Source organism: Nicotiana sylvestris, chromosome 12 (genome assembly GCF_000393655.2).
Source record: "Nicotiana sylvestris chromosome 12, ASM39365v2, whole genome shotgun sequence".
NCBI lineage: Eukaryota > Viridiplantae > Streptophyta > Magnoliopsida > Solanales > Solanaceae > Nicotiana > Nicotiana sylvestris.
Genome location: NC_091068.1, coordinates 93,733,196 through 93,804,386, shown reverse-complemented (window position 1 = coordinate 93,804,386; position 71,191 = coordinate 93,733,196). Strand labels below are relative to the sequence as shown.

General features: G+C 36.3%; 5 protein-coding genes across 17 annotated transcripts; 3 read left to right on the top strand and 2 right to left on the bottom strand.

Moving 5' to 3' along the window:
• The first annotated feature begins 6,672 nt into the window (after positions 1-6,672).
• On the top strand, positions 6,673-8,963 carry LOC104225849 (two-component response regulator ORR9-like). 4 transcript variants are annotated; one of them, XM_009777723.2, is made up of 6 exons: positions 6,737-6,964; positions 7,078-7,160; positions 7,265-7,342; positions 7,639-7,709; positions 7,982-8,038; positions 8,137-8,963. In XM_009777723.2, exons 1-6 carry the CDS (start codon positions 6,859-6,861, stop codon positions 8,468-8,470), a joined length of 729 nt encoding a protein of 242 aa, XP_009776025.1. In that variant the 5' UTR covers positions 6,737-6,858; the 3' UTR covers positions 8,471-8,963. The 4 variants fall into 4 exon arrangements, with proteins under 4 accessions (XP_070021625.1, XP_009776026.1, XP_009776025.1 ...); XM_009777721.2 differs by having other exon boundaries at positions 7,066-7,160; XM_070165524.1 differs by lacking the exon at positions 7,982-8,038 and having other exon boundaries at positions 6,673-6,964.
• Positions 8,964-12,922: 3,959 nt separating this feature from the next.
• On the top strand, positions 12,923-18,639 carry LOC104225850 (uncharacterized). 5 transcript variants are annotated; one of them, XM_009777730.2, is made up of 8 exons: positions 12,923-13,046; positions 13,401-13,520; positions 15,188-15,293; positions 15,756-15,929; positions 17,378-17,866; positions 17,947-18,015; positions 18,109-18,185; positions 18,373-18,639. In XM_009777730.2, the coding sequence occupies exons 2-7, from the start codon at positions 13,473-13,475 to the stop codon at positions 18,168-18,170; spliced, it is 948 nt and encodes a 315-aa protein (XP_009776032.1). In that variant the 5' UTR covers positions 12,923-13,046; positions 13,401-13,472; the 3' UTR covers positions 18,171-18,185; positions 18,373-18,639. The 5 variants fall into 5 exon arrangements, with proteins under 5 accessions (XP_009776032.1, XP_009776027.1, XP_009776031.1 ...); XM_009777725.2 differs by having other exon boundaries at positions 17,947-18,033; positions 18,106-18,185; XM_009777729.2 differs by having other exon boundaries at positions 12,924-13,046; positions 17,947-18,033.
• Positions 18,640-18,776: 137 nt separating this feature from the next.
• On the bottom strand, positions 18,777-26,972 carry LOC104225853 (cystathionine beta-lyase, chloroplastic). Its single transcript, XM_009777731.2, has 13 exons — positions 26,871-26,972; positions 25,976-26,138; positions 25,735-25,883; positions 25,203-25,273; positions 25,026-25,117; positions 24,682-24,769; positions 24,494-24,605; positions 24,277-24,373; positions 24,110-24,191; positions 22,652-22,769; positions 21,215-21,322; positions 20,994-21,096; positions 18,777-19,274 (listed from the first exon to the last, which is right to left on the bottom strand). The coding sequence occupies exons 1-13, from the start codon at positions 26,931-26,933 to the stop codon at positions 19,099-19,101; spliced, it is 1,422 nt and encodes a 473-aa protein (XP_009776033.1). The 5' UTR covers positions 26,934-26,972; the 3' UTR covers positions 18,777-19,098.
• A 4,003-nt stretch (positions 26,973-30,975) lies between these two features.
• On the bottom strand, positions 30,976-40,007 carry LOC104225854 (condensin-1 complex subunit CAP-D2). The gene is made up of 16 exons (XM_009777733.2): positions 39,723-40,007; positions 38,947-39,296; positions 38,396-38,556; positions 37,134-38,322; positions 36,833-37,024; positions 35,006-35,647; positions 34,734-34,910; positions 34,191-34,258; positions 33,878-34,100; positions 33,696-33,795; positions 33,408-33,523; positions 33,274-33,331; positions 32,712-32,863; positions 32,402-32,603; positions 31,372-31,530; positions 30,976-31,297 (listed from the first exon to the last, which is right to left on the bottom strand). Exons 1-16 carry the CDS (start codon positions 39,868-39,870, stop codon positions 31,197-31,199), a joined length of 4,038 nt encoding a protein of 1,345 aa, XP_009776035.1. The 5' UTR covers positions 39,871-40,007; the 3' UTR covers positions 30,976-31,196.
• A 4,918-nt stretch (positions 40,008-44,925) lies between these two features.
• LOC104225855 (SNW/SKI-interacting protein A-like) lies at positions 44,926-49,674 on the top strand. Of its 6 annotated transcripts, XM_009777736.2 has the most exons (4): positions 45,004-45,206; positions 46,067-46,203; positions 46,927-46,997; positions 47,567-49,674. In XM_009777736.2, the coding sequence occupies exon 4, from the start codon at positions 47,597-47,599 to the stop codon at positions 49,373-49,375; it is 1,779 nt and encodes a 592-aa protein (XP_009776038.1). In that variant the 5' UTR covers positions 45,004-45,206; positions 46,067-46,203; positions 46,927-46,997; positions 47,567-47,596; the 3' UTR covers positions 49,376-49,674. The 6 variants fall into 6 exon arrangements, with proteins under 6 accessions (XP_009776036.1, XP_070021025.1, XP_009776037.1 ...); XM_070164924.1 differs by lacking the exon at positions 46,927-46,997 and having other exon boundaries at positions 44,929-45,206; positions 46,067-46,113; positions 47,564-49,674; XM_009777735.2 differs by lacking the exon at positions 46,927-46,997 and having other exon boundaries at positions 44,936-45,206; positions 46,067-46,113.
• Positions 49,675-71,191: the final 21,517 nt, after the last annotated feature.

Genomic DNA, 71,191 nt, shown 5'->3' with positions numbered 1-71,191 from the left:
CTCATATCATAGCACAGAATTGCACATCGTGCGGCACGGCATCACCTTCGTGCTTTAACACTCTCTCACAAATATCATACACGGCATCACCCTTCGTGCTTTACACTCTTCCTCACAAAAATCATACACGGCATCACCCTTCATGCTTTAACACTCTTCCTCACCCAAACAACAATCACAAAGCAATAAGGGCAAGGGAATCAACAAATTCACAAATAAATCCCGGCAAGGAAACAATGGTACAACAATCATATCCCGGCAAGGGAAACAATATCAAATAATAACATCCCGGCAAGGGAGATAACATTAAGACAACAACATCCCAGCAAGGGAGACAAAGTCATAATCGTCCTTTCTTTTTCACATTTACTTCACAACCCAATTCACAATTCGAGCCAATGCTTTATAAGGTTTAATTTCCAATTATACTTCCACAAATCATTTTAAAACTTTGGGCCAACGCTCTTCAATGTTCAAATACCAATATCACTTCCACAAGCCTTGCTCAACAATAGAAATCATCACATAAGACATGAACAATACAAAGGAAGTCACATTAATCATAATATAAGACTCACGGGCATGCTTGACACTAACGTATAGATACTCGTCACCATGCCTATAAGTCATACTCAACAACTAACACATAGCAAATAGGACACAACTCGTAATCCCTCAAGTTAAGGTTAGACCAAACACTTACCTCGATGCCATGAACACAATTCAAGCCTCAACTATCGCTTTACCTCTTGATTCCACCACCAATTCACTTGTATCTAGCCACAAGTTACTTAACTATATCAATAAATGCTAAATGAATTAATTCTAATGCATGAAATAGGTTTTCTAAAGTTTTTCCCAAAAAGTCAAAAATCGGCCCCGGGCCCACATGGTCAAAACCCGAGGTTTGAATCAAAACCCGATTGCCCATTCACCCACGAACCCAATTATATAGTTTGTTTTGAAATCAGACCTCAAATCGAGGTCCAAATCCCCAAAATTTGAAAAAATCTAAGTTCTATCCAAAACACCCAATTTCCCCTATGAAAACCCTTGATTTTGAGTTAAAATCATGTGAAAAGATGTTAAAGATTATTGAAAACGAGTTAGAAATGACTTACAATCGATTTGGAAGAGTACTTGTCTTTGAAAAATCACCCAAAGGTGTTTAGGTTTTGAAAAGGTTTGAAAAATGAAAGCTTTTCGGCTAAGTTATGAATTTGCAGGTCACAGATGTCGCAATTGCGACCAGGGTTCGCAATTGCAAACCCCTTCAAAACCTGCTAACTTCGCAAATGCGAAGTTTTTTCGCATTTATGACCCAGTACAAATTCCGGTCACCTTCGCATTTGCGAGGGACCCTTCGCAAATGCGATATCGCATTTGCGAAACAAAAGTCGCATTTGCGACCAAGGCAGCCCAGGCCATAGCTGGCGAAGCCTGCAGACCTGCAACATACCAGTAATTTCCTATGTCCAAATTTCACTCAGTGGCCTATTCAAAACTCACCCGATCCCTCGGGGCTCCAAACCAAACATGCACACTAACCTAAGAATATCATACAGACTTGCTCGTGCAATCAAATTATCAAAATGATATCAACAACTATGAATTTAGCATCAAAATCAAAGCAAATCTCAAGAACTTTCAAAGTTTCAATTTTACAACTAAAGTTCTGAATCACGTCATATGACCTCCGTTTCTTACCAAATTTTACAGGCTCAACTTAAATCACATATAAGACCTGTACCGGGCTTCGGAACCAAAATACGGGCCCGATACCATCAAATTCAAACATATTTCATTTCTAAAAACTCATATATATTCCAGAAAATAATTTTCTTTAAAAATACATTTCTCGGGCTTGGGACCTCGGAATTCGATTTCGGGCATACGTCCAAGGCCCATATTTTCCTACGGATCCTCCGGGACCGTCAAATCACGGGTCCGATTCCGTTTACCCAAAAATATTGACCGAAGTCAACTTAAATTCATTTTAAAAGCAAAATTTTTCATTCTTCACAGATTTTTACATAATGGCTTTCCGGACTGCGCACACAAATCGAGGTGAGACAAAAAGAGGTTTTTAAGGCCTCGGAACACAGAATTTATTTCTAAAACATGTGATGACCTTTTGGGTCATCATACAGTACCTCTTGCAAAAGGAAACTATGATAGGGTCCAAGGGACCTATCGTGAAGGGGTAGGTATAGATGCTCAGATACCCCTCCACGTAAATGGTGATGGATTCCTCGGGGCTAGGCACTACTACATTCTTGCCTACCTAGTTGCACTCCTCTTTCACCTTCTCAAGGAGACCTTCTGTAATTGTACACATGTACCTGGACAATGGTTCACATCGACCCGGTATCAAGGGTGTATTCTCCACCTGGAAATTAGTAGCAATGGCACACTTCGTCGGAACAGAGTTCGCGAGTCGTGCCGGCGGACTTTGATGAAGAAGAGGTCCTTGTTCGGAATGGTTTTTGAAGTTTTTGCCATTCTTATATGTAGAGAAAGATGAAACGGGGGAAGAAACCTTGGTGTTTTGCGATGGAACAGGTAAAGAAATTTAGAGATTTAAGAATATAGAGCTTTGAAGAAAACAAAGATTTTGGAAATTAGAGGAAAGAAAATTTGTAAGTAAAGTTTGAAAGACGAAGAAAGATGCATTTATAGGTTGAAGGCGACGGTTTAGTACCGGTGGTGGCCGACCGTCGGCAGACAAGCATTAAATGCCTAGAGAACTGTACCAACGAGATGTTTTAGTCACCTATGTTGCTTACATCATGATGCCTACGTCATGATAAACCGAGGGAAAGTTCGAAAACTCAATTCGTTTCTTGTCATTGCACTCTAATAAAAGAGGGGACTATCTGTATACGGTTAAAATTGAGTTTGCCTAATTTTGTATGACTAACTAAAATCAGGGTGACAGATTAAGGCTCGGCCTCAGTTATATCGGACCACAGTATGGAGATGGATTAGTCAGCTCGTGAAACAATGGCTGATCAAGATCGAGATCAGCCGTGATCGAGACCGAAGCGAGAAAATGATCGAGCGAGATCGAAGGAAGCCTTCTAGGTCGAATAACAGAAAGTCGAGATATCCGTGATCGAGCAAGGATCGTGGTGGAAATCTTTGCACGTATCGAGTCATGACCGGACATTTAGCCAATCATGAGATTTCCTTCTATTATTAGAATTATACCTTAAATAGAATTCTTCTACTATATAAAGAGGGTTCCAATCATTTTATAAGGATCATACATTCACGCATAATCAAGCAATATACTACATTTTTCTCTCTTAAGCTCTCTGACGCTCTACTGTTCAGTTTACACTCTTTCAATAGCATACTCATTTGGTTCGAGGGCGATTTAGCTCGAGGGCTACAGTTGCTCATCACATTGGTTTGCTTTATTTTACTGTTGATTTCTAGTTTTAATTATCATATTTATCAATTTGTGCCAAGTGAAATCACATATCCTTAAAACCACTTATAAATTTAATTATTATCCAATTTTAAGAATAAACAAATGTAAACGTGGACACCTAACTCATCAATAAAGAAAAAGCTCAATACAATGGACCCTATTACTATTCCCCAGCTCTAACATCCCAACCCACCTAACCCTAAAATATTTTTCTTATAGAATATGAAAGGGAAAATAAAAATAACATAGTAGTAAGTATGAAATAAGGTTTGTAGAGTACACAGACGATTTGACATATTTCTGCTGTTAGATTCATCTTGGGCCCCCTTACAATTCATTTTATAATATTTGGAGTATGGATTAAGTGCGACAGGTTGTACCAGACATTATAGTGTGTCGGGAATTTTTCTTATATGAACAATGCCTTCACAAATATTACTCCTCTCTTTGAAAAAAAAATTAAAACTAAATTAAATAAGATCAACATGAAATTAGTTCGGGTACGTGTAATCTTATTCGGACACCATAATTATTATATTTTCAAAAAGCAGAGAATAGTCTGTAACCACCTTCAAATTTCTATAATCTTTCTTTTACAGAGTTTTCAAAAGAAGAAATATGCGACAGTTTAGCTACCGTTTCGCCATAGATTTTCAAATTTGTTTTGAAAAATCTGATTTGAGTGAAGTTTGGTTTGAAGATAAAATGTGTTTGGACATACATTTTCAAAACATATTTTTCAAATTTATTTTGGAAAAATATGTATATTATTAGTGCTTGTAAATAGCTGAGCTAGTTTTGGAATTTGGGATTTGGGATTTTGCCAAAATATAGGCAAAATCTATGGCCAAACATGTGTTTGCCAAATAAAACTCAAGTTTATTTTGGCAAAATCTATGGCCAAACGGGTCCTTAGTATCGACAATTATGGAAAATTTTATTTTGTGCTTAACACAATTTACACTAGTTGTGTGAGACCTCTTTTTTGTCTCACAACTTTGCGGTTCTATAATTTTGTGGACCCAAATATGTAAGCTATGAGACCACAAATATATGAGATAAAAGAGCACTCACGCAACTAATATCAATTATGTGGGCACACTATAAAATCACTCACGGTTATGGAATTACTTATTTGATAGAATCTTTGTGGGGTCATAATTGATGTATTTTCTCTCGTTTTTTCCTTTCTTGAAAATCTTTTTGCACAAGCATATTCTATTGTTTCTAAAGGTCAAGAAAATTGTCCTCTCGTCTTCTCTATCCAATTACTACAAGTTGAACAAATTGAAAATGGAGCCATAGATTCACACACATCCACATAACATATGCTTTCTTGCGTCGAAATGGCCTCGTGGCCACTTAAATTTGTTTTCATTTATAAAGCCGATACACGAACTTACATCGTTCCCATTTAAATACTCAAACTTACATATTTGATAAGTAATAAACCTATTTGACCATTGACCATGCACATGTGACAGTGATAGAGGTGATGTGGACAAAGTGTGTGCAAGTCACGTAAACTAAGCGCGTGACTACGATAATTTTGATTAAAAAAATGTAAAATCAGAAGAAAAAAAATAAGCCCCCATTTACAATAAGTAAATGGGTAATTAAATGATGCAAAATACGATAAATGCATGAATAACAATAGGTCACACTAATAAGGATTATGGTGGAATTGTAAGTACATTTTTTTATTTTTAATACAAGTCTTTAATTCAAGTCATTTGGAACTTTTCGAGGTAATTTAAATTTAATCGAATTTTAATGTGACATGGAATAAAAAAACCAATGGATCACAGGAAACATATATGTATGGAGCACACAATGAATGGCCATGGGAAACAAATCTCAAAAAGGGATCAAAAGAAATTGCCATGTCTTTGCACCACTCCTCACTTGCTCAAGATATGATAAATTTCATACCAGGAAAAGGGCACAACTGCTTACATCACCTGTATCTCTTGGTGGATTTTTGTGGGTCCCCACAACCCACTTCCTCCAAAACACCCAACTCCCACTTGCTCTTTTCAATCTCAAAAAAAGTTTCTCAATCATAAGAGCCCGTTCGGACATAAGAAATTTTTCATTTTTTTCCAAAAAAAGATTCATTTTTTTTCGAAATCATCGTTTATTCATAAAATTTCCAATTTTCACTTCAAGATACATTTTGGAAATTTTTGAAAATTTGAAAAACTCTAAAATACTGTTTTTCAAAATTTTCACTCAAATTACTCACAAAACTTCAAAAACAACCCAATATTCTATTCATGTCCAAACATAACTTTAAATTTCAAATAACATTTTCACTTGAAAGAATTTTTTACCCTGCTTTGGAATTTTACAATTCTTATGTCCAAATGCCCACTAATTTTGGAATTTTTAAAAAATTTGAAAAACTCCAAAAAGTTATTTTTCAAAATTATCATTCACAAAAAATTTAAATTTAAGTTTCTTTTAAAAGCTTTCATAGTATCAAAAGCAATTTAATAATTTATATATAATAAAAAATTATTTTTATCTGCACAATATAATTTTGATGAAGGACATTGAATTGAACCTCCTTTTCTTCCTTTAGCTTTGCCCCTAAGTGCGGTATTTAAGAAAGAAAGAAAAAATTTTGAAATATAATCTTAAACATATCATGACATTACGTGGCTATAAAATTATTTCATTATGCATAAAATAAAAATTTACCAAATTATAGGGAGATGTCATTGTTTTAACGGATTAAAAAGAAAAAATATCACATAAAATGAAACGAATAATGTTTAGTTAAAAAGTTGGTTTATTGATCTACTAATATATATATATATATATATATATATATATATATATATATATATATATATATATATATATTAATTCTTGAAAATATGAATGTTGTATAAAAATGGAATAGTGCCAAAACTTTGAAATATTCTAAAATACACAAATATGTACATCCAAACCTCTCTATAACAGTCTCGTTTGTTCCGAATATTTTTGGATGTTATAGCGAAGTGCTATTATATAGAGCATATATTATAACAATAACATGAAAATTGGTTTGGAAAAAGCTTAGCTTTTATAGTGAAGTATTGATATATAGGGATGTTGTTAGAAAGGCGTTTGATTGTAGTATAAATTGAAAGTTATATGTTTTCTTTTTCATCTTATATACATGAAAAAGCCACAACCTCCAAGAATCATCATCATTATCAAGCAATATAATAAAAGCAGCCAACCCCATGTTCTAGATTTGTAATCTTTTGGGTAATCTAAGTTCTTTTTATATATTTCCACTTTCTATTATTTGATTGGTCTTTCCTATTGCTTGCCTTATAACTCAAAACCAGCTTAGAAAATTTGGAGATATTCTGGTCAGATCTTGCTTTGTTGGATTGTGGATTTTGTGTTGAAAAAGAGTTTGAGAAATGGGAATGGCAGCTGCAGATCTACAGTTTCATGTTTTAGCTGTTGATGATTGTTTGATAGATAGGAAGCTTATTGAAAGGCTCTTTAGAATTTCTTCTTGCCAAGGTAACTCTTAATTCTAAAACTCATTTACATACAATTTCTCCGTCTTTTTTAGTATTAATTAATTGTCTTCTTTGTGGGCATTTTGCATTTGTTAATGGCAGTCACTACTGTAGATTCTGGAAGTAAAGCTTTGGAATTTCTTGGTTTACAAGAGCTTGACCAAAATCAACCTTGTGTCTCTCCTAGCAACCAACAGGTAATATAATAATAATAATGATTTTCCCTTCTGTATATTTTTCTTGGATTTTTCTAAGAAAATTTGACAGCAAAATTTCTTTTTCTTTTTCATTGGAATTGCAGGAAGTGGAAGTTAATCTTATTATCACAGATTACTGTATGCCTGGGATGACAGGCTATGATTTGCTAAAGAAAATTAAGGTGTGCTTCTTTTTTTTTGGCTGCCATATTCCCCTTTACTTTCTTGGAAAATACTTTAGGACAAAATTGTAAAAAATTTATTTTTTCTTTCTGTGAAAGGCTCTCCCCCACTTGAGTCCTTTTCTCACCTTTCAATTATGGAATCTAATTACAAAATATTGCATATCTATATACTGCATAATAGATATTGAAAGGGCATTTACCCTATGGTTTTCAGTTACTATTTTTAGAACCCTATTGAAACTTCATTTAGTTCTTCCAATTTATTTTATATTTATATTTTTCTTCTCTGACAGGAATCTTCATCTCTGAGAAATATACCTGTAGTCATTATGTCATCTGAAAATGTTCCTTCAAGAATTAGTAGGTAAGAACATAAGAAAAATGTTCTCTTTCTTTACACAAACAAATCAATTTTTTTTTCCAGTTCAAGTGTTGGAAACTTGTCTATATTTTCATTATTGGAAACAGTCTTTCTATCCTCACAAGGCAGTGGTGAAGCCAGAAATGTTTCCAAGTTCTTTCAAACTTGAAAGAAGTAGAAAAAATATTTCAACAAAGGGTGTTCAATATAGGTTTTATATATCTAAAATCAATATTTTACTTATATACACAGTGTAATTTTTCGTAATTTTACAGCGAAGGGTGGTCAGTTGACCACCCCTTTGCTAGAGGTGGCTTCGACCATGTCACAAGGTAGGGGTAAGGCCTGCGTACACTCTACCTTCTCCGGATATGTTGTTGTTTTTCAAGTGTGAAAACTAATGATTTTATGGTGTATTAATTTTAACCAGATGTTTAGAAGAAGGGGCAGAAGAATTTTTTCTGAAACCAGTGAGATTATCAGATGTTAATAAGCTTAGACCCCATATGATGAAAACCAAATGTAAAAGCCTGCCCCAACAAGAAGCTGAGAAAATGGTCACAAAGCCAAAACAAGAATCGATTGAAATTGCAAATGTTCAATCACAAGCACAAGAGCCACAACAACAAACAGAATCAGAAACAGTTCAACAGCAGCAAAAATCACAAGCCAATAATAATAACAACAAGAGAAAGGCCATGGAAGAAAATCTATCACCAGATAGAACAAGACCAAGATACAGTAGTGGCCTCACTGCAGTCTAATCAGGATCGTCAGCTCGTGCCATAAGGTGTTTTGGGTGCCAGTGATAAGCCGGAGGAAGGTGAGGATGACGTCAAGTCATCACGCCCTTATGCCTTGGGCCCCGTCTCCTTTATGTTTTTGACAGCCGACTCAGTAAAGTCTTTCAATGGCACGTCTCGGTCCTCTTCCCTTAGCCGCACTGCAGACTAATCGGGAGTGCAAATATGTGAACTTTTTTTTTTCTTTCCCAATTTGGAAATTACTTCAGATTAACCCCTTTTTATTTCCTTTCTTCACTTTTTTTTATTTAACAGAGTAGAAAATGTAGGGGAGTGAGAGAAAATGATCCATCTAAAATGTAGATTTTACATGGGAAAAACTTTCATCCAGTTTTGTTTTGTTAATCTTAAGAGGGGAACATTAGTATTGCCAATGTAGATAGAAATGTGCTGAAATTTACTTCTTGTAAATAGACAAGCATTTACTATAGAAGTGGTATTCTCTTTTAATTTAGTTTCTGTGCAATCGTTGCTAATTTTCAGTACTTAAAATTTGGGGTAAGAAGTTTTCCATTGTGGTCAAGAATTCGTGAAAATTTGACTTTTAATTTCATGACTTTATGTTCACTTTTGTTCAAAAGTTCTTTTTGCCGAATCTTCTCTTTGAATGAAAGATTTGGGTACATGTCTTCAACAGCCGATTGGTGAGTTTAATGACTTTGCTTCTGGATTGGTCAAAATAATGTATGTTATCCTGTTACATTATGACTTAAGGATCGTTTGGTAGGATTTATAAGGGAGAATGATGCATGTATTAATTACTTTAATCCCTTATTTTGTAGTGTTTTTCAACCTTGGATAACTAATACATATTCATATTTAATACTCCCTATTCTTATACATAGCAAACTATGGTATTAGCAATACCATTATTTTTAATACATGAATAAGCTATGTATAAAGATAGAACTCTCCTTCAAAATATTTAAGACATCAAATCAAACCGTCAATAAAAAAAAATATTCTTAGCGTAACTAATCATAATATTACTAATACATTATATTCATTATTATTGTTATACACCCTACCAAACCACCGCTAACACCTTAAGGAAGAAATGTTTCAATGCGGGCTCAAGGCCAAAGCAACTTAAGTAAAGGCTTAATTTTGGGAGCCCTTATATAATATGAATTTCGCGGTTAATTTTTTCAAAATACATTTAATATTTTAAGGTAAATTATCAATTAAATATGAATTTAGCCATGTGATTGATTAGCTATATTATCAATTAGAAAAATACTAGAAGAAATTGATTATAAAAAAAAAAATATTACTTAACAATTTTGCATCTCAAGAAACTATAAAAATAGACTTCAAATAAAAATATATACGGAAGTTTAAAAGGAAAATTTTAAGGCCTCTTTACAAAAATTTGCTTTAGGCCACCTACTTTGGTGAGAAATTTAAAAATAACCCGATTTTCAAGTGGTCCTTCAAAAATAGTCACAGTTTCAAAAGTAATCGAAATTTAGCCACTTTTCATGTAAAGAGAAATCTGAACAAAAACACTGTTCAAAATTCGGAAAATACTTCAGCATAATATACTGGAGTTCCAATATAATATACTGGTCCAGCATAATATGTTGGAAATTCATACACAGGTGCACCGATCTCCATTATATTATACTGGATTTTTTTGTGTTGCAGCAAAATAGCAGTTATTTTTCAATGACTTTGTAAATACTGACTATTTTTGGATGAGCAGTTTGAAAACTGGCTAGACCGTGTTATTTTTACCCTACTTTGTTAAGCCGCCACTGAAATGTTTCAATCTGTTTTCCCAGATGTGAAGGATAGTTGGCCCAATGAAAATTTATCTTACTTTATGACTTATTTTCCAAGAGGTTGTGAGTTCGAGTCTCCCCAAGAGCAAGTTGGGAAGTTTTAGGAGGGAAGAATGTCGGGGTCTATTTGGAAACAGCCTTTCTACCCTAGGGTAGGGGTAAGGTCCGCGTACACACTACCCTCCTCAGACCTCACTAAGTGGGATTATACTGAGTTATTGTTTATGTCGTCGTCCTAGGAAAAACAGTGTTTCTATTACTTTGCGCGACTCGAATTTGTAACTTACTATGGATTAGTGCTCAAATTACTCAACTATTAAAGCAACCACCTCATCACTTATTGTCCCCTCACTGAACTTAGGTCCAATCAGTTTACTTAAGAAACTTGGTATAAATGAAATTATTCAAGATGGCTGAACTGATCAACCTTTTGAACTTTACTATGAAAAGAATAGACTTTGCTGTCCTGAACATTCAAAGAAAGACACTATCACACTAAAATATATACGTTTTAAATATCTTTCTTGTCAATAATATTAATTTGTTTGCTTGACCTTGAAAAATACTCTCTTCTTCGGTTATTAGTACTAGTTTAGTTATTTGAGGAAATTTTTAATATATTCCCTCCGTTTATTTTTAGCAGTTCATTTTTTACTTTGTACCCCCTTTAAGAAAAGAAAAAATAAAGTATGTATTTTATAATTTTACTCATAATTATCATAGCATTTCAAAAAATAATTTGGGGAATGAGTAGTTAATGATAAGGATAAAATTAATAAAAAATTATATTTCTCTTGATTTGTTAAAATGAACAAGTAAAAGTGAAAATATATTGTAAAAGTACACGGAGGGAGTACAATTTTTTGTCCCACGAGATACAATTGACGGTAAAAAAAAGGTGTATTCAAACCTCACATTAAATTTGTCATTTAATGTCAATTTACTAAAATACAAAATTAGGATTTGGTCCTCTGAATTGGTTCTGAGCTGTAAAAGCTCTGTGATCCGTCCCGAATAGTTTTTCTTGAACTATAACTTAATTAAGCCGTAGTATGTTATTTCCATTATTTAATTAGTTTACTAGAGGATCCTTAAGAAGTGTGAGAAAAATGGAGAAAACAATATTTTCTTTTTGGTGCACTTATATCTTTTTCTGTTTTCTCTTTATCTTTTTGACAAAATAAAAGTACTTTATTGCATATCAACAAAAGCCATTATATGCATGCTTGTTGATGTCGTTATATGCCTTTAAAGTAGAAAAAAAAGTAAGATATTAATAGATCTTACAGCATGCAGAATCTGAGTATGTCAACTTAAAATCTTCCTAATGCTTAAGATCTTCATTCCAGTCTTCTCACACATTAAATAAGTTCAGCGTAACACAAATTTATCTGCCACTAAACTTTGGTTAAAATGAATTACAATGTTTGTAAAAATTTAATTAGATTGTGAAAGAATCCCAATTTATTTGAATAGCTTACAACATTTGAATCGTTACTGGTGTATTTGTCCAGGTATTTCAAGACATTTCTTCTAAGTTAAGACATATTTACCATTTTTATAGGTAAGTGTAGGTAAAATTTATGGTGTACTTATTTTTTTTTACCATTGTTACTCTAGTCTGCCCATTTGACTAGGACTAATCAAACTGGATTGAACTGGAGCTTGTTTTAAGTCTAGGTATAATGAGTTTTAATAGATCAACAAATTAAAACTAGAATTTTGGTCACAAATAAATGACATTAACTTTCTCTGTTTTAATGTATGCGACTCATTTGATTGAGAAAAAAAAAGTTAATAGAACTATTTGTTTGACTTGTTTATAGTTGTTTCCGTTTAAGCAGGATGCTCCAATTAACATTTGCTCTTTAGTAAATAGTAATGAGAATTATTTTAAAGTAATACATTATAAAGTTAATGGGAAACAAAGAAATTCAAAAATAGCCAGATTTACTAGTGGTAATTCAAAAATAGCCACAGTTTCAAGAGTCATCGAAATTTAGCCACTTTTCATGTAAAGATAAATCTGAACGAAAACACTGTTCAAAATCCGGAAAAATACTCCAGCATAATATACTGGAACTCCAATATATTATACTGGAGCCATCAAAGTATATCGGTTCAGCATAATATGCTGGAAGTTCATACACAAGTGCACCGAACTCCAGTATATTATGATGGACCGGTCTCTGTTGCAGTAAAATAGTGATTATTTTTCAATGACTTGGCAAACGCTGGCTATTTTTGAATGACCAGTCCAAAAATTGGCTAGCCCGTGCTATTTTAACTACTACTTCGGGGCAGCAGAGTTGGTTGAGTAGGCCCTTCGAGACTTTTTAAATAGGAGGTCTAGGGTTCGAAACCTACTTGTATACCTCCCCGATCGAGTTTGTCTAGTGCAGTTTACTTCATGCGCATCCGAAAGATAGTAGTTGCGCATTCCCTTGTACCAAAAAAAAAAATATCCTATTAATTAAATAGATCTAAATCTGATAATTTGAAAACTACTATTTGCAAAAGAGAGGGAACTGTTTATAATCATAAATATAATGTAGAAAAGTTTAACAAGTTGGTACCAAATAAGGAAAAAATAGAACAAGTGGGTATTAAATAGGAATGTTGTATAATAATGGGGGTTAAAAGACAACAATAATTGAAGATTCTGGTCTTTCCATGATCTCTTCAAACAAAGAGAAAAGCGAGGGAGACAACTGCGAAGCACCATATTGGAGGATTACTCCTATATATTTTAGGTAAATTTATTTTCTTTGAAGAATATAGGTTTCTGTGTTCTTTTCCTCTGCGTAATTAACATGATTTTGGTTCAATTATATTAATTTAGTTAATTTTCAGCTGCTTGAAATTATTTGTGTAGTAAATCTTCTGGAGCAACCTTTGTGCTTTTTTAGTGAAATTATTTTTGAATTATCTAAATAGAAACAAATAAATATTCCAAAAATCATGAAATAGTTATAGTGGAAAAGGCTTGTAAGTTTCTTCTTGACTCTTTTAAAAGCTTTATTCTGCAGTTAGGAAAGCTGTTTTTTTTAGAAATGGTTATTTGGTAATTTTGAGTATTTAATACTTAGTTTACTTTATGTTATCAGGTGATATCAATTATTTTGTATAGTTGATAGCAAGAGGTGGATCAAAGTTTTATCAGTATTGAAAGATTGAAAATGTCTGAGGGGGAGGTTAAAAAAGTTTCACGTCAAGATATACAACTGGTAAGCATTGAGCTTAAATCATTGGTTTTATGTATTGGTTGTACAGATCATTTAAATGAAGAAACATGGCCAGTCAGGACTAATAGTAGTTCCGATTTAAGACGAAGTAGTGTAGAACGCAATGGAAGAAAATAGAGCATGCATTTGTATCTTTGAACTTATATATTAGGTATTTGATTGCACTTTACTGCTTAGATAGAAACACCCTTTGTAGTTGCAACTCTTTCAGTTAATTCGGATTAAGGCACTTCAATCCCTCGAGAAGTTTTTCCTAACTGTGCATTTCCATAAACTTGCATCTTTTTAATTGAAGAGACTGCCAGAATATGTAAGCAAGGCTATTATTTGGAACTTTCTTCCTTAGTTTTATGTGGATGCCTGGGCAGGGGCGGAGCTACAATATCAGGTACGGGTCCCAATAGTTTTTGCTTAGTTCCTGTATTAGTATTAGGAAATTCATTAAATATATGTAAATATACCCAGTAACTAAAACGAGTTATGGGTTCGGTGGAAAGTTCAGAACTCATAAACTTCAATTCCCGGCTCTGCCTCTGTGCTAGGTTGTGCTTGTGATTATTGTTTAAAAGCCACATACGATTCGCCCTTTCAGTCAGTTGTGATACAACAACAACAACAACAACATACTCGGTCAGTTGTGATAAACCTACAATTAGATCTGTTAATGATAACCTGAATCATCTGCTTCAAAGGAAGCATATGATGACCCATTTTTTTGTTGTTGATAAACACCGTGGTGAATGATGTAAGCAGCAAGAGGGATTCGATGTTGTATGGAGTCCTGACAATCCCGTAGAAACATATAATGTTCTGTCAGCTTCAGATTCCTATCATGAAGTTTGTGATCCTGTAAATTCATGAGTCTTTGATGAATGATTACGGATAGTTGTTTGGATTGAGGAGATGCCGCTCCTTTTCTTTTTCTCCCTTAGAACATATAGACTTCAGATTCAGAATACGCAGTAGTCACAGCGCACAAGTTGTTACCTGCCAACTGTTATAATAAGGAAGATGTTCATGTAACTTATCCAAATAAAAGGAAAGATTTAAGTAATATCTCATACAAGTCAACAATCAGAAGACATGATTCCAGTTGAAAGGGTAGAAAAGAAATGTGGACTTTTGCTTCCCTTTTGAAGATGTAGCTAAATTATGATAGAGAACAGTAATCTCCTTATGGACCCACCAAGTGCTAATTAACGATTTTTTGAATTTCCAGAGGAAATTTATCAAACATAACAGTACTGCAGTGTTCTCATGAACCTAGCCAATTGCTTGTAACTTTTTGCGTAATTTTTCTCAGAGATGGGATTCTGAGGCCTATCTTAGATGTTCTATGTTAGGGGCTTAGTGCTGATGCAGTTAATGCGTTCAAATCTGTTATAGATTTCTAATTCTGTGTATGCAGCGTCACCGTTCATGACTTGCAATTATGTTTACTTGTTAGCTAATCTTCTGCTATTGGGTTTCTGTTGTTATAATTAGAAATTTGGAACTCTAATTGTTGTTAGTGTGGCATAACTTTTGCATCCTTAAGTTCATTTTTACAGGTTAAGAACTTGTACAATTGTGAAGTTCTTCCTTGTTGTATAATTGCTGCAATTCCACATGCATTAGTCTCTTCTGACACTGAGCTTCTTTGATTTCAGGTGCAAAATCTGATAGAAAGATGTCTACAGCTTTATATGAACCAGGAGGAAGTTGTCAAAACCCTCTTACATCAAGCAAAGATTGAGCCTGGTTTCACGGAGCTTGGTTCGTCCTTTCTCATCCCAACGTCTGGTTCCTACTTTTGCCTATATGAAGCTAGCACAGTACCATATCTATACAGAGATAATTTTGGTATTCAATGGCATGCAGATTGACCTGCTATAGACTTATACTAGTATTCAATGACCACGGAAAAAAAACTACAAAAGTCATCCTGTTAACAGAATTGATCCAATGAACAGGACAGAATTGTTAGAACTTAGAAGATCATTGTTATCTTTCACTGAGAAGCACTCGTTCACCTACTTCTATTTCAAAGAAAGAACTAGTAACTAGAGGAACTAATTTTCAAGCTGAAGTGTGATAGAAATGAGATATCTGAATTTTTTTGTTTGATTCACTTGGTCAATCTTTCATTTCTCAAGATCAGTAAGCAACGTGTGTTATCTATATTCTCCATGTGTATCTCGCAGAAGAGATGAATCTGATATCTGGATGTTTTTCCAGTGTGGCAGAAGCTTGAAGAAGAAAACCCGGAATTTTTCCGGGCATATCATTTAAGGTTGATGTTGAAGGATCAAATAGAGAGATTCAATGTTTTGCTTGAGAGACAGGTTGATGCAATGCAGATGTATCCAACTGGATCAATTCCCATGTCTAATGGATCTCAGATTCGACAAAGTACGGCATAATATCTTAAGATTGCCATGTTGATCTTCCTAGAGATAATTATTCTGCTATCTTTTTTCTTTTCAATCGCATAGTAATATTCATGATGGATTCCCACCAAGCCCAACAAATTTCTTTTTGATTTTTTATTTGCGTTTACATGCTTTCTATTAGATTTCTGTTTTTAAATTTTTAGAAAAATGATTGGCTCATTAAATTTTAGAATGAATGGCTATGGGAAAGGTTTAAGCCATGAAAGTGGCTGAGAAAAATGTGAATTTTGCAAACGGTTGTGGGGGGTGTATATTACAAATGGAAAAAGGAATTTCCTAAGAGGGTGTCTTCTTGTTCTGAGATTGAGTATTCGTTGAATATGGAAATGTGATGGAGTTGATTGCCGGATTTTGATGCGTAAAATGGCATAGAAATCTGATAGAAATAGTGGAAACAAGAGATGAAAAGCAGGCTTCTCCTCACCGTAGCATAAGTTTTCATTTGATGCCTTAGGATTATTTGCAATGTCATAAACCTCTGCATATACTTCTTTCTCCATTTAATAAAACCTACACAAACAAGAATTAGGCTCTTTAATTCAAATTTGCCTTGATCAGGGTCAGTTGATATATATTTAAGCTAAATCTAGTTTTTATTTTGAACTATGGACCTTATTTCTGAGAAGCATGTGCTTTACTTCTTGCTTAAAGCCCAGGAGCATTGTTGTTGTTGTTTTTCCTTTTCAATTCAAAAAGTACTGCATCTTTAGGTGGCTTTAATCCCTCACTTCACACACGGTAAAGATATGAGTAGCTTGTCATCAAGCTTCAATCTTTAATTATGGATTACAAAGAAATCTAACCAACAGATCACAAAGTGTATAAAGCGGAAACCTGTGGTTCATCTTATTCTTTTCGAAAAATGGTCAACAGCAGCATTATTTATCTCCTTTGAAGTTCAAATCAGATGTTGTAAGTGATGGATGTGGTATTCCGTTCAAATTTGATGTGTACTCATGGTGACAGGATTCCATTTTGATATTAACTGAACTAAATGAAGTGTTTCTGTCTCCTGTTCCTGCTTTTTTCCTTGGCTGAAGAGGCAGATCGGCAGATCCTAGTATGCACACATCATTATACCTCAACTTTATTTAGTAATTTCAGGTTCTTAGAATAGTTGAACTGTCATTCCCTATTTTCTTTGTTGATTGTTTGCTTACGTTTGCTTCCTTCTTTCCCGCTAGGTAGTTCATAAATTGTACTACATTAGCCTTTGCTACTTATGTTGTTTGGATTCAGCCAGAAGGAAGTGTAGATAAATTTGCATATTTATCAATACGCTATTCTCTGAACTGCGGTGCAACATTGAAATTTTAAAGAGTTTCATGCTTGATTATGCAACCGTTTCATTAGTGAATTTTTGAAAAGGGAAATGAAGGTTATCTGATGGCTATAACACATTGACAGTCCCACAGAACTCAACATGTCAAACAACAGATCATGCTGGACCTAATGTGAAGCCTGAGAATGTGCACCAGACTGTTAATGCCAATTTATCTCATGTATGTACTAACGGTGCGTCCTCGCTCCAACCATGTATGCAAACTGCTACTGATGTGTCTGCTCATGCAAGAAGAATTGATGCATCCTCAAACATGATATTGGCTCAGAGCTCAAATTTGGGAATGCTGCAAGGGGTGAGAGGGGAGATGATCAAATCAGAAGCTGGTTATTCAGGCAATTTACCATTCCTGTATGGTACTGAGACAAATATCCTCGAAGCTCATCCTGGAATTACAGATCCATCTGTTTCATCTTTCAGCAGTGTAGAATCAAATTCACAACCAGTAAATGAGACTGTATTAGATGCTGATACATCTTCATTTGGTTTCTTGGGGCAGATTCCTCGAAACTTTAGTTTGTCGGACTTAACAGCTGACTTTTCCAACAGTTCTGGTTTGTGCCTGCCCTCTCTTTTGGGTTAATATTTGTCTCAAGTGCACATTCTAATGCTTTGAATTTCTGTTTATTTGTAGATATTTTGGAGAGCTATTCTGGATCAGCCTACCTGGCAACGGATGTTAACAATTTCCTGGATCCACAAGGTCGGAGAGAATATCATGGTTAGTTGTGTGGCATCTGTTGGTTCTGTTAACCTGGTAAACAAGTAGTTACATCAATGCCTCATATTTTAGCAGACATTAAAAGGTTGGATGCTATATCTGAAGGCTTGAGCTTCGAAGATTTTGCCAGTGATTGAATGAACATTCAGATGGTACTATTTTGTCTTGAATTTAAAATTATCCATTTCGAGAGTATAGTTTACAGGAGTACACCAGCTTAATGTTAATAGCTGAGAATTTGCGATTTGTACCGTATTTGTTGTTAAAACTTACAGTTTCGAATTCCAACACGCGCTCTTTGTTGACATTTTTCTCTTTATATGGTTGTAATTGTTGCAGGTACAATTGCTCCTGGAGTAAAAAGGTTTTGTAAATAGGATTGCGAAAGGGAGAATGATTTGAGCCCTTCTGAATGTATTAGTTGGTCACTTTCAACATAATTATTTAATCATTATGGTTGACATGCCTGTTGTTCTGGGATAAGCAGGAAATAATTTAAGCAAAAGCCTCTTGGAAGTTGGTTCTCCTGCTCAATCCTAGAAATAAAGCTGTGTTGCTAGTTTTGTTAATATGGTCGTGATTAATAAGATCTGATGTTTGTAATTAGTTTCTATTGTTTTTTTCAAAAGAAAGGTGAAATTATGTTTCTCTTTCTACTTCTGAGGAGAAAACTTTTATGTCCGTACTATCCATCTCAAATAGAAGAATCTATTTCAGACGAAAAAGATGGTATGCTTCAAGACTCGCATGAATTGTTAAACATGTATAGATTATTTTGCCAGTCTCAAAATTACAAACCAAAGGTGTAGAAACAACAAACTGGATTAGCAACATGCCATTAATTCATCACCTTTAGCTGTCAACTCTTAATTTTTACCAAAAGATCAAACTTGAAAAATCCAAAGAGAACAAAATTGATTACACGAGTAGCAGGATTGCGCGAAATCAGACATTTTGACTAACCTGCAATATGCAATTCATCCATGAGAAGAATTGATGCTACAGGCACTACAATTGAAAGTACAGTTTAAGGTTGGGTTGATTCCACAAGCTTAAATTAATCTTTTATGCTGGCCCAGTCCTGAGTGCATAGTCTAAATCATCTATCAAATCATTGACATCTTCAATCCCAACAGAAATTCGAACAAGATCCTCAGTAAGACCTCTAGCCTCTCGTACTTCAACAGGTATGCTCGCATGAGACATGAAGCAAGGCAAGCTTATGAGTGACTTGACACTTCCTGCAAATTTGAGGACAATACAACAATGTTTGAGGCAGACGCAAGAACAGGAATATAATAAATGGCATCAACGTAGGCATAGTTTTGAATTAAATATGAAGCTAACGATCTTGTCTAGCATAAACACAAGAGGTCATTTGATGAATCATTTGCGTCACTCTGTAACATTGTCTCATGGACTGCAAGTTCTAGTGGGTTAAATGTACAAAAAGCATATTGTTTTTCCGGAATTATGACAATATGAATAAAAGTAGGCTGGAATTATATATGACGCAAAAAAATCTTTTCTAGCAAGAAGGCAACGTCAATTTGATGAATCATTGGCGTCACTCTGCACCATTATCCTGTGGACTGCAGGTTCAAGTGTGTGAAGCGCACACAATCATTTTTGTTTTCCATGCGGATGTTCGCATGCATGAGTTATTTACAATTATGACTATACAGATTAAAGCTGGAATTTTGATTCCCAGCTAATTTTCCTAAAGGAAAACCAAAAGACCTAATTGGTTGTCATACATTTTCTCTCTTGCCATTGGAAGTGTTCCACGGATAGCAAATTACAAATAAATGCTCGAGTCAAGTTGGATATCAAACAGCCCAATGTACCCATGGTTCCCTATGCTTCTTATTGGTAATTATGTCTCCTTTATTGCTGTTGCACCAAGGCAAATTACCCATGGTTCCCATCTTTCTGCCTAGCCAGGGGCGTACGCAGAATTTTTCGTAAGCGGTGTCGACAATTTTAAAAAGTGAATAAATAAACAAATATAACATAGATGCTATATTTAAAAAAAAAAAAAGATTCAATTTATATCAATAAAACGCAATATATTATAATATTATAACTTTTCTCGACGAGTTTTTACTTTTTTGAAAATTATTCATAAAGCGTCATAGTACTATATATATATATAAGGCATCACACAATCTCTCATATTTGAATAAATTTCAAAGAACTTAAAATAATATGATTCGCCTCATTGATTCTTTCTTCCAAGTTAAATAAATTTCAGATGATAAACTTGCTTAATTTTGAAAGTTAAAAGATTTTATCTTCAAGAAAAAGAAAAGGAAAGAAAAAGATGTAGCAAAACACATATAGGAGCTCCTGAGCTTCGAACCCCTTACCTTCCCCGTTCATACTTGGCTTCTTAGCCACTGGACCAAGATGCATTTCCTTTGCAATAATGTTCGTTTTATTTTTATAACGGCTATTTATAATATTATAAATTTAATAAAATATATATTTAATTAGATTTTCCGGCGAAGCGGTGTCGGATGACACCGCTTGCGCAAAGGTGCATCCGCCCCTGTGCCTAGCCCATTCTTTCTTTCTTTTTATGAAGAAAATAATTGATAACAAATAATTGGGGGCGTTCCGAGAAACAAACCCGGGAATATTGTTTTGGTACTTCTGCCTAGCCCATTCTTAGACTGTATTATTTCACGTGGTATTCAAAAGGCAACATTGTTTCGGTACTTCTCACTAATCCATCTATTCTACACAGGAGCAGAAACTGAGAATACCCAATTTCTGGGATATGAGGTTTTCAGCCTCTAATAGAACCTGGTTTCTGTTTTACCAACGCAATTTGCATGTATACTTTTATCAAAAGGGAAAAGAGACGTAAAGCTGACGTCTTAAGAAAGTATATGTTTTGATAGGAAAAAAGTGAGACTATTATAGGAAGAAGTAATTGAGTATAACATGAAACTAACCGAAACTGACAGTAATGCTGAAGTATTTGGTAGCTTCAGCCACATGCTTAGACAGCGCCAAAGAACCTGTCAAAAAACTTAACACCGATCCTGCACCCCTGGCCTGTAAATAGATCAACATTTCAGACATATATTTTTTCAAGGAAAGCTTTCAGGTCAGGACACCTGACAACCATAGTGCTTCAGTTCAAAATTCCCCAAATATTCACATGTTTAAATACCTGAGAAAAGTGCAAGGATCTCCCCGGATGGTCTGGAAGACCTGCATAGTTGACCTTCTTCACCCGTGGATGGGAAGATAAAAATTCAGCAATTTTCTGTGCATTTTCCTGCCGGATATTAAAATTAATTTATTAGAACTCAAACCACCAAACTGAGGAAATAATTATCATGTTTTCAAGCATGCACCTCCAAGTATACATATGTAACGTCAATAGAATCTTTTACAAACTGAGCATATTTTGCTTTTAATAGCAAGTGGTTGCTTTTGGGGATCCATGCGAACTTGGCAAAAGATAGGGCGCAATAGAAGAAAAAGATCTACATATACAATGCATATTAGCATAATATGTTTTAGATGTCAGCACATTTACTGTAGGTCTCACGCTTTCAGCTTTCTAGGAGTGGTTTAGCCTTTATGAGATTTATACATATAGAAAAAGGTACAGTACTTCAAATACTTTTTCATTTATATTGGCATGAGATGATTTAAATGGAGAACGTGATTAATGAGGATTGCCAACCCAACTTGTTTGAGACTGAGACGTAGTCATTATCGTTAAAGCAAGTATATAAACCACCTCGTCTAAAAGCTCAGCGATGAGAAATAGCACTTCTATTTATACAAGTATATTTCATAACATGCCCCTCATCGTGGGTCAAATTCTTTTCCATTGACCAAGTACATAAAAATCTTGTTATGATAGGTGTGGATGAGACTCTACGTGCTCTAATACCATGATGAATGTGAATCACCTCATCTAGAAGTTTAAGCTATTAGGGGTAACATTTTTCTTTGTTTAGTTGCATCATAGCACGCCACCTCACGTCTAGGCCAAAATCTTTTGGTAGGCCAGGCCCGTGAAAAAAATTCTTTGATGGGTGACAAGACTCGAACTCATAACCTTTATCTACTTTGATACCATTTTTAATTTTGCAAAGCATCACATTTAAAAGCTTGATCTATCATAGATGAGATACTCTTGTTCATTTGATTAAGTCGTAACAAGTAAATTACGGGTACCAACTAAGTTAGGCAAAGAGAGGGACAGAAGGGGAAAAGTAATTAATTCTCATACTACTCGTCTGTCTTCAATTAAACACAAAATAAAGCTAAATGGATAAATAAGATAGACTTGCCAGTTTTTCTAATTTCACAGTTTTCAAAAGTTCAGAAGTAATCCTTTTTGCAATCTCAGCACTTAGTTAAGATAAAGTACCTTTTGCATCACCTTATCATGGCTAAATTTAATAGAGAGAAGAACAGAGTATTACAAACCAGCATAACTTCTCGGAACCATATAAAGTTGAAGATGCAATAGCGTGCATGCCAATAGTAATAAGAAATTAAGAAAGCACGGGAAGGCATAGATGTTTCTATAAGGAGTGTGGGGGCAATTAGTACACCACAAAAGAAACAAAAAAAAAACAATTTATACCTGTTGTTTTTCAACGCGAAGACCCATTGTTTTAATCCCTCTTAAACAAAGCCAACAATCAAATGGTGCTAACCCTGCACCTTCAGAATTTTGTAGGAAGTATATCGCCTTTGCCAAGCTGGTTTTGTAGGAAAATTTATAAGCACATTACAAAATGGACATTTGAGATGTCTAAGAGAAACGAGCTATCAGACATCATATACTTTCAATACTTTATACATATAACCTAAGATGCTCGGACTCGGGTGCGGGTATCCAATACGCGCACGGATCCGTGTGTCGGATTCGGCAAAATCTTACTTTTAAGATTCAGTGGTGCGGATCCAGGATGGATATGGTGCGGAGATTCGGCTAAGAAAATTCAAAATTATAAAACATAGAGTTATAAAGATATTATAAATTTTGAGAGATATTCAGTGAAAAACTTGCATGAATATTGTACAATTGAATTCTTGGTTTTCCCGAAACACGACGCAACAAATATGAGATAAAAGTACTACTCCCTCCGTTACAATTTATGTGAACCTGTTTGACTGGGCACGGAGTTAAAAAAAATGAAGACTTTAGGAATTTGTGGTCCTAAACAAGTCAAAAAGGGGCACAGAGTATTTGTGTGGTTATAAAAGCTTCTCATTAAGGGTATAATTGTAAGTTTAAGCTAAATTATTACCAAATTTAGAAAGGGATCATTTTTTTTGGAACGGGCCAAAAAAGAAATAAGTTCACATAAACTGGAACAGAGGGAGTATAATATTGAAGGTATGCCATTTCCCATGTCTTAAATTTGTTTTAGTTTTAATTTTGACAAATCAAAATCTCAATTCCCCCCCCCCCCCAAATTTGTCAATGGGTTGGGATCAAAGTATCCGAAGTTAGTTGAACGACCGGTCCCGTGTCGAGACAGGTGCGGCACTAAAAACGAAGAATCCGCGCAACTTAGCATATAACTATAAATTTGCACATATAGTTTTGTAAATGAACTAATCTCTTAAACTTCATGTTTAATTATAAGGACAGCATCATTTGCTACCTATAGTAGTGTGAAGGCTCATGCTCAGTGAAGGCCCTTAATCCAGTTCCAAAATATAGGATGAAAAGTTCAGAGATTCCATTTCAAAAAAGGAAAATATGCGAGATATTGTCCTTTACATCCTCCAAAGCAGTCCAAAGAGAATAGAAATCTTATTTACATAAGGGAAAGGAAAAGGAAGCATATTTTTATCAGCATTTGCTACCTATTCTTGGACAATTCTAGAGTTTCAGTATGGGTAACTTATTCATTACAAGATAAACCAATAATGTGATAGATACTTATGAACTGAGGTTCACTAGAGTCGAGCTCCTAATGTGATAATTGGTTTTGGCCCGGAGAAAACAAGTGAAGAAGAACACTGAGGATAACCAATCATAAGATAAGAATAAATCAGAATATGAAACATATACGAATAGATTTTAAACCTTTCTCCTCTGACAGCAAGTACACCAGCCATGAGATCACTATGACCAGAAATGAACTTAGTAGCTGAATGCATCACAATATCTGCAAAAGCATGGGCAAGTAAACCAGCATCACATGCATGTTGCTGGAGAATGTTCCACTTAGCGGAAGAAGTATTTGAACATACCTGCTCCGAGCTCCAAAGGATGAGACAATACTGGGGACATAATGCTGTTATCTACCAGCACAAGAGCCCCATGAGCATGAGCTATCTTGGCTATTTTCTGGATAAAATCAGAAGAAAGAAAAGTATGAGACAAGTCATTATATCACTATCAATCGGCTATGATAAAAACAGAGAACTGTATGTGCATAATCTACATATGCCACTGCCAATTACCCACACGAATATCACAAATTTGTTGACGGGGATTGGTTGGACTCTCCAGCCAAACAAGCTTTGTCTGTGGCTTAATTGCAGAGGCAACCTCATCTACATTAGTTGTATCAACTCGCCTGTACAATAAGGTGACAATCAAAATTATAACAACCTAATTGAAAATTAAGCTACCTCAAGAAAAGAGGTACCAACTTGACCAGAATCCCGGCTCTTGGAACTACTTGTGACAGCAGCCGGTCAGAACCACCATATATGTCATCCCCGGCAACAATCTCTTCACCTATAACACATCAAAAGATTTCAAGATATTCTTTTGTTAGCTATCATTAGCTAGCAGAGATGTCAAGAAAGAAAATACTAGCATGAATCAAATGAAGATACAATGCCTCAACCAACAAGAAAGTATAACCATATCCAATGAGTACAACAAACTAAGAAGAAGAAGTGCTAATGAAGTTTGTTGCATAATTTATCTGATATACACATGCTCGGTCATTTTTATGCAAATGCTTCCCGTGTGTGATTTTTATATATACCAGTTTGAAGAAGACGAGTTACAGCTGCCAAGGCGGCCATTCCACTAGTAAAGCAAAATGCTCGATCTGCTTTCTCAAGCTCTGCAAGGAGCCTGAAAATTTTTAAAGGTGGTAATGGTAATGATAACAATAATGTTAACTTCCAATTAGTAGCAGTATGCACACAGTTTGACATACTTTTCCAATACATCCCTTGTTGGATTTCCACTCCGAGTATAATCATATGGACCATTTTCAGTTGCCGAAGGCTGCAGAAGGATGTAGAGACAATCAGGGTTAAGACAAGTTTTTTGTTACTTATGTCTATGAAGCAAAGAACTTTAACTTTTAGGCTGTTGATTATAGGCTGAAGGCTGAATCAGAAAACCAATGTGATGAGAGAGTTGAAGCAACACGAAGTTGCGACAGATATTCCACACAATTGAAGCAATTCAAAGCATGTAATACTAACTTTCCATTCCTATCCTTGTTTCATGTGATAATATTTGCAAATTACTGCATATCTTGATCCAATATATCGGACAAAACCTCCAAATGTTGTGGCGATAATTACATATCAGCTAAAGATAGTAAAAACAAGTAACTAAGGAACATAGTTAGCAAGATTGCACCGTCAAAATTCTTCCGAAAGAAGTTGCTGTACAAAAAAATGCAGTTTTGCAATGTAGTATGAAATTGCATTCCACTACCAAGGTATCTTCAATCTTACTTGCTTAAACGTAGACGTTTGATACAAGGGGGTACTTAAGGCACCGAAAGGATCAAACTCGTTACTGAAGTTCATCAACATTGTTGAAACACTTGGCTCCTTTGCTTCCCTAGCCTCCACTCGAGGAGGCAGTTCCACTACCCCGTTCTCTGCCATAAATCAATATGTACAACTTAGTTCTAAGATTAACCAAATAAACAAAACTCATTTATCCTCGTATACAAATTGATTTGTTACAAACCATCAAAGCATTCAGTAACACTATCGACCAAAGTTGATGCAGCGAGATCCATCTCTTTGTCGATTGAGCAATTCAATTCGAATTTCTTTTCCATTAGAGTTCCCTTCATATTGAAGGTTGCTTTGCACCCAAATGCCACCTCAAAATTTACAGGTAATTTACCCTACACATTAGCACAACCTTCTATCAGAAGAAAAATTTTGCCATTTGTTTTGCTGCTCCACAAATAGGAGTAAGAGCAATCTACTATATTTTGTCATCTACGTTTAGGGGAAAAAAGGCCCGAAAACAACAAAAAGATGATGCCTTAGCTTAAACAAGTGTTTTACTTTGACCCAAAAATATCTCAGGAAAAAAGAGAAAGAAAATATTTTAAATTGCTTTATATTACACATCCTTTATGTTTCCCAGAAGAAAAATTAGTAAGGCAAAACAGTTGTATGGAGCTCATAGAAGTATAAAGATAATAACTTTTCAACTTCTCAGGCTAAAATGTCTCTACTTTATATATTTTTTTATGTTTCCCCTAAGAAAATTAGAGAGCCCCCAATAAGCAGAAACAACTGAGTGAAGCTCATAGAAGCATAAAGATGTCAACTTTTTAACTTCTCAGGCTTAATTTCTTCACTTTAAACATTCTGTATGCTTCCCAGAGGAAAATTAGGGAGCCCCAAGAAGCAAAACAATTCTGGTGAAGCTCTTGAAGCATTAAAATTTTACAAAAATCATAACTTTATACAATTTCTGAGGCCTAAATTGAGTATAGATAACAACCCAGTTCAAGATTTGTCTAATTGTTCTCTCTGCCAATGATTTATCCACCAAAAAAAAAAAAATTAAACCCACATGAACATATAAATCATATTGGGTAACAGGGGCAGTGGCAGTAACTTACATGGGTGTTTTGGTAGGTAGGCAGAACGCTGAAGGGCTGCTTGAGAGACACAGAATATGACATTTTCAAAAATTGTCTTCTTTCTCAATAAGGACTGAAAATATGTAAATTTGCTAATATATAAGCCAAAATTTTTGTTATCATTAATTCCAGGGGTTTTTTTTTTCATGATATCTAATTAAATAAAGAGGGATGCTATTTAATTTTGATTGTACCTAAATAATCAGCTGATTCACTTCTCGGTGTGTGATTATTTTTAGTTTTATGAAGGAAAATTTTATATTTAATATTTACTTGAAAAGTACTATAAATCATAAACTTTTTACATTTTAAAAGTTTAAATAAATTTCTTTGTTTGACTCCATATTGATAAAATTTGTGTTAAATGAGTTAGATAGAATGGTAAGTTATTCGTTTAATGTAGATAATAACGAAGGGTACAATCATATTCTCGAAACCTTTTTTTAAAAATATTGAGATTTTCATTTTTTGATCTTACAATTAAGTTTTTAATTATTGTAATTTATCATTAGTGATCATGATCTTAAGTTATTTTCGTTCTATATTGAACATAAATGATGATATATTATGTTTGAGCAAATAAATGCTAAATTAATTAATAATAAGTTAATAGGGCGAATCTCAGTTGAACTTAATAAATTCTAGATCAAATAAGACAAAACTCTGTATAACGAGTAGGGTTCATGAGCATTAAATAGCCAACTTAATACACTATGATTGACAGAGTATGTAATATCATAAATATATAATAAATGACAAGGGTTATAGTGTAAAGGAATCATCATCCAATGATTGCATGATTGGGTGTTTCCTTTCTCTGAAGATGACGTGGAAAAGCAAGAGGTCAAAATGTATATGGGATCTTGAGATTTATGGATAAAGATCCAACAATATATGCTTGAATAAATGAATAAGATAACTCTTTCTTTATTCTTCTCTCAATTTTTACAATATGTTCTAGTTCCGAAAAAGGCAGATCCCTTTTTGTTCTTTTTCTCTTCCTATTTATAAGGGACATTCCCCAAAAACCCTAAAAAGTACAACATAAAAAATATCCAAATGAATACTCTTTATTGACATTTCTGAACCTAAGTTACCGTTACTGTCCTGTCTCAGTTGGTCGCTTCTGGCGTCGACCTTTATGAGGACGACCTTCAATCGTTATATCGTGTTCGACCCCACCTTTTGTCTTCCTTATCCATTACCGTTGTTACCAAATTTGGACCCATACATACTATGCCCTGATTTTGAAACAAGTTATATTTCTCTATTATTTTTTCCAATTTATACATGGAAAATAAATAATTTTCAATGATAATGATAAACACTTGTGTCATACTATTTAGCTAATGACCCTTTTTTTTACTAACTATGATCCACTAGTAGGAATAAAAAAAATATTTTTTTTTACTCATGACTATCTCATAATCAAAAACACGCTAATTTGAAGTTTTGAATAAGTTTCGTAATTTTTCTATAAAATAAAAATAAAAACAGTTTCTATCGAGTAAGCATTAAGGGGCACTTGCATCTATATCCGCTTTTTGTGTCACGTTTTAACTTGTGTCCGCTTTGCAAAAAAAATTACAAGTGTACCCGCTTTTTCGCATAACTTCAGCATACGGGGCTGAAGTAGCAAAGGCAATCACGCAAAACTTCAGCATTCTAGTAGTCAGTCCTGAAGTTCAGCTCTAGAGCTGAAGTTTTTGTTTTGTAACTGTCGAAGTTTTTGTTTGTAACTGCGAACTTCAGCTGCTGAAGTTTTTGTTTGTAAGCTTCAGCTCTAGAGCTGAAGTTTTTGCTTTGTAACTGTCGAACTTCAGCGCTAGAGCTGAAGTTTTTGTTTGTAACTGGAGCTGAAGTTTTTGTTTGTAAGCTTCAGCTCTAGAGCTGAAGTTTTTGTTTTGTAACTGTCGAACTTCAGCTCTAGAGCTGAAGTTTTTGTTTTGTAACTGTCGAACTTCAGCTCTAGAGCTGAAGTTTTTGTTTGTAACTGGCAAACTTCAACTCTAGAGCTGAAGTTTTTTCTGGAAAAATCAGCTTTTTATGTTATCGTCCGCTTTAAATGCAGCAACCTCATTTCGTCTAACTCACACTCAGCTTTGCTCATCCATTTTATTGCTAAGCAACTGATATTCGAAAATACATTATACAGTTCTATTATACATTCAGACAACACAAATTTTTCTTTTTCTGAACACAGAAACATATAATTCACATATACAAGGTTAACTTTCTACTTGTTTCAATTATGCTTCTGGCTATAGCAATAAGTTTCTCCACAAATTATGTTGGAAAAATCCCAAGTACTAGAGACTCTTTCTAAAAATGATTATTAATTTCTTGAAAACGAAATCCTAAATAAAAACGTTGTGTGAATACAAGTTATATACATAGTCGTAACAGATTTCTTGCAGAAAAAGGAGAAGGAGAAGTTTGAGAAAGAAGAGGCGGATATAACTTTGACGAGGAGAAAGGGGACTGAAGTTGTTTAAAAAATGAGTACAAGTTAAAAAAATTTAAAAAAAAAATGGGTATAAATTAAATGGGTGCGACCAAATAGGGCGCCCTGTGTAATTTTTACAGCATTAACCCTTTTGATGGTCTATTAGGAGTATCTTTAAAATTTGTTTTAATTGATCTAACTCAAGCACGAATACATTACACGTCTTCCAAATGTCAACAGGCTGGAGTATTGTATTGTATCCGTTGAGCTCAATGTCTTTTGGGTTTTAAATGGGAGCTCGTGTTCATAGCCTGCACCACATCTTTTCCATAAAAAAAAATATTTGGGCACCCAATGTTCATACCAACCCAATTAATGCACATTCTCACCATAATATATTAATATCGTTTCATACAAACACCGTGTGTGAATAAATTCTCCTATCAGAAGCCTTATAACAATTGTCAACCTAGTAATGAGCTTGAAGAAAGTCATCTACACCCCCGAACTTTGTTTTAAGAATCAAATTCCCCGTTCTACTTTGAACAACTGTTATTCTCCCCCATTTCTCAGTTAACTTTTTAAAAAATGCCTATTTTAACCTTTATATTATCAGCATTTACTTCTTTTTATTTTTAATCTTTTACCTTTTTAGCATCATGATATTTTTTTTTCTTTTCTAATATTTATTCTATGTACCTATATTAAAACTAAACGTAATTTTCAAAGTGAAAAAAGTAAAAAATGATAACCAAGCATATAATTTAATAATGTTTAATAATAAAAAGGATGAGCAAAATAAAAATTAAAATAAGATAATTTAATGTTATTAATAGAAATTAAATTTAAAAAATTTATTTACATAATCGAAAATAAAAATAGTGAGAACCTTATAAATATATGCTCAATGCAGGTAATATAAAATCTTATAATTATTAAAAATAAAGGCAGATTTTATAACAAACTTCTAAAAGATTATCTATTTAACACTAAGAAAATATAACTCGGCGATATGCTTAATGCGCGTTATATTAAATAAAAATCATAAAAGTATGATAGATTTTGTGACAAATTTATAAAAAGGAATATTCTATTTATAATATTAATAAATTTAAATTATAATTTATAATATAACATAATTTAAAGTATAGGTAAAATCATAAAAATAGCATATACAATAAAAAGGGATTGAGGATGGAATTGAAAATAACAAGGGCAACATAGAGATTGTGTAGGATTAAGGGGGGGAGAATGATAATTGTTCATAATTGAGGGGGAGTTTGATTTTTAAAGCAAAGTTAGGAAGTGTAAATGATTTTCATCCTTCGCAAAATGAGCTTAAATAGCTACTGAGCTTGGCATAAAGCACATACAACACTTGGTTAATCACTTGAGCAGTTGAGCTCACTTCAACCCTCTACTCTGCCTAAAATGTATCCAACATTATGTGACCATTTTAAGCTTGCAATGTCTTTTTAAGTGACCAGGACAGAAAACATATCCATTGTAATGCGTACACCATTTGTATTTTTCATAAGTTAAAGTTAACATTTGGTAGAGCAAGGAGTTCCTTTTACTTATTATCCTTTTAGTGAGAAAGCAAAACTGATTCAACCTTTGTAGAGAATGACTAACATATGATGCATAAAATTGCCTGAGTCTCCATAGAACTCATGCCAGACTGAATATTGCATATTTATGGGAAAGTGATCCAGATATGCTTAGGCTTACAGACAAGGGCAAAGAGAAAGACATTTACTATCGACAAAGTTAGCATACAGAACATGAGTCAGGAATGTCAACTCACTGCCCTGAATAAAATGAAAATGCACAGAAACGTCTAATTCTAAGAGGGTGGATTAGCTCCTACGGCTGGACCTCGTGGTTCTTCTAGTGGAAGTATAAGTTTCAAGGTTTTGATCACTTTTACTGCTGTTTTTGGCTCTGGATCTATAGGCACCTGCAAATATTCAAGTGTTAGTTTTCACCCCGTTGGGAAAAATGTTGTGAAAGGACATAGGACATGTGAGGGACCTCGGGGGCGACTTATAGGAGATTGAACTTCATTTTCATCAATTGCTGAATCAGTCACCTCACTGGAAGCATGAGAATTTGCTTCCAACTCAGCAGATCTTGGTTCCGAAGGTGAACATTCTGTTTGCCCTTCCATTGATGGATCGGTGACTTCAGAATCTGTTCCAGGATTAAGAAAACTAAGTCAGAGAAAATTCAAGAGAACACAATAAGGCACTGTTGCCCCCTCCCATCATAAATCATCAGAACAGATACGACCATCCTGGACCATGTTGGCTTCGTTCGTCTTACATATAACCCTCCCCTCTCATATAGCTCCAGCTTTCTTGCCAAAATTACTTTAGAGCTTTTTCACAAAAGTATCAAATTCTGAAAACTCTCATAATTTTTAATTAGATTGTAAAAAATTACAAGTGAAGGATCACTAAGTACCAGTTTTATCAAAAGCGAAAAGTGCAAAAAAGCTCTAAGGTCTGTTGGGACTTTAAGCGCAAAGCGGAAATAAAGCGTGGGCTTTAATAAAAAAAGGCGCAAATGGAGAAAAACTACAAATATGTATGTGTTGTTCCAGATTAATATCTATAAGCATGATTGCCAAATATATGGACAAATAAACTGAAGAAAATTTACGACAAAGTGAATTATATATTGTTTAGTGTCGCCTCTTAGGATTAAGCTCATTGGCAAGGAAAAACATGCCTTAGAGCCTTGATGACAACACTGAAGCGCCCACTAAGCGAGGCGAAGCGCTCAACATGTTTTAAGCCTCGCTTCAGGGCTTAAGCGCGCCTTTGATATCACTGTAAAGTACTACCACGTAGGTTTTGCTCACAGCTACTACCTCCTCTGCATTGTTTTTAAATTCTTTGGAGGAATAAAAACATGAATGAGCTGTATATAATTAAAGAGACAAGCATGAAGCTCTAATGCCCTCCTCCATAAAAAAGTTGAATTGAAAATAAGAACCTTGTAAGTAAAACAACAAAAATTAATAACTGAATGAACAGGAAATAGACTTGAAGAAGTCTACCTTCAGTAATTTCAGATTCACCAATTTCATCTTCTTCGGTTTTAGTCACCACAATGCTCTCCAAGCTCTCCACTTTCTGTTGATGGCTTTGAGCATTTTTGGCAGTAAGTTCTTGTTCCTTCCTCTCTATGTGGAACTTATTCAGCTTTTCCGCAAACTCTTCAATGCATGATCTGAGTTCAGGTTTAGCAAACTTCTTCCCCTAATTGAAGACATTCAAACAGGCAAGTAATGGTTCAACACAGTGAAATGAATTCCGAATAACTGCCAAAAACTAGTCTAAGTCTTGTGATGCTACAGCAAATCTTACCTTGCTGATAATAATTCGAAAATTATCCATCACAGAGTCTTCAGATAAGGAATGTTCATACGTCTTAAACAACTCTATCAGCTTTCTCATGCTCTTGTCAGTGTATGATAGCTGAGAGAGGCAATAGGAGATGTATTCGCATAGCCTAACATCTGCATAAAAAAAGGATGTCAACATGCAAAAGTTTCTCCAGTGATAATTCAAATAGTAACTAAAAGCTATCTATCCACTAAAATCTCTCCATTTTAAGGCTCTCCTAATTATAATTTTCTTTTAAATTCTTGTAAAGGCAATCATAATTTAGTAAACAAGCCCGCTATAACAGCATAGAGAGCTGACTATGAAAGCAAATATCAAATGACACCCACAAAGTAGTGGTACCAAATACTGAATGACTGGCAACTACTCAACCAATCTCAAATAAGTATATCAGCCTCTTTGAAGCTCGCAGAAACCTAACTCAATCTAGACAACCGCCTTATCTTTGAAAAGCAGAGAAAGCAGGGCTTATCGAGTACATAAATTCTTGGAGACAAATCAAAACAATGTTCAGATTGCATACCCGTAACTCCACTAAATCTATGGCACAGCTTTTCAACAAGAGCCTCCATTTGCTTGTCCTAAAAACACAAATAAACATTTTAATCGATCCCATTATGAAAAAGAGCCCAAAGAAGCAAGTCAGATTCATGGTACCTTCTTAATTGAACCAATTAAAAATTGCATGATGCTGCAGAATGATTCTTCTTTCAAGTTCTGGCTAGATAACTTGCCAAGGATATCTGGAAGCAGGTTATAAATAGGATTGTTCCCTGTAAACAGAAGTTTAAAGAAAGAAAAAAAACAGTATTATTTGATGTGTACACACACAACATGCTACAGCAGACCAAAAGAAGCTCAACAGTAGAAAGGCTAGAAAAGAGATTAGACTGATTTACTTCTTTGTTAGCAACTGATGATAGAAAAGTTGGGTGGATATACTACCTTTCTTTGACAACTCATGAAAGAAAAGTTTGGCTAGATTTGAAATTCTTTCATCTTCATCTTCCAAACAGATGGCCATTTCATTTATGTAACCTTTCACCTAGAGATGATACACACAAAACAAGACGCTAAAAAACTATGACAAGAAAGCTAAATGCACATGTATGATAGTCCAGTCAAACCTTCATCATGTCATTCAGTATCAGATGAGAAAGAACCAATACAGCATTCTTTCTCACAGAAACTGATGGATCTCTTAATCTTGCATACATGTGCTCTGTCCATGGCTCTAACAGATTAGGAAAACGAACTGCCAGATCTCCAAGAGCAACAGTGCAATTTGATCGAACAGTTTCAGAAGGTGCATTCTCCACAACAGTGAAAAGAAGCTGGAGATTTGCATCACTAGGAAGTTACATAGACACATGTTTAGAATTTTTTTTCCGCAACGTAAGTAATAAAACAAGAAAACAGGAATTGAGAAAAAAGGCTAACCAGAAGTCTGCGTCAATTATCATAAATCGACATAATGCAAGCATTCCGGATGATTGAAGTTCAGGGTACTGGAAGAGATACAAAAGATATATCAGTATCCACTAAATGATGCTGGATTGAGAATACTGATTAAGCAATGAAGTAAACTGCCCTTGGGTATATTAATAGAGTTTAGAAGGTTCTATTTTTTCCTTAGATTATTGAAACTTGTGCTGCTCTTTAAGTGCTTGATAACATATAAAATCCAAAGCCAGGGCATCAAAGTAACATATTGATAGTACATAAAACAAACATTTCACATTTGATCTCTAATGCGACTTAACGATTATTAACTTAATCTGAATAAAAGTACATCCTTCACAGCTATGTTGCGCGGACTTCCGAAACACATACACAGTCAGTCAAACTACCTTAAAGATTCATACTGGTCCATCTGATTATGGAGATTCTTGTGAGTTAAACAAGGAGCAAAAATCAAAAGGGTTGATATTGTTCCGGTGTTTGAAAGCATAAAAACATAGACAGTGTAGGTATAACAATCACCTTCTGCATCAAACTGTAATTCCTACAGAGTTTAGAAAGAAAAGGTGCACAATAGCCAATCAAGTTTCTTTCACGAGAACCACCAGATACAATTTCTTTCTCTGCTCTTTCAGATAGTGTATCGAGGAATGCATCTTCAGAAGCTGCAAGACCTAACTCTGCATTGATACCATTATCCTGCAACAAGAAGAAGAAATATTATAATGTATTTAAAGTTGAAAATGGCTGCAGACTTCATCAAAAAGATCATTGTGCCTTAAGATCCTTTTCACCTTCTGTGCACCAGTATTATCTATGCAATCACTCTTATCCTCAGTAACCATTTTCTCTCTCTTTGCTTTTTCTTTCTGAATCTTGCGGACCGAAGACTCGATGTAAACCAATTGGTTCATAGCTACATGGCTTACGACAAAAAGAAACCTACTGAGTTTTGTCACTTGAACTGTGGTTAGCATATTGGAGCTACCATTTTGTAGCTCATCCCCGTCACTACAATCAAATACGCAACTAAGAGATTTCTTCACCAGATCAGCAGCCATTTTGTCAGGATACGGATGGATAGTATATATAGTAGCTATTGCTCTATCTGCAGCAGCATACCATATATGTTCAGGAAGCCAAAAGCCAGTAACTAAGCTTTCTAAGATACTAAATACACGACTTCCATTAGTGGATAACAATTTTTTCCTGTCCTCTTCAGACAGCCTCTGAATAGCAAGACATGCTGTCCTAGCAAGTAAAGGTTCCACTTTTGCCCAACGCCCAAAGCCTATGTCAATGATGTCTTGTAAGTGAGAGCTGAGAACAGCATTTGATGTTTTTGCTGCCATGCATAAAATAGATAAAGCACCACGACTTTGTTCTGCAGTTGTTCCAGCGATATTGAAACAGAAGAAATCCCATAATGCTGACAACTGCAAAATTAAATGAATCACTATTAAAGTTTTCCCTTAAGCTTTAAGCAAAAAAAAAAATAAAAATTGAGTGAGGTATCAGATAAGTAAAGCTTATCCATTTGTTATGAGGATGGGTTAATTCACATTAAATCAAAGTGAGTTGAGGAAAGGCAATATAGCTTATTGAAATCAATAGAGTTGACACTTTCAATTCATGACAGAGATAGCTTATAGCACCGTGTTGATAAATAAAGGAGCTTCTAAGACATTAACTAATCCTTGTATGAATGAGAAAAGATGACTCACTTGCCATTTCTGTCAGGTTGCAAATTTTTCTAATACAATAAAAAAAATTTGATTTGCACCGGGTGTCCGAGTCTCTTCGAGCCCCGACTAATCCCGGAGGTGCACAGGCCCTCGGCAAGGAGTTTCCCGCAAGTGCACCGCGGTTAATTCAGGTTTTACCCAGTCCGATGGCCCTCAGAAATTGTTTGCACCCAGTGAGTTTCGAACTTGAGACCTTGAAAGGGAGCAAACCCCAAGGCTCAAGTCAATTGCCACCAGGCCAACCCCTGAGGGTTTCCTAATACAATAAATTTAAAGGCCTTTGTCAAGTCTATGATAAATTGTAGATAACCGAGCTCTTTATCAGTATCAAGTTTCAAATTATATGAAAGATGATTCCTTCACAAATCCTTAATTTGTTATACTGTCAAATGATCCCACATTGCCACACAAGACATAACCGTTCCAGCAAGTCGGCAATGATTTCCGTTTAAATGTGTGAAATAACCACTTATAGTCCAATAGCAGATCATTGTTTAGGCGATTAAATCTATTAAACCTGGATAGAAGGATAAATAACACTTTTCGGAAAAAATGATAATCTTTAGCCCATGAATGCACATTACAACACTGAACCCATGTATCTCTAGCTTATGCTTAACAACAATTTCTAAGGCTAGTAAATCAGCAATTATCATCCAGTAAAATACACATCTGATTTTCATTTCCTAAAAACAATTTAAGAGAATTAAATTATGGCATTTTCCCTCCAAAGAAGCTCCTCAAAGTAAGAAAGGAAACCATTCTACCATGCTTAAAAAAACAGATCTTACAACTTCTTGAGTCACACCTTACTAGATTTCTGATTTAGAAATTCACAAAATGAAAAAGATTGGAATAATTTTACAGATTACATACTGTGCTAGTCGTTAAGTCACCCTTGGACATTAAGGCTCCAATTAGGAATTCCAATGCAGCAAGATCTCCGATATTTGAATCTATAGCAAGATTCAAGAGATTCTTAGCAGTTTCCTCTGGATGCTTCCTAACATATATTGTAATGAAAGCATTCTCAACAGCTTCATAAATTGCTTTGTCTTGTGAAAATACCTGCAGGTGTGCTTTATTAGGTCAGATTTTTTAATAAAGCTCATTAAAAAATCATACAATAAAGGATATTGGAATTGGACGTGCTCCAATCATTCAAAGTTAGCATTACCAGTGGCAACATTTTCCGGAGGCAGGCTTCGGAACCATCTATTTGGAACTGTCTGCATCTCATCAGCAGAAGAATTGTGTTCTCCACATCAGTGGCAGAAGATGAGGCCATTAATTGGACAAGGGTTGGCATTGTGGCAGACACACAATTGGAAAATCTCAAACCTGCCTCGAGCGATGCAACCAAGGTCCTTGTTTGCTCCAAATTCCCAACATCTGGGACAGAATCATCATCCTTCTGGCCTATCAGATCTTCCTCATGAGGCAAGAAGCTGTCGGTCAGACTATTATCCTGTTCCTTGTTCATCCCTTCACCCACATCGTGGACCTCACCATCTCCATTACTAGTTTCACCATAGGAAGGCAATCCATCCAAAACACTTGTTGACTGAGTCTTTGGTCCTAGGTCATCTAACTTTTTCTTGTATTGTTTTAAGGTTGCTTCAAAAGATGCTGCTCGAAGCTGGGGTCCAAAGGGATTGTGCTGCAACATTATTATAAGGAGACTGAGTGCAGATTTTCTGACAATTGCACTCTTATCCTCTAACCTCCCAGCTGCTACTGCTGCAACCTCATTCCACATGCCTATCGAAACTGAATGCTCTTCACATAATTCAGCCCAGACTTGAAGCACTCGACTCCTTGTATAGGCTGACACATCCCTGCAACGTTCCAACAAGATTTCCAGCATGGCCTGTTTGGTTCGGAGACGAATGGATTTAGAACTCACTTCAAATTCAGCATCGTCAAAAGCCTTCATGACCAACTTACCCAACACCCCAACAAGAGCATTTCTTATTTTATAAGATTCACCTCCAAAATGTGGGATTAATAAGCCAATATTAGTTGAGAACAACTTTGGCATTTTATCAGCGAGCTCTACGAGAAAGCGCCCAACATTTTCAGCCCCTACAGTATCCTTCACATAGTCTTTCGGGGCTGTCCTCCCTATCTCTCTGATAAGAGAAGAAGCCACACTACCATCAGCATACTTCTTCTCAGCCCAAGCAACCGCATCAGCCAAATGAGAAACTGCAAAATCATATTTGTGAACCAGGTGCAAAATTGAAGCACATGATTGTGCAGCATAGTGGTATTTGGTAGCACATGTCCCAACTATGCGAGTCAAGGCATCTTTTGCCTCTGAATCTTTTAAGACTGCCGCATTCTCAAATATCGAAAAAGCATTCCTACAGCAAACACATCATCAGATTTGGTTAGTATATGATCCACTAATAGAGAATCAAAAAAAAATGCCCTTACCTCACAATGAAGGACAAGTAATTTTCATCGGGGTCTGATGATCCAAAGAGAAGTGAGAGGTTGATCTCTAATGAATTTGCAACCAAGTTCAGTATCCTTGCCCTTTGTGGCTCCCAACTCCACGCACTGACAAGTTGCTTCTTCCGACTACTAGCAACAACCTAAACCAGCCAACAGTACTCTCAATTGCCCTCCAAATTTCAGTATGATACAAAAAGGAAGATATACTTCCAAAGAAGGGGTATAATGGAAATAAATACACAGAGGACATCACAAAATTAACTAAGCTCAAATTCTACCAGAGTCCCTTGAGAAAACACCGAAGTTACAACCATCAATATAACAGCCTTACTTCAATCATTTTTAATACTCCTACCAACTACACCTGCAAATTCCAATATTCCATTACCAGCAAGAAGACACACTCATACATGCAGTTGCATTGACTAAAATCAGTAAATTCCTCACAACTAATTCAAAATATTCCACCCTCACGAACATGATACATGCATCAAACATACACACAGAATAAGATAAAGAAAGGAGTTTACTTTTGTCTTGTTAGAACTAGAGTTAGACTCCTCAATGAGCACAATATGAATGAGGAAGAAAGTGTAAATCTTGAAAGCATTTCGATATGATGCCACTCGATCAGCAAGCGAACGCTCATCCTCCTCCTCCTCACCTTCATCAGCATTTCCCTCCTTTTGCTGAGACACCCTCAAGAGTGAATCCACCGTAGGGAGCAGTACGCTAAGATTGGACCTAAGAGACTCCACTAGATTGAGCTTACAACCAGGAGTAAGGCAAGCAAACTCCTTCACCAGGGAATACACGCGATCAAACACTTCCTGCTCCTCCACGCAGAAAAGCTCTTTGTCAGAAAGGTCGAAGGAGACGCCTGTTTACACAACAACAACAACAACTCAGTCCCAAACAAGTTGAGGTCGGATATATGATTCCTCACTTCTCCATTTAAGCGCAACTCATCACATGTCAATACCAATTTGATTTTCTTTAAAAAAGATTGAAGATTTAGAGAAACAAGGCGGGAAATAGAAAAAGAATGAGAACCCAGTTGAAAAAAACAAAAAACAAAAAAACATGAGAACCCAGTTGAAAAGGTTTGAAAAGAGCATGAGAATCCAGTTGAAAAATTGAAACAAGAATGGGAAACTAGGTGAAGGAATGGAAAAAACAATGAAAACCTATTTGAAAAAAAAAATGAAGAGGAAATGAGAACCCTCAATTGTAAAATTAAAAAAAAAAAATAGGAAAAATCGAAAAACGAACCAAAATTTGGTATGAAATATGGAGGAAAACTGACCTTTGACGAATTCTTCTAATTGAGAAGGAGGGAGAGTGGTGAGTGAAGTGGGATTTTGAACACTGAGGCGATTGCTATCAGTGTCGGAGTCTTCCACTTCCTCCTCCAGAGAATGTAAATTTTGGGGAAATACGAAAGATGGAGCCATTTAAGAGTGAGAGTTTGAGGATCTCTGAGTAGAGAAAGAAGGTGGGATTTCCTGATCTGTTTTTGAATCGCAGAAAAGATGAGAGAGGGGTGGGGGAGTTTGAAATGGAAAATGTGGGTGTATGGGAGCGGGAAGAGAAGAGGCACAAAATTGTTTGACCCTTTGAATTTTGAAAAGTACTTCTGTACTTTTAAAAATTATTTTTAAGTGTATTTTGTTTAAAATTGCTTTTAAAAAAGTGTTTTCACATAAATAGAAGTTACTTTTTTGCTTTTCAAAACTGTTTTCGGCTATTCTCAAAACTACTTTTTTTTTTTCAAAAGGTTGGCCAAATAATTCAACTTAAAAAAAGGTATTTTTTTTTAAAAAAAATACTACTAAAATTGAAAAAATTTGGTCCAACAAGCTATAATTATTAACCGTGAGATGGAGCACTAGGATAGTGTTTTTTTTAATCAACTGGTTCAGGTTTTTCATTTCGATACAAGGAATTATTTGTACCATAAATCTTTTGTAGAAATATCATATTCAGCATGACATAATAATTTTTGAATTAACTTATCTTTGAACAAAACAATCAAATAGAAAGGCATATTTACCACGTAATTTCGTTATTATTTAATCTCGAATTATAAGTTTACATTATAATTTCTATAAATATTTTTTCGCAGACCAAACAGCTTTGTTTTCCCACGATACTCCTAACTATGGGTGTTTAACGGGTGGGTCGGGCCGGTTCGGATTGGGAAAAGGTGATCGGTCGGTTTCCAATCCGGGCCGATTATAAGTTATTCAAAATCGCGCTTAACGGGTCCGGGTCCATCCGGATAAAAAATGTACGGGAAGGATTACGGATCCAATGGGCCGGCCCGAGTCGGGTTAGTATTATTTTCTATTTTTTATTTTGTATAACTATCGTAATTTATATTAATATAAAGTAAAAATATAAAACAAAAAAACAATCTTATAAAAAGAGTGTTTGAATAAAAGGATGCAAAGGCTTTAAAATCTTTATATTTGAATTTTTGAATATTTCATTAAGAATTTAAGACAATAGAATACAATGAAGATGGAAAAAAATTGCACCTATAATTTGCAAGTTCTTTTTTAATTTCAAACTTACAAATTAACGTTTACATTTAACAACAACTAAATTAACGAAAAAGAGTAAAACTAAATTTGTATTGCATAATAATACTTCAAATTGATCTAACAAACTAAAACATTAAGCATAAATACGTCTAATAATTTTAAAATAACACAAATTGTCTCAAATCAACTTAAATACGAATTTCTGGAGGACGCTTAAGACAACTCTTCATATGCCTCCTTAAATAGCTTGTGCCCACCCACTTTAGACGAAGATTTAGGACTATAACATTCGTGTACTTTACTTTGTGAACTTCTTCATTTTCTCCTACCACCTCAAAGTGTTCCCAAACATATGAGCGCACTCTAGAAGTACGGGGCATGATTTAACTTGAATTGAGAATTTGAGTTTGAGAAATGAGAGACTAGTGAAGAAATAAAGAAGATGGGAGTGTATTTATAGTTTTCACATGGCTAAATTAGTATTTACTAAAAGTGTTATTTGTTAAAAAAATATTGCCCCAAAAAAAGACTATTCTTGCAATCAACCCGTTGGACAACGGTCATATGACATAAAAAAAAATCAGATTTCTAGCCGTTAAATCGGTTCGGGCCGGTTAACCGGTTCAACAATATTTTTTTGTTGATTGGGTTTGACCGGTCCGATTAACCGGATCTTTTTTGGTGAACGGACCAACCCCTAACCCAGCCCACCCGGCCCCTAACTACTTGTCCGGTCCGGCCCGAATTTCAACCGATTTGGTCCGACCGGGAAAGGGTCAACTCAGCCCGTTTGACAGGTCATAACAAAGTGTTACATCAATAACTAGATAATTTTACGTCTTTTATGTTCGCCCTTCCCCACTCTTTAGGGATCATTCGGTTACATAAATTCAAAATTGTATTTATTCGCCGTTTTGTTATTTATATTGCAAACAGCTAATTTGGACCTATTTAATTCTCCTAAAGTATATATTTGTTGCCAAATTTTAGCTATTTTCTTGACTAACTGTATTTTAGTTGCTTCATTAATTGACAAAAGTCCAAAAAAAATGCTTTCTTTTACTTATGCATTTTAGCTTATATCTTAAAATTAATAATAAATTTAGAGGCGTTAATCCTCTTGTTTGTTTGTTTGTTTGTTTTTTTAAATTTCTCTGGACGACAAAGCATTGCGCCTTTTCTTTAATTAGATTTATTGTTGCCGGAATCGAATAATGGTTGATCAATTACATCAGCTGACGGAGAATCATTCAAAAAAAATTTATTGACGAAATAAGATAATAAATAAACAATTGTACGAGTTGTCTAATCATCAATATTTATGTTGCTCGGATGACTATCAGATGGATTGGCCTCCCTAACCATTTTATTCCGGTATTCAAGCTCAAGCATATCATCTATCTTGTACACCTTTGTGACAATAAAGTTTTCAAGTCCCTCAAGCATGATAACGTAGATGTCTTATCCCCGACAATCAAATAGACCTTATACTTGTAAGTAGAATTGTGGATAAATATAAATTAACAACCCAACTACATAAATGACATATTATAGTATACGCAATTTATTACCTAGCAATTGGATATTTACATTTTATACTGCAACCTTTACAAAAGTAGATATTGTTGCCACGATTGATCTTTTTATTACAAATATTGCATGATACATAACTTCATTCAAAATATGAATCCAAACCTATGATTAATGCACAATAGTAACATACTTTTCCTAAAATGTGATTAAGATACTTAAATTAATTACATTTATAACAACATGTGCTGTAACTAAAACAGATGAAACTAATTAATGTATGACTCACCTCATCAGTATAACCCCACGCCTCTCTGAATAGATCCCATAAATGTCATACAATTTGTAAATTTCAATTGGTATCCCAAGCTTGCATGTTTTGGCGCAAGATTGATTTTGATATGAGATCCGGCAAAATTGTTTAAATAATTTAAACATATTCCAATATAAGGAGAATAAACAGTGAACACGTTCCGATATTTCTGGATTTGTTTATATCTTTGTAGTGTTAGTACTTAAGCGTATGTAGCCTGAAACGCAATATGATATAGTCGGTTAAAAAAAAGTAAGCGATATATATAAAACAATCACGTATATACTTCATACCTATCGCTTATATATTTCATCGTTCCTATATAATATTTTACAATAACTAATGTGATGATAATGATGAATGATCCGTTACCTTGTAAAGATAGACAAACATTTTCAGATGCTCCGCAATATAATATTTACAGTATCACTATACTCGCTTTGTTGCATCCGTATGAACAAAAAAATTAAGACGTTTAAACATGACAAATACAAAATAATATTAGTACACTATCTCCGATAATAGAATCCCCATACCTCTCTTGCTCCTGTTACCATGTAACCTATATTCAGCCAACGAACGTCACACATCCTATAACATCTACGTTAGAAAACATAACAAAAAACTTAGAAAATAAATTTTAAAAATATAATAAGGTACAATGATTTTCAAACCTGTAAGTAGTCAATTACCACTAATTCGGGTCTTAGTTGTTAGGACGTCAATGAATTGAAAATCATGGATTGGGATTTCACAATTTTTTATCAATTTTTTTGAATGTAGCAAATATCAAGAAATATATCATGTGATTCGCCATAAACTGGCATATTATTTTCACTATTAGGAGCCACCTTAAAATTTACAATTACGTATGCGCAATATTCCCGGATCTTATCCTAATGCCTCCTAATCTTATTCTTGCGAATGGTTGCATGAATTAAATTCTTCAGTTGGAATAAAAAATAACAATAAATACGCATAAAACAACGAAAGAACTAATGAAAATAATCAAAATAAATTATGGAACAACTTAATATAGCAGAATCAAAATATAACCGAAACACGTAAATCCTGATCAATAAGAATAGGCTAATAACCTCATGGAAGATCTTCAAATTGACCGAACACCAAATACGACATATCCCGGTTCGTATGGATCAATCTTCCATAGAAGGATTGAGGTCATCAAGCAATGACGCAACTGTTTCCTCAAGAGGTCTTTTAGAAAAAATAATTAATCGTAACGATTTAAATTCTACCAAAATAAATTCACATGGATAGTTTAATTTATTAATATCGTGCCTTTATATAGCCAATGCAAAGGAGACATCAAAAGGATAATAATTCTATGTATCTAGCTCACTGGGAACTCAAAAGATTATTACACTAGGAAAGATGAAAAGCTTTATAAGATAAAAAATAATGCAAGCTTAACAATCATGAATGTAATTGAACAACCAATATACTGAATCTGAACAACATTAGAATTCAAAGTATGAGCTCACCAAATAATGCAATACATTATTAAATGCGTATTAACAGTCCGACATAACAAATCACACTTCCAAATCAAAAAAAAAAAAAATATCAAGTACTAAATGAGCAAGCAAGCAATTAGTATGCTAAATTGCAACTACAATCAAAAAAAAAATATTTAGGATCCGTCCAAAATCGATTTATCTGCATTCTGAAGTGGGTTTCGAAATTGAGTTGATGCCCTAATTTTGTGCTATATACAAAATAACATATTGACTTCGTATCATATAGCTAAATTTATTTGTTGAGATTGACGAGGGGAGCAGTATGGTAAGGGTGGATAAAGAGAGGAGAAAAGAGTAAAGAAAAAAATTAAAATTTTAAAAGAGGGGGATTAAATTTTTGGAAAAGCCAAAATTACCCTTTAATTATGCTAATTGATCTAATTAGTAATTACATAGTATGAATTAGGGTTTAAGATTCACTCGTTAAAAAATAAGGGCAGAAATGATCCAAAATTTAGACGGCGAGGGCTTAATTGGTACCAAAATTTAAGGGAGGATAAAATGATCTATTTCAAATAGTTTAAGGGTATTTTGGCCCTTTTGGTGTTTATTTATGGACACCAATTCACCATCGCGTCTGCTAGTCCCCAAGCTATTCTTCGTTTTACTACTTTTTCTACAACTTGGTTTATCTGTAATTTTATTTTATTTAAGTCTGGACCTAAACTTTATCAGTTCTAGCCTTTCTGAACGATTCCGCCGCCTCCAATCATACAGACCTCTTTGTTCCTTATTTCTGCTCCGTCGGTACGTTAATCTGAGGCTCTTGGTCTTATTGCGATCTCCTGTGTGATCTCTGCGCTGCATAATTTTTCTTGCTGGAGGAAGAAAAACGACAGAAAGATTCAAAATTTTCTGTTGTAAGTTTGCTGATGCTCTCTCGCTCTTTCTTTCTCCCCTTTCTCTTGATTTTGCTTCTGCTGTTTGTTTTTTGTTTTTTGTTTATCCAAAATCAAGATGGGTCGCGTAAGGGTTTTTGTGATTATGGCTCATAGGAGGTAAGACGGAGTATAGAATTTATGGGTATTGGAAAGCCTGCCGGTTCAGACTTCAGATGGTGGTGTTTAGAACGTTTTACTGAGATTCCTGTATACTAAAATAGAAGGAAGTTGGTTCCTGGAAAAAGTTTCAACCTAGAAATCAGGGCTAGTGTTTTAAGTGGATGCAGTTACTCAGATACGTGTTACCTTTGCTGATAGGAGGTGGCAGGTACCCGACTGGGATAATTGAGGTGCACCGTGCACACAAGCTGGCTCGAGCACCACTATCCTATAAAAAGAGAGAATTAGGATTAGTGCTGAGCTATACGCCTACCAGTGGCGAAGCCAGAAATTTCCCCAAGGTTGTTCAAACTTGAAAAAGGAAAAAACAATTCCCTAACAAAGGGTGTTCAATATATGTTATACATTTCTTAATATTTTACCTATATATACAATGTAATTATTCGACAAAAGGTGGTCAATTGACCACCCTTGACCCAACATAGCTTCGCCGCGCCTACCCCTAACTTATCTCGGAATGATATAGAGAGCTGCATATCAGGCTTTCAGAGTAGTAAAGTCCTAACTGACACTAAGAGATTTTTGACATCTTTCTTGCATCTTCTAGGTTTTGAAATATAAGAATACTGTGCTTCTGTTAGATTAAGATATTCATATGGCTTGAAATTGTTGTAATATTTGCTTACTAGGGAATGCTCAACCTTTTTTTGCATGTGTAGGGTTTCTGCAATTGGAATGAGTAATTGAAGTTCCCTATATTATTTTGGTATTTTGTCCGATTCTGGAAGCTGGCATTTTTTTTCTTATGAAGTCAAGCCATTTGACTGCAATCAAGTCATTTTGACATTATATCAGTGTATCCTTTTTGCTACAAGAATATTGATGTAATATTTATGAGATGATTACTGTTTAAGCTATAAGAGTTGATTAATACAACTGATGGTACTGACGTGCCTCCCGAAATGACAAAAAAAACAAGAAAAGCATTACGGTATTTCCTGGCAATAGCATCAGGGTTATAGGAAGATATGAATCTAATTTGTTCATGTATTGTTAAGAAATAAAAAAAAATTGGTTAGTATTATAGCCAAGTGTACTCAAACAGTGGGAAAAGAAGCACTTTTATTGCCTTCAAGCTTTCAGAATTTTGAATTTTTGCATTTCAAATTATTGTTTTGCTTTTGTAATTATTTTGCATCTACTTGATGCCTTTCAATGATATCTCTTTTACTTCATCCAAAAAAAAATAAAAAAATTGAGCAAATATAGTAGATAATCAAGAAAGGTCCTGAGATTTCTTCTCCACCATTTTCTGTCATTCTTAAGGCACCATATAAATCATTTAATGTACTGCATATGCCCCTAAAAAGTGATCAATCTTGTGATTCACATGTAACTAACGTAGTGAAGGAATGATGCTAACTAAACAAAAGGATGCATGTATCAATTGAATGGACACGTTGAGACCCATCAATTAATATAATGTGGTAACTAATAAAATGTTAATTTCCTAGACTATCATATAGAGGCACATTTTTATTCGAGTCAAATTCCTTCTGTATATTTAACCTGTATTTAGACTTTTTTGCCTCTGCAATGAGTAAATAAATTTTCTCATTGTCCGATTATCCAGGAGTGCCTCCTTTTCAGGTGAAAAAAGAGTGAACTCCCTTTACATTTTTGGTTTTCTTTTTTTAACTTTTTTTTTTTTTTGCTTTTGATAATTAGATTTTAACTTTCATTTATCTGTTTTTTGTTACATTCTGCAATTGATTATGTGATTCTTCTGCAATTTATATATTACTTAATCATTTTTGGGTATCTTGTGATTGTTCAAGTTGCAATTCCCATCTCTCTTTTCTGACTCTGGCAGACATCTATTTTACCTATTTTGATGTTATTGATGCTTTGCATAATAAACTTTTACAACTTTATAAATTCCTTTTCATCCTCCTTTTTAAAAAAAACCAACCGTACTCTTCCTAGAAACTAGTAATTTCGGGGCCAAATGAAGAATGAATTAGCTAGGATCCATGGTATTCCGACGCAAGTCATGACTTGAATAACTCTTTGATTTTGATGAAATCTCTTCCCTCTATCTTCTTGTTTTTAGTTGATTTTGATTCTTTGTTGATCTTGTATGTCTTCGGTAGTTTTATAGTTGGTTTTGTTCATTGACCTTTTTAATGATAGTTGTTCTGTTTCTCTGTGTAAAGCAGGCTAGGCGTTTCAAGTCTGGACGTTTGAACATGGCAGCTCTAAAGGACCTGCTTCCACCAGCAAAATCTACTAGCAGCACACACTATGATCATACAAGTGACCCGTGGTTCAAGAACAGATATACTGCAAGTGAGGCAGAGAAGACAGCAGTCATCAAGGCAAATCCTGTTCCTCCTTATCTGAAAAGAGCTGGCTTTAGGCCATCTAAGCTCGAGGATTTTGGAGATGGAGGTGCATTCCCTGAAATTCACTATGCTCAGTATCCACTGGATATGGGCAGAAAGAAGGATTGGAAACCTGGGGGGAAGACCTTGCCTGTTACAGTGGATGAGCATGGTGATGTGAGGTATGATGCGATTGTGAGGCAGAATGAGAATTCGAAAAAATTTGTTTATTCTCAGCATAAGGATCTTATCCCAAAGTTTGTGAAGGATGAGGATGACGAAGACATGGATGGGGAAGAGAAGCAGAAAATAATTGAGGAGACCACCCAGGAGACCAAGGCTGCTCTTGAGAAGATTGTAAATGTTCGGTTGAGTGCTGCACAGCCCAAAAATGTTCCTACACAATCTCAAGACTCCAAGTTTATCAAGTACAAGCCCTCCCAGCAGTCAGCAGCATTTAACTCAGGTGCAAAAGAGAGGATTATTAGGATGGTGGAGATGCCTGTGGACCCTATGGAGCCACCAAAGTTCAAACACAAGAGGGTTCCAAAGGCCTCTGGTTCTCCACCTGTGCCAGTAATGCATTCTCCACCTCGTCCTGTTACAGTGAAGGACCAGCAGGATTGGAAGATACCTCCGTGTATATCAAACTGGAAGAACCCCAAAGGTTACACAATTCCTCTAGATAAGCGTCTGGCTGCTGATGGTAGGGGACTTCAGGAGGTGCAGATCAATGACAACTTTGCAAAACTATCAGAGGCTCTATATGTAGCAGAGCAAAAGGCCAGAGAAGCCGTTGCAATGAGGTCAAAGGTCCAGAAAGAGATGATGATGAAAGAGAAGGAAAAGAAGGAGATGGAACTTCGTGAGTTGGCCCGCAAGGCAAGATCTGAGAGAACTGGTGTGGCACCTCCAGCTGCTGAGAGGGGAACCATGAATGATGATGATATGAGTGTGGATTATGAGCGTGCAAGAGATTTTCCTAAAGAGTCAAGAGAAGACAGGGAAGAGCGATCACAGAGGGAGAAGATACGGGAGGAGCGGCGTCGGGAGAGGGAGAGGGAGAGAAGGTTGGAGGCCAAAGATGCTGCAATGGGTAAGAAGAGCAAGATTACCAGAGACAGAGACCGTGATGTCAGTGAAAAAGTGGCTCTTGGGATGGCATCTACTGGTACATCAAGAGGGGAGGTTATGTATGATCAGAGATTATTCAACCAGGAGAAAGGGATGGATTCTGGATTTGCCACTGATGACGCTTACAACGTCTATGATAAGGGCCTGTTTACTGCTCAGCCTACACTTTCTACTCTATACAGACCGAAGAAGGATGCTGATTCTGAAATGTATGGAGGTGCAGATGAGCAGCTGGAGAAGATCATGAAAACAGAACGCTTTAAACCTGACAAGGCATTTGCAGGAACATCAGAGAGAGCTGCTCCAAGAGATGGACCTGTACAATTCGAGAAGGAGGTTGAGGAAGCAGATCCATTTGGTTTGGATCAGTTCTTGACAGAGGTTAAGAAGGGGAAGAAAGCAATGGCGAGTGTTGGTAGTGGAGGAACTATGAAGGCTAGTGCTGGTACCACACGAGATGGCTATGAAACATCTAGCAGAACTCGTATTGCTTTTGACAAGGGGCGTTAAAGTAGCCTTCAGGTGGCAGGAAGTGCTGGCTGTGGACCCATGTTGGCTGCATCTACTAGGCATAGTGCGAGATAATCTGCTGGTGTTTCATTCTGTACTATTTGCCAAGTAATTGCTCTTTGCATGAAAAAAATAGTAATTGCTGTCTTCATGCTCTTGTAACACATCTTCTTTGTTACCCGTTACTGTTTGGCTTTAATTTATTCCTGTCTATTTCTGAGTTTGCAACACAAGTTTATTGTTGCTTTCACACTTAAAATTTTCATCGCTCCACTAAATGAAGCGCCTTTGACCAGTTAGATGATGCTTTAACGGTATTCTGGTTTCAACTTTCAACCCATGTAGTTTATTTTCTTCTGCTGTTAGTCTCTTGCTATTCTGTAATATCTTTTGGTGAAAGGATTTTGTGTTCTGTAGCAGTTGCTATGTGTAGCAATCTCCAATCGTTTCAACTTTCAACCCATGTAGTTTATTTTCTTCTGCTGTTAGTCTCTTGCTATTCTGTAATATCTTTTGGTGAAAGGATTTTGTGTTCTGTAGCAGTTGCCATGTGTAGCAATCTCCAATTGCTAATAACATCTCGCTACTTAATATTGTTGATTAAGATAAATTTGAGAATGTTTCTATGGCAGCTTATGAAAGTCCAAACTGGAGTTTGACATGGTATATGATAAACGGCTCCTGCAATAGGCCCTCTCATCAGTTGAAGAAAACTCCAACTGGTGCTAAGAACTTGTAAAGCTGGAGGAGAATGTACAAAAATTCTAAATTACTTCTTGGTTATGTTGGTGTAGTAAGAATGCCACTGGATATGTTACTAATCATTCTTTTTGTTAGAATAATGATGTATGTCTGAGAGGAAGAGGTCAGAACTAAACTTCTTTTCATCCATTTTGACATCCTTTTGCTTGTAATTATATCTGCATGTAGGATTAATAGGAGCAGATCTCCCAAGACCCTTATTAAAACTGTACATTTGAAGTTGATCTCCTAAATGGTCCAAGGTTTACGTGATCTTTATTTACACTTGAATATCCCAAAACTTTTAGTCTGACCGTGAGATTAATTTGCACAATTTTTTTTTTCTTTTTGTTCCAGTTGATACAACGAGTTAGGTGTTGAAATTTCACAAAATGAAAGGTGAAACATGGAGGAAGTGGGTCTCATTTCCAATTTAGAGAAATTCGTGGTCCAACAACGATCAAATAAATGTATTTAGAGATGCAAAATCAGTTAGCAGCGATGTTGGAACGATCAGAGGCGGATTCAGAATTTATATTCTCCGGGTTCAACTTTTAAGGTTTTTAATATTAAACTCATTATATTTTTAAAGTTATGGGTTCAAACCAACCAGTTGTTGCAATTTTAGTGTAATTTTGCACATAAATTTATACTCAGCGGGAAAGTACTGGGTTCAGATGAACCCGACAGATATACTCTACATTCGCCTATGGAAATTAGGGGTGACAATTTGAGCCCAAACCCATCCAATCCGCCCAACCCGCCCCGAGATTAATGGGTTGGGCTACAAATATATTAGTTCATGGGTCAATTTGGGCTGAGCCCAAGTTAACCCAATATTTTTTAGGGAACTTACACAAATGTCCCAAATAAATCTCAACTTACCAACCTCTGGCCATTAATCATAGACTTACCAAAACTAGCCAACAAAAATTGAAAACCCAAAAAATAGGGTTCTTTCTCTCAAAGAATCACATGCAAAAATCACCTTCCATATTTTTAAGCGAGATTAGCAACACTAGATACAAGACGGAAAGGAAGTTTTAGGTATGAGGTAGCAAATAAGGTGATAAAATACAAAAAATATATACAATATTCCAAAAATCTAAACAAAAAAGGAAATTTTTCAATGGATATAGTTGAAATTCATTGAAAATATATAGATAAGTCAATATACAAAATTTGAGGAAGATTGGAGGTGATTTGGACTGGTTTTGTATCAAAATTCGTAATTAAATTGAGTTCAATAAAGTCTTCTGCGACACATGCATCAAACATGTATCACACATGTATCTCACACACATGTATACATGGATTTACATGTGATACACAATAGATACAAATATGATACATATGTGATACACAAATGATACATAGTGTGATACACATGTCATTTTTTTCATGTTCAGTTTTTACCGAATTTTCAATTCAAACCACCTCAAAACTTCACCAAATCATCCCAAAACTAAGATTCAAGCTTCTTAAGTTGTGCCTAATCTATTCTAATAACACCCACTCAAAACAACGCAAAAATTTGATATTTTTTTGCTACAAATAGCTAAATGGCTAATTTGGCTAATATTAGTAATATTTTATCAATTAGCCAATTTTTGTAATGAACTACCTATAAATGGACATAGCTGGTAATTTTCCTATTTTTTATTGCCCATTATAACTCATTAAGCAGCCCAAATACAACCCATGAAACTCAACCAAAACAAAGGGATCTCGACCCAACTTATCTAGAAATTTACTTAGTTGCCCCAATTTTACTTCTTTTTTTGTATTTTCAATTTTATATTCTTTTATTTTTCTGTACCACCCACCCACCCACCCTACCCCTACCCCTAAGCTGGTATGAAAAAATTTACATTTTTTTTTGTATTTTTTATTTTTTTATTTTTTTTTGTTTTTCGATTCTTCACATCCATCCCCATCCCTCTCCCCCTCAAAAAAAAAAAAATTTTACTCTTTTTTTGGTATTTTCATTCTATTTTTTTTTTGTTTTTCTGCATCACCCACCTATCCTAATTCCCTACCACCCCTCCCCCTTCCCCCTGCAGCACAAACCCCCTAATTTTTTATTTTTTTTTTACATTTTTTTTTTCAATTTTCTGTTTATTTTTTTTTTGTTTTTTTGCACCACCCACCCTCCTCCCGCAAACCCCCTCAATTTTTTTTTACTTTTTTTTGTATTTTTAATTTTCTGTTTTCTGTTTTTTCATTTTTCTGCACCACTCACCCACCCCAACCCCCGCTCACCCCCACTCGTAAATATTTTTTCAACTTACATATTTTAAGGTAATTTTTTTTTTTAAGCAAGATGAACATCGTTCTAAAATATGGGTCAAGTTGGGCGGATTGGGTTATGACCCATTGTTTAGCCCATCTTGACTCAGCCCATCTTAACCCAAGTATACTTGGGCTGGGTTAGGTAATGACCTATTTATTGACTCAATCCATCTTGACCCGCCTAAATTTAATCCAACCCGTCCATTTACCACCTTTACTGGGAATGATGGAGGAGCTGGAGCTCATGCGATAACACGTTTTACAATATCTCATTGTTTCTTAGAATTGGGATCAATTGTCCAGAGGATCCACATCAAAACACATGTGCAAACACTTCCGAATCAATTTGCTGAATATTTGGAGTCCAAAACTAACGTAAAATTGGACTCAAATTTAGGTATTTTCCCTAATTTTTTTCTTATAATAACTAAAAAATTTATATCAATATTAACATTAAACTATGTATTCTTGTAATTTCCTATTTTTATATAGTAATTTTTGAAAATTAAATTTTCGGAAAATTTCTAGAATTTTTTGTAGAATTTTTGTGTTTGTGTTTGTGCGATAGGTTGATTCATTTGTTGCCTATGGTGGCTGTGGTAATCTCATTTGAGTTACTTACTTGTGGTTAGCGCCGAACGTGGCTATTTAGTTGTATTAAGGCGTTTAAGGCCCAAGGCAAAATTTATGACATAGCAATGATGTGTAGAACCGCGTGGGGCTTGTTCTATTGTATTAGTATAAGAACCCGCGCGATGCACGGATAATTTGATAAAATATTAATCTTATAAATTATGACCTAATTTATCATATTAACTTAATAAATATTAGTTGTATTTTATTATTTAATATAGTATGCAAAAATATAACACAATCTATACAAAATTAAAGAATACATATCATATAGTAATCAAATAAATTGTTTGATCCTTTTTATTTTTGTTGTTATTGAATTAGTAAGTACTTAGTACTATTGATAATTTTCTTGAGTGTTATTATATTTTATTGTTAATTAATTTAAAATATAAATATCATAAAATTATCTCTATCCCCTATCTTCGTACATTCTGTAGACATGTGATTTTTGACCCTCCCGAGATTTTACCCATTTTAGCGTAAAATATTTAATTTAGGCCTAATATCGCTATTTCAGCTAATTTTGACTCTTTTACTTTATTTTATTACAAGAAAATGAAAATTACAAAAAAATAGTTTCATTAATACTTTGTAGTCATTTTTAATCTTGAAAAATATCAAAAATAGTTTTGTTTTAATGTTCAATCTTATTTTAATAGTTATTTTACTTAAATAGGATTAATTAGTAAATGAGGTCGTATTTTTAGTCTCGTTCGCGAGGAAAGAATAACATTTGGGCTCAAACGACCCATTTTAAGCCTAATTTTTGGACCTAGCCCATAATTCCCAAGCCCATTATTCCTAGGCCCATACCCCTAACCTAAAAAAACCTACAAAAGCTAACCCCTAGACCTAAAAGACTATCAGCTGAAATACACAAAAAATAACGCCTAGGGACAAAAAAAAGGCTGACAATCAGCGCCGCAATACACGACCATCCCTCCCCCTTTTGAATTTCGTCTTCTTCGGAACCCCCCACCCCCACGCCGTCATCTCTTCCCAAACGACCCCTGCTCTCTTCATCAACCACATACACCAGCGACAAAACAAACACAAACCCCCGTTCGCACACCCCACCTTCTTCTTCACCCTACAACTCTTTTCGTCTAGAACTCACCGGAATTGGTCACCGACGAGTAGTGACACTGCCAGCAACAGAACCAACAACTACCACACTTAGACACACACACACACACATAATAGCCCTGTCATTTAGTCCTTTCTCTCACACAGGCAAATAGCAACGAACAAAAAGAGGAACTCGAAGATCTAAAACAATAGGTCCTCTATTGGTTTTTGGTTTTAAGGAGAATTTAGAGTCAAATCATTCGTTTGATTCCGTCAATTTTGTTGTTTCTGAGATTGATGGGTTCCGATTAAGATTTCTGCTTTAATTAGTTTATTCTAGTTTCCTTGAGCCAACCCGTCGAGTTTGCTGTTTGAGGTTCGAGGTTTGCGGGGTAGTTTTTTGTTGCTGCTGTTGTTTGCCGTCTCTGTTCTTACTGTGATTTATTCGATTTTGGCCGAAGGTCCTTGTATATCTCTCAAAGTATTAAGGGAAAAGGGAGATATTATTTTTGCTATTCTAAGGTCCCTTTTTAAACTGATCTTTTAATCTAAGTTATGTTTTAAAGCTCGCTTTACTTGATCTTTATGGTATTTGGATGACTGTGATTCGTTAGTCAAACTAGTATATGTTGGAATTTTGTTGAATCTGCCCCTAAACCTTTGAATGAGATTTGAGCGAAATACATGGTTCATTAGCCTATGTTTGCTTTCAAAAATTGGTTCACTTGTTAAATTCTCTAATGAGACATAACTGTTCATTTGTTCGAAGTTGCTTGTTTCGTAATGTCGCTTAAAAACGGTTCTTTGAATAGTTTGTTGGATCAAAGACTCCAGTGACTTAGAACAAGATATTAGTTGGATTGAGTTTAAAAGTTGAATAAATTATGAACACCGTAGCTTCCTTTAGGCGCAGTTATAATAAGATCATCGTGACTACGGGTATGGTTCCCGTGACGTAGTTGCGATACATAATTTTCAAATCCGGGTGTGCATTTCATGTGACCCTACCATAACTTTGAATAATATTAATAAAAATAAACATGTTATAAATCCGGGTGTATATTTCATGTGACCCGGCTCTAATTTCCAACAAGGTTAAATAAAGCGTGTCGTGAACCGCAAGTGCATTTCATGTAGCGTGACTTACGATATGTTTTAAATAACTTTGAATAATTCCTTAAATAAACAAAAGCAATTTTAAAGTTAAAAAATGCACGTAGATTTTAAATGTGTAATTAAATCAGATAATTGAGCCAATAATAATAGTTGAGCGACCGTGCTAGAACCACGAAACTCGGGAATGCCTAACACCTTCTCCCGGGTTAACAGAATTCCTTACCCGGCTTTCTGTGTTCGCATACCATAAATAAGAGTCAAATTTCCTCGATTCAGGATTTTAAACCGGTGACTTGAGACACCATAAACTATCCCAAGTGGCGACTCTGAATAATATATAAATAAATCCCGTTTCGATTGTCCCTTAATGTCACGGCCCAAAATCCACTAAGGGTCGTGATGGCGCCGGAAACCGCTGTCAGACAAGCCAATCAAAATACTTAATTAAATTCTCGTTTTAAATATTTCCGAAATCACTTCTTTTATACGTTTAAACAATACATAGTAAATTCCACTGAATAAATAATAAAAACATTTAACAACTTTTAAAATTTCTGAATAAACCCATAGACATCCCAAAACCCGGTGTCACAAGTGCATGAGCAATTTCTAAAAAATAATGTAATACAACAACCGTCAAGAATACAATATTGGATAGAAAATAAATACAGTAATCCGAAAGAGACTTGCTGGCTGCGGGTCGTCTCGGGAAATACAGCTCACCTAAGTCTCCGTAGCAACCATGTTGCTACGCCCACTATGCCACTAGAGATGCATGTGCTTGTGCAACAAAAATGCACAGAAGTGTAGTACGAGTACAAAAATAACGTGTATCCAATGAGTATCCCGTCTAATCTTGAAGAGGTAGAGACGAGAGGTCGACTTCGACACTTACTAGTGGTCCAATAATATTATATCAAAAATATATTAAATCATGGATTTTTATAAACATGATTTTAATTCAGCAGAATGAAGCAAGTAAACAATTCTTTCTTTTATAGGAAATTTCCAAATTCCTTGTCATCATTTACACATATATTCTCAAGCGAGGAAGAGGCATTAACAACTTCAATAAGTTTCAAGGCAAGCAATACAAGCATGTGCAAATCATGCAGAGGACGTACGGTCCGATCCAATAATATTTAAACTGTGCACTGCTAGAGGGTCGAATGACGCGAACCATAGATGCATCTATTTAATCTACCGAGGCGTTCGGCCCATTCCAAAATTAAACACACACAGATAGTCAATCAAAAAGTCAACAGGGAACAATTATCCAAAAAAAGCCAATTCCCTTTTAAAGATTTTGGAAAATTAAGTTTAATCTTTTTAGAAATTCATTTACTAATTCGTTGAGATTTAAGCAAATCAAACTGTCAATAAGATTACAAATATTCCAAGTATAACATGCTTTTGGGTCCTAGACTACTCGAAGTTAAACATAATAGTAGCTACGCACGGACTCTCGTCACCTCGTGCGTATGTAGCCCCCACAAATAGAAGCAAATAATCAATTATTTCACCTATGAGGACAATTCCCTCTTACAAGGTTAGAAAGGAGATTCACCTCACTCCGAAAATCCATAACCGACATTCCACGCCCTTCCGAAGACCCGAATCGATGCTAAATGCTCCAAAACTAGCCAATAATTATGCAAATCCATTAATATACGTTCAATTACTCATTACAATCCAATTTATAACAATTCCTAACCCCGATCAAAAAGTTGACAAAATTACCCTCGGGCCCATGTACCTGGATTCCTAAATTATTTGAAGATAAAGTTTACCCATGAAATCACGAACTCAACTATATGATTTTCTATTAATTTCATACCCAAAATTGTGGTCAAAATCCAAGAATATCAATTTTCTAGGTTTTCCCTCAAACCCCAAGTTTCTACAAATTTCATGTTCAAATCCGTACATAATCAATGTATTTAACTCAAGATAGGTGGGGATAGCTTACCTTATCGTTGATAATGAAAACCCCCTCTTGAAACCCTCCAAGAATCGCCCAAACCAAGAGAAAAATGAGAGAAAATGACCAAATTCCGATTTTTAAAACACTCACTGCCTCCAGTCCTTTTGCACCTGCGGTCTATTGATTGCTTCTGCGGTCCTGCAGCTGCGGACCAATTGCCGCTTCTGTAGTCTTCCCCCAAGACTTCAACTTCCGCATCTGCACTTCTCCTTCCGCAGGTGCGGTCCCGTATTTGCGGCAAAATGACCACATTTGCGGTCCCAACCTAGCCGTCCATTTCCGCTTCTGCGACTCCGCACCTGCGGCCTAGTTTCGCAGGTGCGGTTACACCAACAACCAACAACTTCAGCCTTCTCTAAAATTCTATTTTTGATCTTTTAACCACCCGGAATCCACCCGAGGCCCCCGGGACCCCAACCAATCATACCAACTAGTCCCAAAATATATTACGGACTTGCTTGAGGCCTCAAATCGTATCAAACAACGCTAAAACCACGAATCGACCTCCAATCCAAGCTTTATGAACTTTAGAATTTCAAACTTCTACTTTCGATGTTTAAACCTATCAAATCACGTCCGATTGACTTCAAATTTTACACACCAGCCATATTCGACATTATGGACCTACTCCAACTTTCCGAATCGGATTTCGACCCCGATATCAAAAAGTCCACTTTCGGTCAAACTTCTCAAAAACCTTCAAATTTCTATCTTTAGCCAAATGACTCCAAAATGGCTCACGGACCCCCGAATTCACTTCCGATCGCGCTCCCAACACCCGAATCACCATACGGAGCTACTCCAGACTCGAAATCCCAAACGGACATCGATAACACTGAAACACACTTTAACCCAGACTTATGAAATTTCTTCCAAAATGCTAACTTCCACAATAGGCGCCAAAATGCTCCCGAGTCATCCAAAACCCGATCCGGGCATACGCCCAAGTCTGAAATCATCATACGAACCTACTAGAACCTTCGAATCCCGATTCGAGGTCGTTTACTCAAAAATCCCATCTTAGTTAATTCATTCAACTTAAAGCTTCCGAAATGAGAATTCTCTTTCTAAATCAACTTCGAATTCCCCGGAATTCAATTCCGACCATGCATACAAGTCATAATACCTGAAGTGAAGCTGCTCATGGCCTCAAACTGCTGAACGACGCGCTAGAGCTCAAAACGGCCGGTCGGGTCATTACATTCTCTCCCACTTAAACATACGTTCGTCCTCAAACGTGCTAAGAACTGTGCTGGTGTTGTCCGAAATCATTGTTTAACACCTCGAGAACCTACCCGTGATACCACAACTCAGCCGGGCATTTTTGCTTGATCAATCTGAAGATATCCTTTTTCACTTAAGCAAAGAAGCCTTAGAGCCTAATTCCAACATCCGGAATTCTCTGCCAGGTCTGTTTCCAACATACGAACACCGTATCAATCACCACACGATGTACCAGAACATGACTGCATATCTTTGCTGAATTCACACCTTGCACCGTTTTATTCACAGGACCACCATAACATTCTCTAAGCATAACAGTCGAAATTCCACGAATCCGATGCTCCAATTGCACCTCATGACATACATAGGTCTTGCTCTAACTCTTACAATACCGACACAACAGATAAGTTGTGTAGAAATTCATAACCACTGCCGAATCAACAATTCATTGGGTCTATAGTCTTGACAGGAACCATCACCTCATTTTGAACCAAATAATGGTCTTAGCTCCTTAATATACTTCATATAATCAGGCTGCACTGATCCTAAATCCAATGATCTCGTCTTACCCAATACAAACTGCTCATGCAATAAGCCACCCCGGCCATGATCAAAGTCTCATATGATGCCACAACGTGCCAATAAGCCACCCATTCGAACGGGATACGAAGGGAAACGAACTATAGAAGGAACTACTCGACTTGTGCAACTAATATGAACTTTCCTCAGAAAATTAGAAACAAACACACATAAGATGGAGTATGAAACTGTATTCAACATCACACTGTTGCGGCGCACAACCCGATCAAATAACATACCCATGGCGGCGTGCCACCCGATCCACACATAACACTCACCTAAGGAGGTGCACTTCGAGCTAAATTTCTTATTACAACAAAACAATGAACACCGGTCATAAGCACGCTAAGTGCATATTACCATCCCTGAGGGGACATATAGTGCTATAAGCTACAAAACTCAAGCACAACTGAGGTGCGATCTACGATCTGAATCTCAAGAGCCATTTTGCTCATATAACCTCGTCTCTACGCGGAACCTCAATACATAAGTAATTCCCCAAGCCATCTCACAACTCACACGGTGCATTATATCATTACAAGAAATAACTGGCGATGAAATAACACCCTGACTACTCTCCCATAAGGAGCGCATTACTGAAATGAACACATCTGGCCTGATATAGAGCCTATATTCATATCTGAATCCATCCACAGACTTCAAGCTGATTCTGATCACTGAGCTAGGCTAATAACCTTTTAGAGGTCCATATGAACTCTTTTCCCATAATACATAAGAACAACCATCATAACCGGAGTAATCATCCACAATCCACAACTCAATAAATCAAGTGCCCTCCAGACATCAATTCCCAAATTAACGGCATCACCACAATCTTCATACTTGGCTTACTTTTCAACCCATCAAGTGATTACATGCCACACTTATATAACCTTCCCGTGGGGCACGCCCCCACAACCTTCCGCGATGGATAACAGGTCTGATCATCCAAACCACTAGTCGCGCTAATGCTAAAAAGCGATCAAGAATCCTTAACCAGAATGCAAAGCCCTTTTTTGCTAAACACCGATCTCCGATGACGCTGAAGGCAATACCCACTTACTCTAATCATCAAAACTCCTTTCCTGCTCATCCAAGCTCGTGACATCCTTGTCAACACCAAACTGCAACCTTTATCCTCATTTCAAATTCCATACCACTCACTTCACCCATCATGCTAATATATGATGGAACACGATTTTTATCATAACTCCGGAACCACTAATAAATTGATATTTCATCATATAGAAACTTTTCATTTAACTAATTTCAGGAGAACCATAGCAACACACAAGTGAATCCTCTTAACCATAGAATATGCAAATCTCCAAGTAGTGGTCTAAACCACCATAACCCTTCCGGGATCCGCCTATATGTAACAGGCGACAACAACAGAATACTTCTGAATAACATTAATTACGGCGCCCGACAAGCCTCGCACGCACTGCCACAAATCACTTGCATAATTTGCTGAAGGAACTGATTACTACCACCCATATGCCAATTCAACTATGGCTAACCAGTCTATCTTCTTCCAATTTATCCTTGATTGTCTTAGAAACAATAGCTCCATTCCACACATAACATACTTCATTCACACTCATCCTGAGTGACCGTGACTCACGAGACCATGCCGTCTCAAATCCCAGGAACCATTTCATACTTCCCAATTGCTACACTGCAGGTCAAAACATAATAGAGCATCCTGGGCACCTCTCATAAGCTACTACAAAGCTTGATTCTTAACTGTACCTATAGGCTCGAAATCATTAGGCACCACACCTTACCCCTTTGAATTTACCAGGACTATTGTTGAGAGCCACCCGCTCTGACTTGGCCCCGAATATAATCAACTCCATGATTCTTCTAGCACATGCATACCCTCTCGACGAAGCACCCGGCAGAATCACTTCCACTGAAACCCTTACTTATACAAGGCATAAATCATGAATCCTTCCCCAAGTCTGAGCATGAGCCAATAAGGCCAACCATAACACGCCTTTAACAATTCCTTTGCTCAAATTAACACTTATGCTCTTTTTCCGAAGCTGAAATAACTTACCAATATGCCAATAACCCGAAACCTCACAAGAGGATAATCATGCAACCAAATCGTAGGCGGTGAGACTCTCCCACTTAGCTTGGAGCTACTACTACACAACTCTGGAACCCACCGATATTCTTTACTTTTTATAACCTCGCGAAATCCACCGCCAAATTCCTAGAAATCTTTCCGTTAGAATTCCATGAACACCCTGAATCTCTCGCAACATTCCTATGTTCGATTTCTTATTGGGTAGCCCGTAGGACTCTTCGCAGAAGCTTTGCCAACCACGCGACCGCTGACCTGCTCACAGAAGATAACCCACTTGAGTCCGAGCTCACTCTCTAGCTGCACAAGTCCCTTCACCCCTCATGGACATCAATTAATTGAGCGGCAATATCTTTCCAATTCAAAGCTAGGTTGTATCCCCCTTTATTTCAAGCAGCTCCTTTCCGTTATATCAAAACTCCTGCCGCATAATAGTCCATACTTCAAATCAATCTGTAGACCCCAATCATCATTCACTAAAATTCCCAAATCATTCCAAACTCTCCTTTAGGTGCGTAGTCATCCTACCACAAAGCCCATATGCAACTCCGCCACTCTCCCACTTTGGCGGAACTCACCTCTTTAATCGACTACTCGACCTTCTCTTCTTATACCTGGCCTTCTAGAAATTTTAACAACCGCCTGACACTTCCCACATGTCCTTCCTCATCCTTTGCTGCTCGGTAATTGCCTTAAATAAAATCTATCTTCGTAACACTTGAACCCACCAATCGCTACTAACTTTAAACCTTTCCGGGGATCATCTTTCTCTAGCCGTCTGTTGATACCCAATTTTTTCTATGTATTTTTATATACAAAATACTTTCAAAATAGAATATACATATATATATAAGCATGCCCAAGAGTTTTGATATTTTTTCCTAATTTTTAAGATTTTAAAATTAATTTATTGTCCACTTTAGCAGTACAAAAACCAATAATTATTCCTAAGGTTATCATTTTTGGTGAATAAATTATCTTATTCTCATATTTATACCAAAATATAGTTAAGGTGATTTTTGTATATTTTTACAAATTTTATTTGGTATTTTTAAAGCTAAATTGCATATAATTGCAATTCTAGCCTACTTTAAGATTAATAGCATTTTACAATTGTAAAATTATTTCCAGTATTTTTAAATTAATATTTATATATTATTAATTGGCTCAGTACTTTTAGTTTGCTTTTAAAATTATTTTTTACTATTTTTATAAAATAAAAGGGAAAACTAGCTATTTAACATCTAGCCTCATTCCATTTCAAATACAACCTTTTTACCTTTCAATTTTAACCATTATTTGACCCAATCTTAACCCATTTGGACCAGCCCAATTTTTAATTTGACCAAACGCACAACCCGATCCAAATGACCCTTACCTGGTTCCCACTCACCCTCCTAAATCTGGGCCGTTGATCACACAAGATCAACGACCATAACTCACCATTCCATAATTAAACCAAACGACCTACCCTAATCTCCCTCATTCTCACCTGACCCACCGCCTTTGAATCCCAAACGCTCTCAAATCCTCTCATCAGCTCTTCGAAACCCTAGCCTTCTCCTACCTTATTTCACCATGTTTTCACCGGAATCCATGGCTTCTCAGGGCATGGACGATCTGTACTCATCCGTCTCCATCATTATACCTTGGGTGTTCGAGGTTTTGAAGGCTGACTTCGATGGTTTGTCCAGATCTTCTCAGATCTTCATTTCTATAGCTTCTCCGGCCATGCTCCGGCACATTCAGGCCTCAGGAGCCTGATTCCTCACCTCTTCGACTCAGGATCTGATTTTTCTTCCAAGCCTTTCTCATTTCTAGGGTTTCTCTGAAACCCTAAGTTGTTCGAGGCTCTTCTCTGTTTATTTTCTTAGATCTATGGTATGTTCTTGTTCTACTGGGTTTCTAAAGTGTTTACCCCAAATTTTCTTTTCAAAAATCATTTCTGAAAAAGTTTTTAAAAAGATCTTTCTGATTCTTTTTTTATGTGTGTTTGTTTGTGCTATGCTCGTATGGCTTCTTTTACTACGCGTGTATTGTTCTCCTACTCTTCTTTTTCTACTATACCTGTTACTCCTGTTAACCTTTTTATGTTTCCCTTACTCCTCTACTATATGTTCTTACTGTTGAGTTTTTTGATTTTTGTTTGCTCTATTATACTATGTTTGCGTTCTTGCTGAACATGTTTTCTCTGTTTTAATTTAAGTCTGTATTACCTCTTCTTTTCTAAACTTATTTAAGTTCCGAGTTTCTCAAATATGTTCTCTATGACCTCAAATTAGCTTTCTTTCTTTGTATCATGTCTATTTGTTTCTCATAAGTCTTCAAAAGAGGCTTCTGAGCCTGTTTCAATGACTTGCTTTCTCATCTCTATGAAACCCTAGGATTTGGGGGTTTCTTGGCAATTTTGAATTTGTGCGAGTTAGGGTTCCGCTTTGGAACCCTGAACTCTCAGACTCATTGTGAGTCTGCAAACTGGACCTGTACCCTTTTTTGCTCATGATTCTGAACCTCTCTTTCAGTAAACTCTCTTCTATATAACTTCTTGATTCACGTGTTTGTGTGCTTTATATATGGGAACTCTTCTTTCAAAAGGTCTTTACCGACTAATTAATTGATTTCGAATTCCTTTTAATGAGTCCTGACTGATTGTTACTGATTCTCTCTAATTGAACCTTCTTTACCTTTCCTGACTTGGTTCATTCAAGATTAAACATGTAACTTTGATTTCCCTGGCTGTTTGATTGATTCCCTTTCCTTATTTTTCCCAAGCTGTGTACCACTAAGCTTTTCCTTAAATAAACTTCTATGTATTTACCCCTTTTGTGCTACTTTGAAAAGGTTTTAATCAAAATTTCTTTCCTTAAATGTCTTCTACCCGTTTGAAATCAAATCTTTTAACTGAAGGGAATTTCTATGTGATTGATTGCAAGTTATTTTCTTACCTTTCTACTTGCTTCTCTACACTATAAAAGGGACTACCCTTCCGCACTTTTAACACACTTCCAATTCAATACTTTTACACCACTACTTCGAGTTGAATACCTCGAGCCTTTAGTTCAATACTTTCGACTTACTTACATACTTACAATACTGCTTTGAGTTCAATACTCTTACAGCATTCTACTCTTTCTGAGATCTTTTGGAACTGTTTGCTTGCAACTTGGCTTTCTCAAGACTGCTTTTACTTGTTTGTTTTCCCTGAAACTGGTATGTTCTAATTTAACTTTTCTACCTCACTCCCCTATGTGTTTATTTACAATTTCTGCAAGCTTGTTTACTTTGCTGTTCATGTTCAGTGATTAATGTTAACTATGTAAACTATTTTTTTTCTTTGCATCTGCTGTTTGTTATGAACTCCCTATACCCCCAGTCCCTTCTATGTGTTTGAGTTAAGGTTCATGGCCTGACATCATCCAAGTTGCTGCTTAGGTCTGAACCTGATCCTCAATGGATCCTAACTCCCAACTTTGGCTAACAGGCTGGTCAGGGGTGTGCCAGCACTCCTAATTGCTGGGCATGACCACCAGCCTATCATGGCCTTCCCCTAAATCCCCTCTATGCACTTGCACTTACTCTTAGATTCTAAGTTCTGTCCCCCTCTTATGAGCCATGCTTTGGGACCCTGAATTCCCTCTGAACTTGGACATTTGAGGGATGACTCTTCCACACTGCACTATAATCTGATTCTGCAATGTGTTTGGGGTGTAAGCACTTCCCTGAGTCCCTTTGAGACTCTTAGGAACTTTGACACATCCCAAATAAGAGAAAGGCTTTTTGGAAAACAGATCCTGGAAGTTGGTTTATCTCATATTGCTAGACCTTGAGTCTGAATTAGGCTGTTTGGTTGCAGCTGAAAGTTCTGATGTATTTCTTTTGATTCATTCTGGTCTGTAATATTTTATAATAACTTATGGGGTTCTAAGTAAGAAGGAGAGGGTCATTTATGTATGCAAAGGGTAGACAACATGCTCATAGGTGTTACTATTTACAAGTTCTGCACTTATGCATTTCATATAGAAATCCTGCCTATAGTTTCAACACTTTTGCATTAGAAATCCCGCCTATAAGTGTCTGCACTTTTGCATATCATATAGAAATCCTGCCTATAAGTTTCTGCATTTCTGCATATCATATAGAAATCCTGCCTATAAGTTTCTGCACTTCTACATATCATATAGAAATCCTGTCTGTAGGTTTTTTCTGCACTTCTGCATATAGAAATCATGATTATAGGTTTTCTGCACTTCCGCATATACCTCCATCATTAGGCAAACAGTTATAGGTTAAATATAACAAAATGCATCCTAGATACCATGTCTATAGGACTCCTGCACTTTCATAATTGTTTTAGACCAACGGTGCTTAGAAAGCATGCATATATGAGTAATTAACCGAATCTGAATCGTTTGCAAGTCTAAAATCAGTAGTAATGTCGTTTAATATATGCATGTCTTTTTTTTAATATATAACCAGTAAGCCTTCTTTAAAATCAGAGTAAGCATCGTTAGATATCATGCCTATAGGTTTCACCTAGGCAAGCCATTAGGTAATTAATTAACTGCATCAGTCTTTGACAATTACAACCAGTGGGGGCCTAATTCGGACTTCTCATCTGAGAAATATGTGATAAATCAGCCTTCCTTAATGCTTTAAATTTAATTCAGACCATAACCAGTATTTGTAAGTCATGCTAAATAATTTGTTACTTTAAATGAGGAGACCCGTTTTAGCCCTTTAAACTATTATGTGTTCTCCCATACCTGCCTTATATGTTTTGATTGTCGCCCTAGAATTTTATCCTTTTAAAACTCTGAAAAGCCAAATCTCCCTTCCCTTTAGGACTAGTAGTCCCAAATGCCTCCAGGACTGATAGGATTGGGGCGGGTACTAGCATGCAATAAGTAACGATACTATTCCGCGCTTAATACCTTAACGAGGTGGGAAAGGGTAGATATGAATATGATGATTGGTGCGCTAATACCACGTGTAACCCCTCTTCTGAGGAGTGATTACTGGGTATTACATTGATGTGATCCATATTATTTGTAAACCTAGGACCCCTTTTCCTTTATTTGTTTATTTTATTCTCAAACTATTTCTTTAAGATTTTTGCTTTCTTTACTTTCGTCAAACTCTCAACTTGCTTGCAATATTATGTGAAAACCCCTTTCTATTTGAAACTTCTATTTGCTTACTTGTTATTCAAAGTCACAATTGTAGCATGGCCGGGAACCACACTAGTGGATCTTGGGGGTGCCTAACACCTTCCCCTCGAGATAATTTCTAGCCCTTACCTGACTCTGGTTTTCCAACTCGAACTCTTCTTTAGTGTCCTAATGCACTTTAATCATTAGGTGGCGACTCTTCAAAAAACTCAATTCCCAAGAGGGAACGAGTTGTCCTCCCAAATGTCATGAACCCGATTTTGCTTTTTAGAAAAAGGGGGCACGACAACATGGCGACTCTGGTGGGGACTTCTTTAGGCTTTTACCATATCATGTTACTTGTGACTTCATTGCTTCTTTATTACCTTTATTTAATGCCTTTACCTCTTTTATGCTATGAAACTGACTTGGCTCTTTGTTTCTTTTCTTTAACGCTTCCTTTTACCACTTCCCTTCAATGCCGTTGTAATTATGAGCAATTATTGTAATCATCACTTTATGAACATGCAAATACGTGACAACTTGTTTCATTCTTGTAATTGCATATTCAACATCATATTCCACTCGTGCCAAACAAAATACCATAGCAACGCTTATAATGAGTGGTTGCGCCCTTCCAATATTATCACCCCTTAAATTTGGCAAAGGCGTATTTGCGGTAAAATAGTCGATCAACGGTGCAGTCAACGGTTCCGTGCCTTTCCTTCTTGAGTTGTCCGCTCAAGGGTATCTGTCTAATACCCATAGAAACCTTACTCTGTTCAATTGTGCATGCATCACTGTCAAACCTAGCCGAGTCAGTTATGTTGTCCGCATAATAACTCTTTAAGATATCCTTGTCCAAAGTCTACCGGGTTTCCTTGAAACCCAAATGGACGCTAACATGTCTGTGCATTTATTTGGAGAACTAAATGCTGCTCATGCTACTTGTTGATATTTAATAGCTGAATCTGTCAGAAGTATGGACTCACCCTTTTGTTTTGCAGAAATGAATGACAAAGTTCCCGACTTTGGTATGGTCAACATACCCTCACTCTTGCTGACCTGGTAGAGGAACCTCCCATCAAGTAACCAAATCAACGAATGGAAAGAGAGAGTCACCAGGGCTAGTGAGAAGCTGGAATATCTGGAATACAGTCTGCTAGAGTTGGAAGGGAAAGTGAGGAAAAGAGTCATCGACTGTCAAAACGCTGAGGAAGGCAAAGGAGAACGCCTGGCGAAAGCATTTTTACTAGAAAATCTACGCGAGCTGGAGGATCTAATCAACGAAAACGTTCAACCTGAAGAAGGTCCTTCTGGGACCAAGTAGCTAGGAGTCTTTTCTTTTGCTTTAAGAATGTAATAAGGCCAATGGCCATTAGTGACATTTTATTTTCTGCTATTTTAGCGTCGTTTTGGGATTTGTCTTATTTTTATCAATAAAATGAGGCATTTAGCATTATAAGTTCTCCAAATCAACTTGTCGCTAGGCCTACCTCGGGCACAACGAGGCTCCCAAATTAGGACATGAATTATATTCTCGCACTATGTGTTTAAATATTGCAACTTCTTTTTCTTACAACCCGCACTAACTTGCTACCTTTGTTTTTATTTTTTGTTTTATTCCCCTCCCCAAAGGTTAGTTCGTGCACTCTGGCATCGTCATCATACTCCACAAGATCTAAGGGCCCTCCGCCTCCTCCTCCTCCGAGTCCTATCAGGAACAAGAACAAGGGAAAATTGGAAGATTTGAGCAACATCAGAAAGGAGAACTCAGTTGAAAGGGTAGAGGTTCCTCAGGTATTTAGGTTTCCAAGGAAAGTGCCTCCCAGCTCGAATAGAAGTTATTGAAATTTCAGGAAGAACTGGACCAAGTTCGGAACTTGGCAAGCTTGTCGTTTTCCCTCACCACCCCAGATGTCAACTTTCCCAACACTCAAAACCCCACACTTCCACAAAACATCCCGAAACCACAAAACCAATCCACTCCCCATCACCACTGCAACACATGCCACACTTCAAACAACACACCACTGCTCATCCCTGAACCACTAAACTCCACAAACAATCATCTCCACAACACCCCCATCTATATGGAAACCATACCCCACTATACTCCACATATTTCAAGGAAACCTGAGTGTGATGACAAAGACTCTATTATTAGGAATCTGGCCGCAGAACTCAAGAAGCTGACTAGCCGAGTTCAGGGTGTTGAAGGAAGCAAGGGGATCGAGGGATTGAATTACGAAGACCTTTGCATTCAGCCAGATGTCGAACTGCACGAGGGGTACAAACCTCCCAAGTTCGAGATGTTTGATGGCACAGGGGATCCCAGAGTCCATTTGAGGACCTACTGCGACAAGCTGGTCGGAGTAGAGAAGGATGAAAAGATTCGCATGAAGCTCTTTATGAGAAGCCTGAAAGAGGATGCTCTATCTTGGTACATTAGCCAAGACCCGAAGAAGTGGTCGAATTGGGTAAGTATGGCATCCGATTTCATGAACAGATTCAGATTCAACACAGAGAACGCACTAGATATATTCTACATCTAGAACTTAAAGAAGAAACCTACGGAGACATTCTGCGAGTATGCTACTCGTTGGAGATCAGAAGCTGCTAAGGTCAGGCCGGCTTTAGAAGAAGAACAAATGAATAGGTTTTTCATCCGGGCTCAAGACCCACAATATTATGAGAGGTTGATGTTGATTGAAGGCCATAAATTTTCCGACATCATTAAGCTACGTGAAAGGATCGAGGAAGGTATTAAAAGTGGTATGGTCACAAACTTTGAAGCATTACAGGCCACCAACAAGGCTCTACAGTCTAGTGGCATGTCCAAGAAAAAGGATGTGAGTGCCGTGATGGTTGCACAGAGAACAAAGTCCCCAATCAAATACCAAACCTACCCATTATCTCCACCCACATATCAGCCTACCCCAAATTACCAAGCACCCTTGCCCTCTTACCAAGCTCCACCGCCTACTTATCAATCATCTCCACCTCCCACATATCAGCCCACTTCGCCCAGATACTCTCAACCTGCACCTGTCTACCAAGCCTACAACACCCAACAATCCCACTATCAATCACCTCCCCCTCGCCAAAATTTCCCTAGACCCCGACCAAACTTTGACCGCAGGCCCCCCAAATAGTATACCGCCATTGCTGAACCTATCGACCAGCTGTATGAAAGGCTCAAAGCTGCTGGTTACGTCACCCCTATCCTTGCCATAATCCTGAAAACCCCTCCCAATGGGTCAACCCAAACAAAACCTGTGCATACCATTCCGGCATGAAGGGGCATACCATTGATAAGTGCTGCTCTCTGAAGGATAAAATCCAAGCTTTAATTGACAACAAGATCATTGTGGCAAAGGAGCCTACTCCGAATGTCCGTAACAACCCTCTACCAGACCACAAGGGTGGAGGTGTTCACATGATTGAGATATCAGACGATTGGAACCCCAAAGGGTCGATTGGATTGATCGCTGAAGGTGACGAGCCAAAGAAACCAACAGTCACCCTTAACCCGATTGTGGTCCAGATGCAACCTTCTGGAGACGCCGAAGTGAACATGTCCATACCACTTGAGTTCGAAACACCTTCTTCTGCAAAGACGCCAGGGCTTATTGAGGTTGAGTTTGGGTCCCCAAAGGCACCTGTACCATTTGAGGTTGCTGTATTACCTTCCAAAGCAAGGGTGCCCATTCCGGTGGCCATGACAACTGTAATACTGTTCCACCGAAAGGCCATACCGTGGGATTACACCGCTGAGGCGAGAAGGAAAGGGAAAACCAAATCTGGAGAAGCAATTGCAGCACAGGGTATGACAAGAACTGGCAGGGTTTATACTTCAGAACATCTAGCTGAGTCCAGTAAGCAGGCCTTTGGACGACCAACCGTCACTGAAACTGGGCCTGATGATCTCTGGAGGAAGATACAAGCCAAAGAGTATTCGGTCATTAATCAGTTGAACAAAATGCCAGCCCAGATCTCTATCTTGGCTCTGCTACAAAGCTCTGACGCACATAAGAATGCCTTATTGAAGGTACTGAGCGAGGCATATGTGCCCAGCAACATAACTGGAGGAGAAATGGCAAACATGGTAGGGCAATTATTAGAGAGTCACAAAATCACTTCCCACGAAGATAAGCTACCACCTGAAGAGCTAAGCCACAACAAGGCATTGCACATCACTGTGCAGTACGAAGATTATTTCATCACCAGAATCCTGATTGACGGAGGGTCCAGCCACAATATTTGTCCATTGGTGACTCTCAGAACATTGGGAAAGAGCCTGCATGAGATCAATGATAGAGCCATCAATGTCAAAGCTTTCGATGGATCCCAAAGGTCCACTATTGGGGAAATCAGTTTGTGTCTGCAAATGGGACCGACTTGGTTTGACGTTGATTTTCAAGTGATAGACGTCCCAACATCTTGCAACTTGCTATTGGGACGGCCCTGGATCCATGCCGCTGGGGCCGTAGCATCAACCTTACATCAAGCAGTGAAATTCGAGTGGAATCACCAAGAAGTAATTATTCACAGCAACGGCAGCACTCCCATATACAGTCTCCAGACCATCCTAATAATCGGAGGAAGAAGGAAGATAGGTGGAGAAACCTACCATCACATTGAGCGAGTCAACGCCGTGGACAAGGATAAATGGTGGGATAACAAAATTAAAAGTATACTAAATTGGTGTGGATACGAACCTGGCAAGGGACTTGGCAAGAATCTCTAAGGAATCGCTAAGCCTATCAAGTTGAAGAAACATGGTACCACTTTCGGATTGGGATATAAATACATTTGGGAGGAGTTCAACCACTGGTCGCCACCATGGCGCAATCCCTACTACCCGCTGGAGCATCCGATACCTCACTTAGAGCAGACTTTCCAGCCAGCTGATGTCATAAATGGGTCGGAAGAAG

Bases quoted from the DNA above. Each gene is read 5' to 3' on its own strand.
- LOC104225854 (XM_009777733.2), bottom strand. From the start codon at position 39,870: ATGGCTCCATCTTTCGTATTTCCCCAAAATTTACATTCTCTGGAGGAG. The intron at 38,557-38,946 runs GTAAACTCCTTT...TGGCTGGTTTAG, and splicing joins CTAGTTCTAACAAGACAAAA to GTTGTTGCTAGTAGTCGGAA. The intron at 37,025-37,133 runs GTAATGCTAACT...GCACACCTGCAG, and splicing joins TCCGGAAAATGTTGCCACTG to GTATTTTCACAAGACAAAGC.
- LOC104225850 (XM_009777725.2), top strand. From the start codon at position 13,473: ATGTCTGAGGGGGAGGTTAAAAAAGTTTCACGTCAAGATATACAACTG. The intron at 15,930-17,377 runs GTACGGCATAAT...ACACATTGACAG, and splicing joins TGGATCTCAGATTCGACAAA to TCCCACAGAACTCAACATGT. The intron at 18,034-18,105 runs GTTAGTTGTGTG...CTCATATTTTAG, and splicing joins AGGTCGGAGAGAATATCATG to CAGACATTAAAAGGTTGGAT.
- LOC104225855 (XM_009777734.2), top strand. From the start codon at position 47,597: ATGGCAGCTCTAAAGGACCTGCTTCCACCAGCAAAATCTACTAGCAGC.
- LOC104225853 (XM_009777731.2), bottom strand. From the start codon at position 26,933: ATGTCATATTCTGTGTCTCTCAAGCAGCCCTTCAGCGTTCTGCCTACC. The intron at 24,606-24,681 runs GTTGGTACCTCT...CTTATTGTACAG, and splicing joins AGAGCCGGGATTCTGGTCAA to GCGAGTTGATACAACTAATG. The intron at 21,097-21,214 runs GTATTTAAACAT...ATCTATTTACAG, and splicing joins GATCCTTGCACTTTTCTCAG to GCCAGGGGTGCAGGATCGGT.
- LOC104225849 (XM_009777721.2), top strand. From the start codon at position 6,859: ATGGGAATGGCAGCTGCAGATCTACAGTTTCATGTTTTAGCTGTTGAT. The intron at 6,965-7,065 runs GTAACTCTTAAT...TGTTAATGGCAG, and splicing joins TAGAATTTCTTCTTGCCAAG to TCACTACTGTAGATTCTGGA. The intron at 7,710-7,981 runs GTAAGAACATAA...GTAATTTTACAG, and splicing joins GTTCCTTCAAGAATTAGTAG to CGAAGGGTGGTCAGTTGACC.